The sequence below is a fragment of the Ochotona curzoniae genome, unplaced genomic scaffold (genome assembly GCF_017591425.1).
Source record: "Ochotona curzoniae isolate NIBS_2020 unplaced genomic scaffold, NIBS_Ocur_1.0 scaffold_4683, whole genome shotgun sequence".
In the NCBI taxonomy this organism is placed as follows: domain Eukaryota; kingdom Metazoa; phylum Chordata; class Mammalia; order Lagomorpha; family Ochotonidae; genus Ochotona; species Ochotona curzoniae.
In genome coordinates, this window is record NW_024467121.1 from 1315142 (window position 1) to 1376089 (window position 60948).

Sequence of the window (60948 nt, forward strand, 5' to 3'; positions counted from 1 at the left end):
TATACTAATTACCATCACCTTCACCTAGTGCTGATTCAATTGTTTTTTGTTCTTTTATTAAAGGACAGTGAAAAGGATCAGGACAACTCAGCCTTTCCACGAACAGAGGACCTTTACAAAAAAACTTCTTTTTATCTTTCAAACTATTTTCTTTCCCTAAATACAAATATCAATATAAGGTAGAAGTTTTAAACCACTTTTCTCTGGGGGTTCACATTTATCTCCCTTTAGAAGATGCCCCATATACTTTCGGCTTTATGTGGTGAGAAACAAAAATGTGTCATTTCATGTGTTGTAACAATTCAAGGCTGCACAATAAACAAACTCTGTACCTCCAAGGTTACCATCTGTTCCAAGATGTTATCAAGTCCATTTCTTATGGAGAACATAATGTAAATTAGAGTAAGCTCCAGGTCAAAAGTGGACACACAATAAAACATTTCGGAATAATATAAGCTCAATTGTGCTACTGTACACTTTTAGCTGGATCTCAATGTCTTAAGTTGCTAAAGACCCTTTTACCAAAATATGATTAATGCAATCAGTTTCCAGTATTAAACCAGTTACAGAAGTCATTTTACACTTGCAGAAAAACAACACCTTCAGGAGAATTCCAAGAGATATCACAGAGGTGACTGAGTATCCATACAATGGAGTGAGGCAGCAATGAGGTAATTAGAGAGACATTCTACCAGGCCTTGTCATGTAGCCAGAAACTCCTCCTAGCTTTGGTAATCAAGGAGTAGTGCTCATTACACCCCCGTGCTGCCCACCCCAACTGCAAGGTCCCCTGAAGAGTGGCCTTGTCCATGAAAGTCCCAGAGAAGTCATTCCTCACCTGGATATGAACCCTAATGTCCCTGCTCATTAGCACCTGTGCCATCTTCCTGTAAGCCCACACCCCAAAGTTCCCAGAGCACACCACTGGGCAGCCCAAAAGCTTCCCTTGGCACCACTGGGGAAAATTAAGGACCTGTGCCTCAGCCTAGACTTACCTGAATTCCACTGACAACATTGCAGTAGTGGGCAGAGCCAGGGTCCTGAGCATGCCTGGAGCTGCCCAAGATCTGCCCACAGCATGGTGGCTGTGGACAAAAAAAATTCTTGAGTCTTGGGCCAAGACAAGCTCAGGCTTTGCCCACCACTATAAAATTGGACAGAGCTAGTATCCCAAGCATCAATCCTGGCCCATTCCAGATTCCCCCAGCTGCAGCCACCCAGCTGGGAGATTCAAGCACCTATGCCTCAGCCCAAACTCACCTAAGCTCCATTCACAACATGGTGGTGGTGGATGAATGCCTGATCCTTCTTTTCCCACAGTAGAGCCACTTATTCACCCTGTGCTTAGAACTGTTATGGGTTAATCCGAACTTGTATAAAATTAATTAATCTGTATGCAGCACACATACATTTCCACCACTTGCATGTGCCTTTGCAAAAGTAAAAAAGCCTTCATTGTCTTTGTTTCGGTGCATGATCCTGCAAGATGATGGCTGCCCTGTGGCCATAGTAAAAATTCAATTCTGCATAACCTCGTATCCTTTGTTTATTAATCCCCATCTGGAATGTAATGTGAGGGCATGAATGGATGGTATGGAATGCTGAGAGGAAGAAGTTTCACATAAAAATGAGAATGTTCAAGGTAAGTGAACTTTCAGCATAAATTTTTCAGCATGGGAAACTTTCAGTGCACACGCAGTACATGGTAGTTTTGTATGGGCTAGTAAAAGGCTCCAGACTTAAAATCCACAAAAATATTTATGAAGTGCGCTTCAGGTTAGTAAGTAAACATTGTCATTGGTTTCATTCCACTGGGAAAAGTGTTTCAAATTATAAAGTGTAGAAACAGGTATTGCATGCTCTGAGAAGGGCTTATTAACAGGGGGAAATTATTCTACCTAAGGTTTGGACTCTGTTCCATAATCAGCATGAATTTAAAACCTTTACAATTGGAATCTTGATTTTCCAGGCAAACTGGTCCTGACACAGAAAAGAATTCAGCAAAACAACAGAGCAGGAAATAACAGTGTGCCAATGAGATTTAAAAATGACCTGTGTCTCCCCGCAGAACAAAGAAAAAGAAAAAAGCAGGACTCAGAAGTTCAGGCTGGAACGCAATCTTCCCTGTTGACTGACGAAAGTCAAAGAAAAAGTAGCAGTGAATCGGGGGAGTCAGATATTATGCATTCTGATAGTGATCAAAAGGGAGTCATACATTGTATTACTAAAGCACAATGCAAAAGATTAGTAAAATAAATACAGAAGTTAGCTAAAAAACAAAGTTTATATGCAGGAGAAAAAGAAACAGAAGCCTACAGCCCCATCAGATATGGTGGTTACTAAAGTGCAGTACAAAAGGTTGCTGTAGGAGGAAATCATGTGGCCAAAGCACAGGACCACAGGAGGTAGAAAGTGATTAACCAGGATCTGGGTCTATGGAGGACATCTGTGGTGGAAGAGTAGTGTAAGAGTGCAGGCCTGAAAATCACAAGAGGGAGGACTATAAGTGACTACAAACAAACAAACAAACAAGTACCAAACACAATCAACAAAATCAACCTGTAGATCTGTGGGTGACACAGCTTAGAAACTGACCCTAAAGAGAAGAATTTGCTAGCCACATGTGCAATGACCAACAGCAAAAGAAGATACAGAAGTATAATGAATATTACAAAGACTCACCTGCAAAGGAATAAAAGTCTCTGCCAACCCCAGAGTTAACTGAGGAAGACATCAAGAAAATCAGGGACAAATAATTTTTAAAAACTTGTGATATAACTTCTTACCAACAATTAGAAGCACATACAGGAGTTCAAGGAATTTAAGGAGTATGTCACACAGGAAATAACAACGCTGAAACAAAATCAAGCCAAATTATTAGAAATGAAGGACACATGGCCTCAACAATAGAATGAATGAGGCAGAATCTCAGAATTGGAAGATATTTCTTGTCAGACACAGAAACAATAAAAAGCTGGAAGCAGAGCTGGGTCAACTAAAAGTGTTCAAGAATTACACTTGATCTTCGCCAAAAGGCCAAAAAGTGATTAAAAAAAAAGTGTTCAAGAATCAAGGGACACTATTAAAAGGAAAAAATATTGGAGTTATGGAAGTTCCAGAAGGCACACAAGAGGAAGCTGGGCTAAAAAGTATATTCACTGAAATAATAAAGAAAACCTCCAAATGTGGAGAAAGAATTGGGAAACAGAATACACGAAGAACACAGAACTCTCAATAAGATTGAACACAAGCTCTCTGCACCACGATACATGATGATCAAATTCTCATCAGTTGAACACAAGGAAAAGATCCTTAAACATGCAATTGAAAAAAAAAATCAAATAACATATAGAGGAACCCCAATCAGGCTCACTGCTGACCTCTCAGAGGTAACTCTACAGGCCAGAAGAGACAGTGCAGTTTTTAAAAGAAAAAAAAAATTGTCAGCTCAGAATAAATTACCCAGCAAAGTTTTCCTTTGTCTTTGAAAATGAAAGAAAAATCCTTCCACAGCAAAAAAAAAAAAAAAATCAAAGAATTCATCTCTTTCATATCTGCCCTACCAATTAAACATACTTAAAGATGTTCCCTTGATAGTGAAAAAGAAATAGTACCTACCAAAACCAAAAGTAAATGTGGAGAACAGTAAAAGAACAACAGAAGACTAAATCAAAGAATAACCCATTGTTAAAATGACAGGATCAAATTAACACTTCTCCTTATCAACCATGAATGTAAATAGCTTAAATTCACCAAAGTCATAGATTAGCAGACTGGATCCAGCAACAAAACCCATCTATCTGTTGCCTACAGGAGACATATCTCAGCAACACAGATTTGTAGAAACAAAGTGAAAGGATAGAAAATTATATTCCAGGCTAATGGAAAAGAAAGAGATCTGCTGTAGCCATGTTTTATATCAGGTAATATAGACTTTAACATAAAAAAACATCAAAAGAGATGAAAAGTTATACCATATAATGATCAAAGGATCCATCCATCAAGAAGAGATCACCATGATGAATGTATACACATTAAATGCCAGGACACCTAGCTATGTGAAACAAATATTAAAGGATTTAAATGGAGAAATAGACTCCAATAAAATAATGCCCCCATTAATATCAATGGACATACGGACCAGACTGAAACTCAGCAAGGAAACAACTAGTACTCACTAGAGCAACTGAACATAGTTGATATCTACCGAACCTTTCATTCTACAGACAGAGAATAAACTTTTTTCCTCCATCATTTCATGGAACTTTCTGCAGGACTGACCATGTTTTAGGCCACAAAACAAGCTTCAGGAAATTTTTAAGCATTAACAGTATCCCATGCATCTCCTTAGACCACCATGCAGTGGAACTAGAAATCAATAAGTCAAAACACTCAGGAAGACATACAAACACATGGAGACTGAGTAATATGCTACTAAATGAGTAATGAGCTAGAGAAGAAATCAAAGGGGAAATTTAAAAAAAAATTGCTTGAAACAAATGAAGACATCAACACAACCTTTCAAAACTTAATCTACTCCATGGAATACTACCCAGTCATGAAACAGAATGAAATTCTACCAGTAGTTGCAACCGAATTGTCTCAACTAAAGTCCATTATGCTCAGTGAAATGAGTCAATCCCAAAAAGACAAATATCATATGTTCTCTTTTATATAAGACAATGTTCATGCAAACCCCGATATAAACAGCCCTTTCAATAATCTTTGTTGAATCTCATGGGTTTTGATATTTTTATTTTTATTTTCATTTCTTCAATAGTTTTTTTTTCCTTATTTCTACAGTGATACATAGGTCTCATGATTTTCTCCAAGAAGGTTTTTTATTTTCTTTTTCATTTCTTCAGTGACACATTGGTTGCCAGAGGCCAGCTCCAGCCTAGTTTGGAACTCGACAAGGGTGCATGAAACAGGCATAGAGAGAAAAGAAATGGATCCCTATAATTTCAGGATTGTAATGAACAATGCAAGGGAGCTGTCTCTTTTATTTATACAGAAGCAATCACAATCTCTGGCACAGACCTTTTACGTCATGGTGTTGCATCCATTGGACCACTGAGTATGGGCCCCGAGCAGTACAAATTTTCTTTAGGGGCAGTTTGACATAGCTTCAAGGGGGCAAAATTTACAACAGCTTGAGAGGTGAGTGAGGAAGGATTATGCATTCGTTGCTTATCTCAGCTTGCCAGCCCCTGCCTGCTCTCCTCAGTTCTGGGCTGTAACCTTGGCACCACCTGTGACAATCAGACCCTGATGTTGAATTATCTAAGGGTTAATAAGGCTGGGGCCTTAGTATATGGGGATTGGGGCCATTGGCATTAGTTGGCCATTAGGCCTACAAGTTCACACAGTTTGTTGGCTAAGAAAGTAAAGCAGGAGTTATAAAGGCGAAAAGAATTGCAGTTAGCAATGAGCCATATTTACTCCATTTTGATTTCAACTTTATAATAGACAAGTAGATATTTCCAAGTATAATTCTGCAAATTGTTTTACCTTAAGGCAGAACATTATCCATTTTGATGTTGCAGCCAGGAATTCCTCAGTAGACAAGCTCACATTAGTTGTAAAAACCATCATGCAGGGGCAAACAACAATGCCTCAATAGATTACAGAATTCTTAGCAGGGTGGCTGGGTGTCTTTGCAAAGGAAAGTGGAACTGCATTCAGATGGTTGCAGAGACATCTGTCAGGCCCTGCCACGCAGCAGGAAGCTCCATCCTAGGCCCTGCCAAACAGGGGAGCTGTTCTCTTCACACCTTTGTGTTGTCCACACCCACTGCACAGTCCCCGGCAATTGGTCATTCCAATAGCACGCTATTTAACTTCTTATTATACATTTTCTGTTTTTCTTCCTGTTGTTGGTTTTGTTTTATGGCTTTTCATTTAAGCCAATGTATAGCAACAGTGTAAGATAGCAACAGGGTAAGAGAGACAACCATGTTGAGATGTGAAGATACAATGCAGCATGCATCTCTACTTACAAATCCAAGATGGATTCCCAGTGCAACTGTTAAATATAATTTGACAATAGATGCTGGACTCTGCCACTGTTCACATCTACAGTATCAGGATGCACTTCAATAGCAGAATGATGGACTTATGACTGTTTATGAAGGACTAAACTATTGTAATATTATACAGGAAATCAGTGGGAGAGAGAGAATTTGGGAGTGAATAAGGAAAATCTGGAGCCGACAGAATTGTATCATAAAATTTTTTAAAAGTTCATTGAAGGAGATACTAAAATTTTCTTAAAAAATAAGCTTGGCATAGTTGAGAAAAAGGACATGAAGCCTGCTCCACTGCCCATTTCCCCAACTCCTCTGCCTCCTCTGGTGCCTCCTGCTTGGAGACAAGCATCACATGCATACCCTGTAACTATTACACATGTGCCCACTGGACAAGCTGGTCCACAATGCCCTAATGTTGCTAATCAGAATCTGTGGAATGAATGGGGTATCAACATCTTTAAGGAATTTAAGAAAGCCATATCTACATATGTGATGTGTTCCACTTACACTCAGAGCTTGTTCAACACACTATCACATGCTCAACCAATGATCTCTCATAATTGGGAATTGCTGTTAAAAACAGCATTGGAGGGCCCAGTGGCGTGGCCGGGATCCCATATGGGTGCCGGTTCTAATCCTGGCAGGTCCACTTCCCATCCAGCTCCCTGCTTGTGGCCTGGGAAAGCAGTCGAGGATGGCCCAAAGCCTTGGGACTCTGCATTCGTGTGGGAGACCCGGAAGAAGTTCCTGGCTCCTGGCTTTGGAGCTGCATAGCACCGGCTGTTGCACTGACTTGGGGAGTGAATCATCAGTTCTTCATCTCTGTCTCTCCTCTTCCTCTCTGTATATCTGACTTTCCAATAAAAATAAATAAATCTTTTTTAAAAAACAGCACTGGAGTTGGGAGCATACATGCAATTTAAGACATGGTGGGAGAATGAAACCAAACAGCAGGCTATAAAAATGAAGAAAACAATATTTTAATTACCATGGAGCAGTTGTTGAGAATTGGACATTGTTTGAAAACTTAGGCATAATTGATTTATAATGATCAAACTATTAATCAGGTCCAACAATGTTGCATGCGAGCTTGGGACTGGATAGAGTAAACAGGAATGATTCATTATTCTTTCATGAAAATGGTGCAGGGCCCTAAGGAACCTTACGTAGACTTTCTCTGTTATTTACAGGAGGCACAATTGAGGGCCATTTCCCAGCCAGATGTCTAGGATCCATTGTTACAAATCTTAGCTTATGAGAATACTAACTCTGATTGTCAGTGATCCCTCTGACCAATTAAAGCAGCTTGAGGAAGCCAAGGTGGTTATTTGAGGACTCGCATAGATATCGGCTCTGAAAGGTACAAAGTTAATTTGTTGGCTGCTGGATAAAGCAGAATTGACTTAAATGTTATAATTGTGGCAAGTTGGGACATATGCAAAAAGATTGCAGAAAATGAAACACTTGGAAATCTGGTCAGCAAGTTATGGATTATCCCAAGACCTGCCATAACATTGGGACTTTCAAACATTTTGCTCACCTAAAAGAGCCTAAAACCTTTACTAATCTAAAACAAATGAGTGTTAAATGTTTTAATTGTGGCAAGCCCAGACACCACCAACAATAATGCTGAGCACCTCTTTTAACTGAAAAACACAGCACTGTTACTGGTAAGGATCACTCCCCTAAAATACATCCTAAATTCCACAAAGGCCAACATTAGGCAAAAAAAAAAAAAAAAAAAAAAAAAAGTCAATCTAAAATTGATTGTGATGGCCAATGCGTGTGGTCAGGAAACTCCTGGCAGAGCCAGACTCAGATCCCAATCAGAGGCTTGCAAGTCACCAATATCCTATCCAATTTGTGCCTACAAAAATATTAACAGACTTTAGAACTGGTACTATTGGAAGTGCTAAGTCAATGTTAATAGTTCTCAAAATTTCACTATCACTCCTTCTGTGCCTCTTTACCTTGTACTCCTCACCCGATAGGTGAAAGTCCTTAAGGACAAAGTTTTAACTAATTGTGACAAATGGATGTTACTCATATATCTCTTTTTCCTAAACAGCCATTCTTATAAGTTTAAAAACATGCTAATTCTTACCTACAATTTTTTAATATTAAGATAATCTTTGAGTTCTCTGTGCCATTAACTTCCTATTGTTTAAAATTAACAAAGCTTATGTTCTTTAGAAGTGTTTGAGTGGGCTTGGTGCGATAGCGTAACCTAGTGTCTAAAGTCCTTGCCTTCAAGGCGCCGGGATCCCATATGGACGCTGGTTCTAATCCCGGCAGTTCCACCTCGCATCCAGCTCCCTGCTTGTGGCCTGGAAAGGAGTCGAGGATGGTATCCTGTACCCATGTGGGAAATCTGGAGAAAGTTCCTGGCTCCTGGCTTCCGATTCACTTGGGGAGTGAATCATTGGATGGAAGATCTTTCTCTCTGTTTCTCCTCTCTGTATATCTGACTTAGCAATAAAAATAAAATAAAATCTTTAAAAAAAAAGTGAGTGATGGCTTTATGTCAATAATTAAATCTAATCTATATTATGTCATATATAAAAGAATCCTATTTCTGTCAAATACTTTAAGCCTTCTTGCATTCTTGACAGCCTTCCAAATAATTAAAAAAAATTTCTAATTTGGGGACTTTGGTATTTCTAGTGAGGCCTCCTGGAAATATCAAAGGATTTATCTCTCATTTTATAGAGACAACAATTGATCAGACTCTTTGGATTATATTAAAATACTGTCAAATGCCAAGTGGGACAAAGTTTTGTTACATCAAAATACTATTATAGATGTCTTAAAAATTACAGAGGTCCAATTCAATTTTGTATACTTTCAAAAGTTTCAAAACAGGTGATGCCTAGCAGTAATAAAATGTGGGCCAAAAAGCCAGAAAAAGGTAAATGCTTACAGTTTTATAAGTGTATCCAGGCTGTTGATGGAACATCTCTTAAAATAATTTATATTATTTTTAAAAACTAACATATAGGTTTTCAGTTTAATGGATGAATGGATTTCACAGTAATAACCATTTTTTTTTTCTTCTCAGGTTTTAATTCAAACTGAATAATCATGGCACTACTATGGCTAAAAAAGACTACTTAGTGCATCCTAAACTTGTCTGACGTGATCTTTCTTACACCCTGCAACATTTTTGAGGTCCCAGTCAGAAGGTAGTTGCCATGCTGAGCTCCAAAACCCGGCTCCGTAATCTGGTGGGGCACTGTGATGACTAATACAGTCCCAGCAGCTAATGCTGGCTTCCTGGCTCTCAGGATTTGCTCTGACTTTCACCCTTAAGCAGATTTGATCTGTTTCTGTTTTGAGTACTCATCTGAGCCTCAGGAAGGCTGGACACAGCACAGTTTCATGAGTCAGGTTCATACAGGACGTTGTTACAACCCATCAGATTCCTAAACTGTGAAAATGTGGTGGCCACTTGCCTGTCTTTATATCTATGTTTTTGATAAACTGTGTGATTCTATAGGTGCAGTACCGAAATAACAACTGTTTATGTCCCAGCTGTTCCACCTCCCACACAGCTCTCTGTTAATGCATCTGGGAAAACAGCAAAGGATGGTCCCAGTACCTGGGCTCCTGCCACTTACATGTTATACCTGGATGAAGCCCCTGGCTCCTAGCTTTGGTCTGCCCTAGTCCTCTGGCCATTGCAACTATCTGGGGAGAGAATCAGAAGATGAAGTGTCAGTCTCAATCTCTCTCTCTCTCAACTCTGCCTTTCAAAATAAATAAGTATTAAAAATAAAAAAGAACTGAGTGTTGTCATTACACTGCCAAGGCAAACAGGCAAGGACATGGAATCTGCCAGGATAATCAGGAGAGTTACCCAAGCCCAGAGGGTGGATTACAGGCACTCAGGAGAATGTTGGGCAATCTGGATGGTAGAGGAAAGAGATGGCGGGAGAAGGTAGAGTGTATTAAAACTCACCAGAGCAGCATACAAAGGGAAGTAAAGTATTGGTTCTGAAAGAATTATCCTATCTTAGTATGATTATTATCCTGATATTTTGCAGACATCTTCAACATATCGGAGTTGTATCAATCTTCCTGCAAGCTGGTATGTGTAGTTGAGACATGGAACTAGCATTCTCCTCTGTGACCACATCTATGTGAGGAGCATTTAGAGAATGATCTGCAAAGAAGTGTCCATGGGTGCACGGGTTCCTGTTAGAGGGCTCTAGGAATAAAGAGAAAATTTCAGGAAAGCAGCCAAATTCAACAAATTTGATGATATACATTCATCAGTCTAGAAGGCAAGACTCTGGAGTGCAAGGGCACCATGTCCCACTCAAAGCTCATTGGGTTTTAGAAAAAGGGGCATTCCTCACTGTTGGGGGTCCATGCAGTGGGTGTGGATGACATGAACACGTGAAGAGAACAGCTCCCCTGTTTGGTAAGGCACAGAGGAGCTTCCAGCAGTTTGGCAAGGCCCAGTGGACCTCACTCTAACCATCTTGACGCAATCTCACTCCCCTTTTGCATGGACACTCAACCACCCCACTGGGAATTCTGTAACCTATTAAAGCATTGTTGTTTACCACTGTGAGATGGGATTTGTAACCGATGTGAGCTTGGGAGTTAATGTTGCTGATAATGTCTTGGTGAGTGGGCCTTTAACAATTTACAAAGAGGAGCGCAATTAAGCCCATGCTGTTTCTGGACACCTTATTGTGTGCCTAACTATTGCCCCGGAATCTGGCCCAGACATGTAGCACACCTTCTGGGAAAGGACTTGGTAAATATCCTAAATATTATTGAAAGTGATGGGAGAATGAGCTAAAACTGCTATGGCAATAAATACAGTCACTGTGACCTTAAAGGCTATCCCGTTTTTATAATTCCTTTGGAACATAGGAAATGTAGCTGTCTTTGCCTCTTACATGATTTTTGGCTACAGCAATTAAAGGATACTTTTATTAATATTGTGGAGATATGCTTTTAATTATTGTTTGATTTTTTATGGGGTTATAGAGCCTGTAATTGTAGGGGGATTTAATATTTGAAAATTTTGTCTTAGATTTTTATGTTTTTTCCCTTGTAACATATTTCTCTTTTTAAGTGGTAGGCAAGTTATGGAAATAGAAATGTAGTAGGAATGTATTACTGATTAGTAGGTAATCACATGTGTCTTGGTCTAGGAGTCCTGGCTGTCACCCTATGGCTATTACTGAAGAATAGATAATGGCTTGCTTTGAAGCAAATGATATGGTAAATTACAGAATTATCTTTAAGAGCACCTGGTTGACCATGAAGTAAAAAATAAAACAAGCAAATATCTGTGCATACCCACTTAGTCATGACACAAAAATAGAACAATCAAACAATTGTGTAGAGGCTTGTGATGTGTCTGAGTAAATAAAAAGGACAGTTTCTTCTTGAGCTGTTGCAGGAGGGCACCAAGTGGCCATGTCCATGTCTTTTCTTTTTGCCGATGCCACACACCCTTCTCAAGCTCTGAACTCGCCTAGAGCTGGCCTCCGGCACTTAATTTGCTTAGAGAAAGGATTTAGCTTTACTGAACTGTAGCCGTTTATACATCACCTCCATCTTGCCTTTTTAAGTGATCCTGAGAGTTTTTCCAAATCTTATGGAATAAGCCAAGTCACAGACAACCTGCTGGTCTGGTCTTGCTGAACCAGAATGCCTCTTGGTTAATTCCTGGATCCTTTGAGGTCTCTGGCTCCTGGCCTGCTCTTGGCCTAGACTAGGCTGTTGTGGTCATTTGAGGAAGTGAACTAGCAGATGGCAGTGATTTGACTCCAGCTCTGTCTCTATCTGGTTGCTTTGGATCTCAAATAAATACTGCTTTATTTTATTTTCCCTGTTCCCTTCCCAAATCTCCACCATTACGGATTTCCCCTATATTATTACAGTAGTATAGCTCTTCATAAACAGTCATAAGTCCATCATTCTGCTATTGAAGTGCATCCTGATACTGTAGGTGTGGACAGTGGCAGAGTCCAGCATCTATTGTCAAATTATATTTAACAGTTGCATTGGGAATCCATCTTTGATTTGTAAGTAGAGATGCATGCTGCATTGTATCTTCACATCTCAACATGGTTGTCTCTCTTACACTGTTGCTATCTTACACTGTTGCTATACATTGGCTTAAATGAAAAGCCATAAAACAAAACCAACAACAGGAAGAAAAACAGAAAATGTATAATAAGAAGTTAAATAGCATGCTATGGAATGATCAATGTGAAACTGAAGAAATGAAAAATAAAATAAAAAACTATCTTGGAGAAAATCATGCTACTGTATGACCTACTTATTACTGAAGAAATAAGAAAAAAAACTTTGTGGAAGGAATAATAATAAAACAAAAATATCAAAACCCATGAGATGCAGCAAAAACAGTATTGACAGCAACAGTTATAATATCAGATGATTATGAAAAATTGAAATATCTCAAACAAATTATCTAATGCATCTCAAGAACTTAATAACAATGAGAAAATGAACAGGAATCATGAAATGATAGAAAAAAATCACAGAAAAAATGGAATTAAAACAAAAACTACAAATTGCAACAAGAAAGAGCCAGTTTTTAAGATGAGCAAAAGAAAATTTTAGCCAGATTTGTGAAGAAAAGCGAGAAAGAAAAACCAAGCAAAATTAGAGTTGAGAAAGAAAGCATCCTAAGAAACTAGTAAGGTGATCTCTTCTTGCTGGGTGAATCCTTTGATTATTATTATTTTTAAAGATTTATTTATTTTTATTGGAAAGGCAGGAGGAGAGAGGAGGAGAGACAGAGAGGAAGATCTTCTGTCCAATGGTTCACTTCCCAAGCAGCCACAACATCTGGAGCTGAGCCAATCCAAAGCCAGGAGCCAGGAGCTCTTCCAGGTCTGCTATGCAGGTGCAGGGTTCCAAGACTTTGGGCCGTCCTTGACTGCTTTCCCAGACCACAAGCAGGGAGCTGGATGGGAAGTGGGGCTGCCAGGATTAGAACTGATGCCCAGAGGCAAGATGGCCGCATAGGGTACAAACATGTTTGATAAGACAGAGAATTTTTAGACAGGGTGAAGTACAATAAGTAGATTACAGGGGAAAAATAGGATTCAGGCAGTAAGCAGATGGTACCTGGAGACTCCCTGGACACAGAGAACCTGCAGCGATGTGACAGCAGTGTTGCAGTGGACCAAAAAACCCACCAGCAGTTGGTGAGCGGCAACTCAGACCTCAGCGATCCAGGCTCCGGTGTTTCAGGCTCCAGCAATCTGTTTCCAGCTCCAACCAAACATCCAGCAGTGGCCTCCACACAGCTCTTGTGACCACCAGGTGGGAGCCTGGGTCCTGGTGGGGAGATCGGGGGCGAGTGCAGTCTGGGACCTGACAATCTGAGCTGGGTGATTAGGACCAGCCACAGGCAGAGAGAGTAGAAGACTCAGGGCACAATCTTCTGGCGGAGTTGACAGAGCGGCACAGAGAAGGCTCATTTCTGGTTGATCACATGGAACTGATCCAAGTGGGGAGGGTAGCACCAGCTTTGCTCCCTACAGGGTCAGTGTGGTCCCTGGAACTGAAAGCCAGCAACTACAATTCTCTCACCTGGCGCCATCTTGGGTAGCAGGGCAGCAAGTGTGGACCCAAGTGAAGGTCCAGAGTGGGCGTGTTACTAGTTACTTGCACTGAGCTGAGCCCACAGCACCAGCCTTGCAGCCTGTAGGGTCTGTGTGGTCCCTGGAGCTGATGGCAGACAGCCCCCTGGTCTTTGTTGGTACCCTTACAGGTGCTATCTTGGACACTTAAGCAAGTGCTCCAAACACTGATAAAATGCAAGAGGAGTGGTAAACTGTGCATGTGTGAATTCAGCAGCTCTCAGATAACAGTGCTATGGGACCAGACACTGTTACACTGAAGGCAGGACAGCTGAGCTGCCCAAGAACTAAGCTGAGAACAAAATCACCACCATCTTAGAGCACTGCACAGACTCTGCAGAAAAAACAGCCCCGACAAAGGCATGCCACCAACTCCACCCCAAATAACTCCATGAGGTACTCAGACTTATCAGCCAGCAGGGGGAAACATGATTAGTGCTGCTTACAAAATCAGTGCTATGGACAAAGCAATTATTCAGGACAGCTGTGTTTTCCAAATCCAGGCCACTGATTGAACATAAAAAATCAACTTGCAGACCTCTAGGTAATACACCTTAGAGATGATTTCGTCAACCAGATGGGCAACTACTAAACGTAAAAGAAAAGACAAAGACACAATGAATGTCACTGAAGACTCTCCAACACAGGAGCAAAAGCTTCATCCATTCTCTGAGTTAACTGAGGTAGACATTGAGAAAATGGGGGACAAAAAATTCAGAAAACTTGTTATAAAGCTGTTGACCAACAATGAGAAGAACAAACAAGAGTTCAAAGAAGAAATAGCAGCAATATATTAAATTAAGGTTGATATATCAGAAATTAGGAACACAGTAGAGCAAATTAAAAATACAGTACAGAGTCCCAACAACAAAATGAATGAGGCAGAAGAAAGAATTTCAGAATTAGAAGACATTTCCTGTCACCATGAAGAAACAAACAAAAAGCTGGAAGCAGAGCTAGGTCAAGCTAAAAAAATTACCCAAGAATTAAAAGATATGATTAAAAGGTCCAACATAAGCGTTATGGGAGTTCTAGACAGTGCAGAAAGAGAAGTTAGGATTAAAGGTGTATTCAATGAAACAATAAAGGAAAACTTCCCGAATCTGAGCAAAGAATTGGAAAATAATATACAGGAGAACTACAGAACTCCCAACAGAGTTGACCAAAAATGAACTTCACTACGACAAATTGATAATCAAGCTCTCTTTAGTTGAACAAAAAGAAAAAAGTTCTTAACTGTGCATGTGAAAAAAATCAAGTGGCATATAGGGGAATTGCAATCAAACTCACAGCTGACCTCTTAGAGGAAACACTACAGGCCAGAAGAGATTGGAGTGACATATTCCAGATTCTAAAAGAGAAAAATTTTCAGCCCAGGATAACTTACCCTGCAAAGTTCTCCTTTGTCTTTGAAAATGAAATAAAATTTTTCCACAATAAAGAAAAACTTCAAGATTTTTTCTCATCTAAACCTGCCCTACAAATGATACTCAAGGATATTCCCATGAAAGAAAAAGAAATAGCAACCACCAAACACAAAGGTAAATGTGGAGAACATCTCACTAAAAGGCTAACAGAAGACTCAATCATAGAACAACACATCGCCAAAATGACAGGACCAAATTGCCCCTTATCCATAATAACGCTGAAAGTAAATGGCTTAAACTCATCAGTCAAATGCCATAGATTAGAGGACTGGATCAAAAAACAAAACCCAGCTATCTGCTGCTTACAGGAGACACATCTCACCAATAAAGATCAGAGAAAATTGAAAGTGATAGGATGGAAAAAGATATTCCAAGCAAGTGGTAAGGAAAGACGTGCAGGTGAAATCATTCTTATATCAGATGCATAGACTTTGATGTAAAGAGCATCAAAAGAGATAGATACTACCACATAATGCTCAAAGGATGCCTTCAGCAAGGAGACATCAGCATAATAAATGTTTACGTTCCAAATGCCAAAGCATCTAGCTACGTAAAACAAATATTAATGGGCTTGAAGGGAGAAGTAGACTCCAATACGATCATAGTGGGAGACCTTAATACCCCATTAACACAAATGATCAAAAACCAGAAACTCAGCAAAGAAACAACAGAACTCACCCAAATTGTAGAGCAAGTGGACTTAGTTGATATCTATCAAACCTTTCATCTTACAGACAGAGAATACACTTTTTCTTTTCATCAGTACATGGAACTTTCTCTAGAATTGATCATGTTATAGGTCATAAAACAAGCCTCAGCATTTTAAAAGAGTTGAAATCATACCATGCATCTTCTCAGACCATCATGAAGCTAGAAACCAAGAAGTCAAAACACCAAGGAACACTTGCAAACAAATGGAGACTGAGTACTTTGTTACTAAATGAGCAATGGGTTAGAGAGGAAATCAAAGGGGAAATTTAAAAATTGCTTGAAACAAATGAAGGCATCGACACAACATATCAAAACTTATGGGACACAATCAAGGCAGTGTTAAGAGTAAAGTTTATTTCAATCAGTGCCTATGTTGAGAAACTAGAAAAACATCAAGTAAATCAGCTAACCTTACAGTTGAAGAAACTAGAAATACAACAACAAAGCAATCCCAAGATTAGTAGGAAAAAAGAAATCATAAAAATAAGGGAGGAAATAAACCAAATAGGGACCAAGAGAACTATAAATAAGATCAATGAATCAAATAACTGGTTCTTTGAGAAAATCAACAAAATAGACTCCCAACTAGCCCGACTAATCAAAAAAGGATGGAGAAAATATGCATCAATAGTATCAGAGATGAGAAAGGAGATATAACAACAGATACCTCAAAAATAGAAAGAATCATCAGGAACTATTACAAGCAATTATATGCAAACAAATGAGAAAACCTAGAGGAGATGGATAGATTTTTGGAAACATACAACCCACCAAAATTGAATCAAGAAGCAATTAACAATCTAAACAGCCCAATAACATGCACTGAGATTGAATCAATAATAAAGCCCTCCCAACCAAGAAAAGTCCTGGACCAGATGGCTTCGCTGCTGAATTCAACAAAGCATTTCAAAAGGAACCCACTACAATCTTACACAAGCTTTTTCAAACAATAGAGAGAGAGGCAATCTTTCCAAGCTCTTTCTATGAAGCTAATATCACCTTAATGCCAAAGCCAGATAGAGAAACAACAGAAAAATATAACTACAGACCGATATCCTTGATGAACATAGATGCAAAGATCCTCAATAAAATACTAACCAACAAGATCCAACAACACATCAGGCAGATCATTCACCTGGTCCAGGTGGAATTCATCTTGGGCATGCAGGGATGGTTCAACATCTGCAAAACAATAAATGTGATACATCACATCAACAAATTGAAAAATAATAACCATATGATCCTCTCAAAAGATGCAGAGAAGGCATTTGATAAAATCCAACACCACTTCATGTTAAAAATCCTAAACAAGATAGGCATAGAAGGAACATTCTACAACTCAAAGCAATTTACAAAAAACTCAGTGCCAGCATCATAACAGATGGGAAAAGATTGGAAGCCTTCCTGCTGAAATTTGGAACTAGACAGGGATGTCCACTCTCACCGCTATTCTTCAATGTAGTTTTGGAAGTTCTTGCCAGAGCTATTAGGCAAGAAAAAGCAATCAAAGGAATACAAATTGGAAATGAGGGATTGAAATTATTGCTATTTGCAGATGACATGATTCTTTACATAAGAGAACCAAAATACTCAGTCAAGGGACTATTGGAACTCATAAGAGACTTTGGCAGAGTAGCAGGATACAAAATTAATGAACACAAATCGATGACACTAGTGTATGCAAATAATTCCATGGCTGAGAAAGAAACTGTAAGCACAGTCCCCTTTAAAATAGAGGAGAAGAATCTTAAAATACCTAGGAATTAAGCTAACTAAATATGTGAAAGACCTCTATGATGAAAACCATAAATCATATAAAAAGGAAATAGAAGAAGACCTTGAAAAATGGAGAACCGTACCATGTTCTTGGATTGGCAGGATCAACATTATAAAAATGATGATATTACCAAAAGTAATATACAGATTCAATGCGATCCCAATCAAAATCCCAACAACATTCTTTTCAGAAATAGAAAGCATGATACAAAAGTTCATCTGGAATGACAAAAGACCTTGAATAGCTAAAGCAGCTAAAGCTATCCTGAAAAATAGAAATCAAACTGGAGGACTCACAATTCCAGACCTCAAGACATACTACAGAGCAGTGGTTATCAAAACAGTCTGGTACTGGCACAGAAACAGAGAAGAAAATCAGTGGAACAGAATAGAAACACCAGAAGGGAATCCACACATGTATAGTCAGCTAATCTTTGACAAGAAAACTGAAAACAATCCAGGGGAAAAATCTGGTCTATTCAACAAATGCTGTTGGGACAACTGGATAACAGCTTGCAGAATAAAGAAGCAAGACCCACACCTGTTGCATTATACAAAAATCATCTCTAAATGGATCAATGACCTAATTCTGCACCCAGAAACCATCAAACTATTAAAAGAAAACATAGGAAGCACGTTCCAAGATACAGGAACAGGGAAAGACTTCTTAGAAAAGATGCCAAAAGCAAAGGCAATCAAATCCAAAATGAACAAATGGGACTACATCAAACTAAAAAAATTTCTGTATAGCAAAGGAAACAACTAAGAGAAGAAGCAACCAACAGAATGGGAGAAAATTTTTGCATAGTACACAAGTGATAGGGGACTAATATCCAGGATCTACAAAGAGCTTCAGAAACCCAACAACAGCAAAACAACCAACCCTGTAACAAAACGGGCAAAAGAAATGAACAAACATTTCTCAAAAGAACAGGTTCAAATGGCTAACAGACATATGAAAACATGCTCAGGCTCCCTAGCCATAAGAGAGATACAAATGAAAACCACATTGAGGTACCACCTAACTCCAGCGAGACTGGCCTACATTCAGAACTCAACTAACAACACCTGCTGGAGTGGATGTGGGGAGAAAGGCACCCTCCTTCACTGCTGGTGGAAGTGTAGGTTAGTAAACCACTATAGAAATCAGTATGGAGAGTGCTTGGAAAATTGCAAATAAACCTGCCATATGACCCAGCTATCCCACTCCTAGGAATATCTGCATGTGAGAAGGGGATCGGTACATCTATATTTACAGCAGCACACTCTAGAATAGCAAAGACATGGAAACAATCCAGATGTGTGTCCAAAGAAGAGTGGTTAAAGAAACTGTGGTACATCTACTCCATGGAATATTATACAGCTATTAAGAAGAATGAAATTATTCTATTTACAACCAGGTGGTCCCAACTAGAGACCATTATGCTCAGTGAAATGACCCAATCACAAAAGAACAAATATCATATATATTCTCTCTCATGTAAGGAAGCCAAGATGGAAAGTGTAACACCAATAGTCCAATCCGTACTGTTTTTTTTTTGATTGTTTGTTTGCTTTTTTTTTTTTTTTTTTTTTTTTGCTGTATCCCATATGTTTTGATGTTTTTATTTCAGTTTGGTTCCTTCCAAATAATCTCTTTTCTCTATTCAAATTCATCACATGCTCATGAATTATACGATGGCATCATTTTTCCCAAGGAGAAAAAAAAGAACTGGTGCCCATATGGGATCCCACTGCATGAAAGGCAAGGACTTTAACCACTACATTATTGCACTCGGCCCGGATCCTTTGAGTATTATGTGGTGTCCTTCTTCATTACTTATAATATTTTTTACGTCAAAGTCTATATTATCTAATGTAAGAATGGCTACACCAGATGTTTTTCTTTTCCCTTAGCCTGGAATATCATTTTCTACCCTTTCATGTTGTTTCCACATATCTGTGTTGCTGAGATGTGTCTCCTGTAGGCAACAGATGGATGGGTTTTTTGTTGGATCTAGTCTGCTAATCTACGACTTTGATTGGTGAACTTAAGCCATTTACATTCACGGTTGGTATGGAGAGGTTTTATCAGGGTTAATAACAATAGGTAGTAATTTGGTCCTGTCATTTTAGTAATGGGTTGTTCTTTGTTTGATTTAGACTTCTGTGGGCTTTATTGGGATGTTCTCCACATTTACCTTCGGCTTTGTAGGTGCTATTTTTTTTCCTATTGAGAGAACATCTTTAAGTATCATTGGTAGGGCAGGTGTGGAAGAAGCAAATTTTTTGAGTTTTTTGTTTGTTTGTTTTACTGTGAAAGAATTTTCTTTCATTTTCAAAGACAAAGGACAAAGAAAAGCTTTGTTGGAATATGTTACTCCATTCACTTTTAGCCTGCAGAGTTTCCTGTGAGAGGTTAGCAGTGAGCCTGATTGGGGTTCTTCTATATGTTATTTGATTTTTTTTTCACTTGCATATTTAAGGATCTTTTCCCTGTGTTCAACCGATGAGAGCTTGATTATCATGTGTTATGTTGAAGATCACTTTTGGTCAACCCTGTTGAGAGTTCTTTGCCCTTCGTGTATTCTGTTTCCCAATTCTTTCTCCAATTCTTTCTCCAAATTAGGAAAATTTTTCATTTAATATTTCATTGAATAAAACTTTAAACCCAGCTTCTTCTGTGCTTTCTGGAACTCCCATAACTCTAATAGTCTTCCTTTTAATAGTGTCCCTTCATGTACACCAGTGGGAACTGCAGACCAATCAGACTGCCCCCAGCACCAGTTTCTGTACATCCTGGTATGTGCAGCAGATTTGTCTGGTCTGTCCTGCATCCCATTCAGCTTTTGTACACACCAATAGGTGCTACAGCCTAGTGCAGCCCAACTGGTCCCACTATCCAGCCTACATTTATGTCAGCAGGTGCTACTGCCTATCCAGCCAGGTCAACCCTCAGCCCTGCCAATCATGCTCACTAGTGGGAACTGCAGTCCGTCACAGAGGTGCCCACAGTTTCCCCAAACCGCGGATCTTGCACTTTGTAGATGGTTCTGGGGTCTGGCACAACAGGACTTGCTCCCTCTTTCAGCACTTTCCACCTGATGTTGCAGCAAAGCTCAAGCAGCCTGCACTCACTCTGGCTCATGCATGCACCAGTACATATGGCCACTTGCCCAGCCTGGCTCTCTCCCTAAGCCAGCTCACATGCAGGACAACAGGTATCATAACCCTGCCTGGCCTAGTCTACCCTGGAGCCCAATTCTGAAGCTCACCAGCAGGTAGTGGCCCAGCAGGGGAGTCCTCACTGAACCGCCACAGTGGGCTCACCCCAGGTGCTGTGGCACAGTCAGGCTCTACAGCAGGTGTTGTAGGTAGGCCTGGCCCAGGCGGCCCCCTAATTCCAGTTCATGCTGGTGGGTGCTGCAGCTTAGCACAGCACAGCCAGCCCCCATTTCTGGCCCTAATGTGAACTGTCTGGTGTTATGTCCCAATCTGGCCTGTCTTACACCCTGTCCTGGTTCTTACATCTGCCAGTGGGTGTTGTGAACTGGCCCAGACTGGCTCTGCCCCAGACCTAACCCACATATATGCTGGCTATTACTGTAACCTGGCCCGTTCCGAGTAGCTCCCAGTGTTGATTCTTGTGCTCTACCGTGGGGACTGCAAACTGACAGAGTTTGCCTTTGTGATTCCAAAGTAATTTCAAATATAAAATGCTCACCTGCTAGGTTTTGTGCTTTGTCTAATAAGAGAAAGAATCTTTGAGAAAATAAATAGTAACCAAGTATGCAAAGGAAGAGGAACATGGAGAGCAGAGTGATCTGAGGACAATGCAGAAGAACCGACACATACCAATGCCTGGAGGAAAAACCTTGTACAAATGTCAGGAAATAAATAGGTGCGGACCTTTGAGAATCATCATGTGAATGGGAGGTATGTATCTCTCTTCTATCTTTCTCTTCTATCTTCTCCTCTTCTCTGTTTTTATGTGCATTTCAAATACAACATTAAAAAAAACAGGAGGAAATGAAAACATGCATATTTGTGAATGTCTACATTCAGTAAAACTTTCAAGAAAACTGCACAGCTCTATCTTTACCTACTCCAGACCTGCATGCTAGCTTGTCTGGTATTACACCTTTTATCTTTTAAGGTCCATTAGATGTAACAGTTTCTGTTTGTGTAATCAATGTTCATTTATATTTCTCTCTCCTTTACTCCCACTTTAATTTTCATTGCTCTGATATTGCATATTGTCCATCTGAAATAATTTTCTTGTTGTCTAAATATTTCTGCTAAAAGAGTATTTCCTGGTGACCAACTCAGCTTTTTCAATCTCTGACAATGTCTTTATTTTTGCATGTTTTTAAAGCATTATTTTCACTGGATACAGAATTCTAACTTGGCAGTTCTTCCTTTCAGTACCTGGAGGTGTCATTCTATCCTCTTCTGGCTTGCAACACTGCTGTCAGACCAACGATGCTATGTCAAGCCCACCCACTGCTTTTAAAATGCATCCTTTGTCTTTCTTTGTTTTGGAGTTTCGGATAATGAATATACCTGTACATTTCTTTGTAATCTGGTCTGCATGGAGTCTGTTGGGCATGTTTTACTTTTGGTTTGTGTTATATATCAGTTCTGGGGGGGAAATAATCTATGCCATTACTTCTAGAATAGTGCTTCTGCCAAGTTCTTCTCTGGTATTCTAGACAAGTGTGTTTCCATCTGCTTTCCCTCAAGGAAGGAGTCTAATACCTTATTTTTGGAACATTATGGTTTCTCCTTTCCAAATATTTGAAATTTGTAAAATGATTCTTAGATTCTCTCTAAAGATTTGAAAGGACAGTACTTTACAAGTATGTAGAGAGCTAAGATATCTCAATCTTCAGAACAAATGTTGTTGCCAGCCCCAGTTTCCTGATTTATATTGAGAGCATGTCTGCCTATTAGCTGAAGGATTGTTCAGTTGCTAGGTGTGAGAACACTTCATCTTTGCTTCTCTGTCAGTCCAAGTCTTATTAGTGGAAAGCACTTTCTGGAAATTTAAAAGGAACTAAGGCAGGAGTGTCCTTATCTTGCACTGTTCAATAGCTTCTAACACATTATTTGTTCTCTCTCTCCCCTCTTCCGCCTCACCTACCTCCTCCTCTTCTTCCTCTTCCTCCTTAGCAATGGTTGGAACACTCAATATATTCAGTAGATTTAAGTAGAGATCTGATCACTCCATAGACATAAAGCAAACTGGAAGTGTCACCTCCAAGAATTTAACTCAGACTTGGCTTAGTGAATTGCTAAAGACCAGCAATTGTAGGAGCTCTTCTCAGCATGGAGGGAAGAGACCAAGCTGGGAGAACCAGGTAGGTCATTGTGTGTGTTAACTGGCTTTCCCTCCTGTTTTTGTAAGATAGCCTTTTTAGATTGAAAGAGGCTTCTGCTAGAAGCCAAAATTGATAGCACTGCTGCTAACGTCAGGTATTGTAGGTGAAACGACCATTCTGTATGTGAGAGGCTACTGACTGTGGTATTTTAAAACAGAAGGCATTAAGTACCTTTCATGGCAGAAGCTTCTGTGACCAGAAGTGCAGGCAAGAGCCCATTTTTACACCTCTTTGGAAAATGGCTTCGTCTTCCATTCTCTGGTCTCCCATTGCACCTCCAGCCACTCAGCAACTTCCCCACAGGTGATGCCAAGAACACTGAAAAACGGATAGGTGGAGGTCGGGGTGAGTAGGGTGGTGGGTAGGGAGGTGGAATTGAGGAGATGCAAGATTTGAGCTATAATTCCTGCTTTGTCATGAACTAGTTGAGTAATATGATTGTCAATTTTATGAGCCATGATAAAAATATTGTTCTAATCAGCACCAGACTGGGCTCTACCCACTCCTGAGGTCCTGTCTGTGGGTTCATTTGACAGTGTGTTCCACTCGGGTGACCCCAAGACTGGCGCTGACTGAAATAATGGAAAGGCAGCTTGTAGCCACACCAGCATCCAAAAGAGAAAAATATAGTTGTCTTTAGACAGAATGATCATTTTGGGACCTATAGAAAGGATTTAAATTGTGGAGAACAATTATATGTGCTGGAAAATTTACAGATGACTTGAAAAGTGGCTCTGATGGTTGTGAAACACCAAGACTGAAGCTTCCTGTGCACAATTCCTCTGAATTGTGAAAAAGATGATTTCTAAAGGAACTTTAAATGTGTATTAACAATGTACTGTTATATAGAGATATTTAATTATTTCTCCTGCATCCCTAGAAATTTATATCTACACATTAACATTGTCAGAGGCATATCATAAGATCGTTTTTTTGTTTTGCTTCCAACTGGAAAAACTGGACATCACTTTTTATATGAACATATGCTGTTGATGGTGGACAAAGGTTCCTGTTACAACACATCTAACTCAGTTTGGAGAACTTAATTTTTATGTTAGAATAATCTTTGTTTTCATATACAGGACTTCCATTTTAAAATATTTTTAATTGTTAATTTTAATTTTTAATTTTAACTAGAAATTATTTTTAAATGTATGATTAGATTTTATATTTTCAAATTGTGATATATATATATACTACCTTGGCAGTTGGAGGATTAGAAGACATTATTCACTGCATTTCATGAACACTTTCAATGAACATATTTGTATATAATATATTATATGCACATTCACATGTGCAGGCACTCCTATAATAAACATACTGCTCATCATTTGCATAAGTAAATGTATACCTGTAAATGTATGAAAGCTTATTGACAAACATAGACTCATCTGAATGCCTGGTTGAGTTCATGAGAACAGCACCCATGCTACCAGATTAGCCTTTTTTTTTTTTTTTCTCACAAAGAGCCAGATGTGCCTCTGGCTGCACTGTGCCCTCTGCAGAACAAACACCATCGTCAAGAAAACAATGTAAGTGCTGAGCTTCTGAAGCTAGACAAAAGACATGTATAAATGTCTACATGTCTCAAGGCACAGGGAAGTTAACCCATGCCTTTATGGTCACACTCTGTGCTTAGGTTAACAACAAAGAGTCGTAAACTATCTGATCCTGCTGCTTCATGTGGATGAGCAAAAGTTACCATAAAAAGCTCTAAGCACTGCCTTCTTCCACACATGGTCATGGCTTTAGCAAGTGGTTTGTGGAGTTAATATCTAGTAATAGTTAATATTGTTTAATCCTTTCTTGGCTGTTTATACTAAGCCTGGATCTCTCACATTTTGTATCTATTCAATACTTCCGATTCCACTGTGGAAAGTATACAGTTGTTACTCCAAATACTAATCATTTTCAGTTTGTGGAATTCATGCCCTATCTCTGAGATATGTGTTAACAGTAATCTTAGGTTATTGATTGATAACTTCAATGATAAATGTATTGTTAAATTTATTTCATTTTTTCCCTAGGAATGAAAAAGTTTTGAACTGCATATACCAAAATCCTAATGCAATTTTTAAGCTGATTTGCTTTCCCTGGGCAGGAGGTGGCTCTACTTACTTTGCCAAATGGGGCCAAAAAATTCATAACTCCCTGGAAGGTACGTTCATTTTCATCACCAGCTAAGTAGTTTATAAGGTCAGATGGCTTAGGCCAACACAGTGGCATAGTGGTTTAAGCTGCTTCTGACTCTAACATTCCATACAAATGCATTGGCTCAAGTCCTAGCTGCTTTGCTTTTTCTTCTTTTTCAAGGTTTATTTATTTCTATTGGAAAGGCAGATTTTATGGAGAGAGAGACAGAGAGAAAGATCTTGATCATCAATTCACTAATTCACTCCCCAAATGGTGGTAACAGCTAGAGCTGAGCCCATTTGATTCAAAGCCAGGAGCCAGGAGCTTCTTCTGGATCTCCCACACAGGTGCAGGGTCCGTGGCTTCCCCAGGCCATAAGCAAGGAGCTGGATGGGAAGTGAGGCAGCTGAGACATGTATCTGCACTCATATGGGATCGCGGCACATGCAAGGCAAGAATTTAGCCACTGAGCCATCACTCTGGGCACCTACATGCTCTACTTCTAATCCAGCTTCCTGTTGTTATGCCTGGGAAAGCAGTGGGAGATGGTCCAAGCCCTTGATTCCCTGCCACCGACATGGGATATCTAAATGGATTTCCTGACTCCTAGCTTTAGCTCAAGCCAGCTCTAGTTGTAGACATTTGAGAAGTAAATCAGCAAATCTGACGATTTTTTTTCTCTCTCCCTTTCTTCCCACCTATTGCTCTTTCAAATAAGTCAGTAAATCTTTAAAATCTTAATAAATAAATAAATTTTAAAAATCTGATGACCTAAGCATATAGGAATTTGAAGTATGGTAAAGCTTTCTCTAATTGGTAGACAATCAACAATAAGCAGTTAAGGTTTCACTTCAAGAGATGGTTTATATATTTCTAATGAAATTCTGTTGCCTCTATTTTGTCATTGTTATTAGAATTAGGAGGACTTTTTAGATGGCTTTTTTAACTTTGAATTTATAACTAATGACATTATTGATGCCATTAAGAAATTATGAATTTCATATTTATAATTTCATTATAAAATTATTGATATGGTTGAATTAAATCTATCATCCTGGCAGTATTTTTCAATTTATCTTACTTGTGATTTGTTCTGTTTTTTTTCCTTTTCTGTTATATTATTGGAACACTTAAAAAATATTCTGTATATATCTCCACCATTACTTATTAGTTATAACTGTTTTCCTAGTGCTTGCTGCAATATTGACAATATGCATCTTTAACTTTTCATAATCTATCTTCAAATTCAAAATCTTGAAGACAGCATTGTAGCACAGTGGATTAGGCTACCACTTATTACTTGAACATCCCATGTGGGAATTCCAGTTGGAGCCCCAGTTGTTCAACTTCCAATCCATCTTTCTGCTAACATTCCTGGGAAGGCAGTGAAAGATAGCACAAGTACTTGAGCTCCTGCCATGCCTATGGGAGACCAAGATGGACCTCCTGGCCCATGGCTTCACTTGCAGAGTGAACCAGAACATGGAAGACTGATCTCTTTCTCTCTTCCCTCACCTTTCTCTCTGTCACTCTGCCTTCCAAACAAAATTAAATCTCTAACTTAAATTTTTTTTAAATTTTATTTTTAACATCTTTTTAATTTATTACTATTATTATAATTTAATGATACCGTTTCATAGGCTCCTGGGATTTCCCTTATCCCCTCTCCAATTCCCCCCACTTCCCACCTAGTTCCTCTTTATCATTACTAAACTATAGTTCTTCATACATAGTCATATGTCCATCATTGCGGACATGGACAATGGCAGAGAGTCCAGCATCCTGTTGTCAAGATAGAGTGAACAGTTTCACTGTAAATCCATCTTTGTCTGGAAATAGAGTTGCATACTACACTGCATCCTCACTTCTGGATATGTTAGTCTCCATTTCACAGTTACTATATTTCACAGTTATCCCCTTAAATGAAAAGTCACAGTACAAAATCAACAGTAGGAAGAAAAATAATTTACAATGCCATGAAGTTAAATAACATGTTACTAAATATGACAGGCTCCATTACACAGCTACTATACATTGCCTTAAATGAAAATACACAAAATAAAAATCAACAACAGAAAGAAAAAAGAAATTAACAACACCATGACGTTAAATAGCATGCTACTGGATGGTTAATGTGTTGCTGAAGAAATGAAAAAGGAAATCAAGAACCTTCTTGAATAAAATGATGCTACTGTATGATCTATGAGTCACTGAAGGATTTAATCAGAAGAAAGTGTTTTGAAGAGATGAAACTAACAAAAACAAAAAAAAATCAAAATCCATGAGATAGTTTCCGCTGATTTTTGTTGGTGAAATATGACTCTTGTAGACAAAAAAAAAAAAAAATAGATGGGTTTTGTTTTTTAATCCAGTCTACTAATCTATGATGTTTGATTGAGCTTAAGCCATTTACATTCAGAGTTAAATATACATGGGTGGTACTTTGGTCCTGTCATTTTAGGAATGGACTGTTCATTGATTTAGTCTTCTGTTGTGATTTTGCTGGAATGTTCTTCATATTTGCCTTTGGTTTTGTCAGGTGCTATTCCTCTTCTCTGTCAAGAGAACATCTTGAAGTATCATTTGTAGGGTAGGTTTGGTAAAGGCATATTTTTTTAAACTTTTCTTTATTGTTAAAGAATTTTATTTAATTTTCAAAGACAAAAGAAAGCTTTGCTGGATATGCTATCCTGGGCTGACAATTTTTTTCTTTTAGAATCTGGAATATGTCACTCCATTCTCTTCTTGCCTATAGAGTTTCCTGTGAGAGATCTCCCGTGAGTTTAATTGGCATTCCTTTATATCTCAATTGATTCTTTTCACGTGCACATTTAAGGATCTTTTCCTTAGGTTCGATTGAAGAGAGCTTGATGATCATGTGTCGTAGTGAAGTTTGTTTTTGATTGAGCCTGTTGGGAGTTCTGTGCCCCTCCTGGATCTTGCTTTTTCCAATTTTTTTTCTCTAGATTACTGAAATTTTCCCTTACTATTTCATTAAATATATCTGCAAAACCAGTTTCTCTTTCTGCACCTTCTGGGACTCCCATAACTCTTATATTATGCCTCTTAATTGTGTCTTTCAATTCTTGAATACATTTTTGGCCTGATCCAGTTCTGCTTCCAGCTTTTTGTTTGATTCTCCCTGGTGACAGGAAATATCTTCCAATCCGGAATTCTTTCTTTTGCTTGCTCATTCTATTTTGGAGACTCTCCACTGTACTTTTTTTTTTATAATACTTTTTTTTATAATACTTTTTTTTTATTATGTTGCATTATGTGACACAGTTTCATAGGCTCTGGGATTCCCCGTACCCTCCCCTCATGGTGGATTCCTCCACCTTGTTGTAGTATTACAGATCAAATTAAGTCCAGATTCTTTCTTTGCAAACATATACCAAGCATAGAGTCCAGCATCTTATTGTCCAGATAAATTCAACAGTTTCTTTAATTTGCTCTACTGTGTTTTTAATTTCTGATATATCAGCCTTGATTTGCTTTATTGCTGCTGTTGCTTGTGTAAAATACTTTAAATTCTTTGAACTCTTGTATGTGCTTCTCATTGTTGATCAGAAGCTTTATAATGAGTTTTCTGATTTCTGTGTCCCCCATCTTCCTCAGTTAACTCTGAGGTTGGCATAGGGTTTTGCTCCTTTACAGGGGAGTCTTCAGTCATATTTACTTTGCTTGTGTGTCTTCTTTTGATCTTGGTCATTGTACTTCTAGTTATCAGATTCTTCTCCTTGGGCAAGTTTCTAAGCTGTGTCACCCACAGGTCTCCAGTTTGATTTTACTTATTGCCATTGGTACCCAGCTCTTTGATGGCAGTCAATTATGCCACTCCCTCCAGCAAGTTCCAGGTCTGGGTTCTTATGTTAGATTTCCACAAAGAACTCTGTGGCCCCAAATCCTGGCTCACCAATCTCCACCTCCTGTGATACCGTGCTGAGGTTGCACTGTTGTTTCTGCAATCTTTTTCCCACTTTCAGTTGGAGTGGGCCCCAGGATTAGGGAGACATCAGGTGTCCTGTATAGCTAGGTTGTTGGTGGGGCTGATCTTGCCGGAACCTGTTGACCATTACGTCTGGTGCCACATGGACCTATTTTGACACATATGATGCCACAGTCGGTATTATTTTCCTGTGGGACCAGTGCAATCCAGTTAAGTCAGTGAGTTCTTGCAAGCTCAGCACATGTGCAGTTCACTGTTGTCCCCTGCAGTCCTAAAACTTTTGCCACACTGTACAAATGGCACCTGACCTGACGTACCACTACTAAAGTTCTTGATCTGCTGGCCATCAGGTCTGAGGGCTACCCATACCTGTCTTGGGTAGAACCTGTAAAATGCCACGCTATTTCAGCTCACTGAGTCAGAAATGAGTTCACTCCCACCTCAGCATATGTTCAGTCCTTTCCCTGGCCTTTGCCTCCTTACGCAAAATGGTGCCCAATTCAGCTCTTGGGGCCCGATTGGGCTGTAAAATCCACCCTGTTCTCACACTGCCCGTCTGGGATCTGCTGCTCTGTCTCTGCTCTTGGTCAAATCAAATGGACCAACAGGATGGATGGTTCTTTGTCTGGGTTCACCTCCCAAGCTCCCAGTGAAAGTCCCTTCCCACCTGGTTGCTGGTGGAGTTCCGGCTGTGGTAGAGTTCAGATCGTTAGCTGAATGCTGCTGGAATATCAGTCACTTGAACACCATACCAGTGTTTCTGCTGCTTTCCTGTGTCTGTCAGTCTCCAGGTGCCCCTCTGCTGCTGTTGTGTCCTCTCCTATTTCCTGGAATGTGCCTTCTCTGCTTCGTCCTAAGTGTTTGTGTCCTTACCCTATTCCGCCATCTTGATTCTCCTTAATTTTTTTTTAAAATTCAAAACCTTACAATGTGGATGTGTATTTTCCCTTTGCTATTGCTGTCACACATTTCAATTTTCTAGGACATTTGTATTTTTTTCCCTTTTAGTAGTTACATTTTAATATCTTGTTAAATAAGAAAAACATTTTCTATTTTCTTCCTTCGTGTTGTTTGAGTTTGTGTTTGGAATCATTTCCCTCCAGCCTGAGGAAAGTCTTCTTAGTGCATACGTGTTGTCAGCATGTTCCCTCAAAAGATTATACTTTGTCTCTATTTTGCCTTTGTTTTTCAAACATTTTTATTTCAATTTGGGCATACACCTTGACAGAGAGAGTATGAATCACTCATCCACTGGTTAGCTGCCTACAATGGCCCAGGCTCGACCAGGTCAAAGCCAGGGACCAGATGTCAGCTGGTATCTCCACATGATGGCAGGAATGGGACCACTTGCTGCCTCCAAGGGCATTTGTTAGCCAAAGCATGGGATCATGAGTATCGGCAGGACCATAACCCAGGCCCTCTGATATGGAACGTGAGCATCCCCAGGGGTGGCTTAACCACAACATGAAGAATATGCCTTGTGTCTCCCCCTGAAAATATATATAGATGCCATCTGAATATACAACTCCAGGTTGACCTACTTTTGTCCTTCTACAGATGTCATTCTGTTGTTCTTTGACTTGTTTTTTTATGAGAAGGCATCAATAATTATTGTTAAGTGCAATTGTCCTTTTCCTCTGGCTGATGTTTAGACCATCTTGTCACTATTTTTATAAAGAAAATACAATGTACCCTTGTTTATCACACTTGGGGTTCCTTTTGTTTCTTAGGTCTATAAGCTTACAATTTTTACCAAACTTAAATTTTTTCAGTCATTATGCTTTCAATTTTTCCTTTTCTTTCCTCTATTTTCTTGGATTCTCACCAAACATGTTATACCATTTGACATGGTTTCCACAAGTCCCTAAGAATGTTTCTTTTTCAGGACCATTTTCTTGGTGCTTCCTTTTAGATCTACTGCATATCTGTTCTATGATTTTCTTTATTGGTGGAATGCAAATTTGAATTATTTTCTTACAAGATTGTGAATCTAAAGAAAAAAATTCTTTTCTGATTTCTGTCTATATTCTTAATCTCTGCGCTACCTAGGAATGAGTCAAATGCCTTGAAGCAAGATTCACTTTTTTTTTTTTTTTTTTTTTTCCTGACCACAACTTTGTCTGGAAGTTTTGGCTCTCTTGGTAGCACTGTGTTCCAATTTTCATCTTTCTTTCCCTGAGAGAATGTAGAAAACCCTGCTGGCTTGTTGGTCTTGCAGAAATTCTCTGGCATGACCTGCATCACATGACCTCCGAGAGCAGTATAGAGACTGAGTTTTCTCCTTTTTATTCTTGGCCTAGCTGCTTCCCGACATCTTCAGTTTTATTCTGTGATTTGTGTCTGTGTTTTTCTGTTTTTCCAAAGAGAGCAATGGTCTATGGTAGGCTACTTCTTAGCCATGCACAGAAAGCTAGTTATGTGAGTCTAGGGTCGTATAACAAATCTTTGTATAATTACCAGCCTTCCAATGTTAGTATGTTAGTACTGCACTCCTTGCCCACTCATTTCCCATAGTGTTCTCTTCCTGTGTCACCTGAGCCAGTACCTTTCTGAGTGTTGAGCCTTCCTACCCTTCTCCAGTCTGTGACAGTTTCTCTGTCTTGCCTTGTTCTTGATGGCATTTCAAACAGTTCAGGTCAGGTCAGGTGCATTGTAGACTGTCTCTCCACTTGGGTTTCCTAATGTTCCAGCCTGGCTAGGCATGGATCATGGGCTTCTGGGGAGAAGATCCCAGAGGGAAAATGCCATGAGGTTGACATGAGATACCACGGGGGAAGGCAATTATGAGCACCTAACCAGATTTCTCCACCAGGGACTTGCTTTGCACAATGTCTTTCCTACATGCTTTCGAAGCAAGTCATTCAAGGGATGGGAGTTCACATCCACTTCCTCATGGGCTATTTAGAGTTTTGCTTCAGATGTTGTCACAAACAAAATGAAATTTATCTGCAGCTCCTAATGTGGATGAAATTCATTTTTTATTTTATTTAAATAGAATTTCATTCTTTTACTTCTAGTTATGTAATCTTCAAAATGTTCATGGAGAACACATATCATGAAAGAAAACTATGAATGAATTAAAAAAATTTTGATGGCAATAAGCTTACTTTTAACTTCATTTTTCTAGGAATTATTTCAAATACATCTATACAATACAAGCTTTTCAGGTTAAATAATAAATGGGAGATGAAACAGTGACTTCCAAAATTACATTTACTAGCTCTGATAACCTAGAAATCACTTCATAAGATTATGCATTGACTCAAACTTTTTTCTTTAAGAGATAGAGATGGACACGGAATTTTACCTGCTGGTTTAGTCTTCCAGTGCCCATAAGGTCTAGGGGTGGACCTCAGGCTAAAGATAGGAGCCAAGAACTCAATCCAGCTCTACCACAAAGGTGGCAGGAACCCAGTTACTTGAGTCATTATGGCTGCCTCCCAGAGTCAGGAGCCAGATCCAGGTTCTGAATCTATGTATTTTTATGTGGGATATGGGCATGTTAACCACCAGCATAAATAGATATCCATTCCCTCTCTTAGTTTTACTTTTTTCATAATCAGCCAAAAGTTTGATTTGTGCTTGATTCCAAAGCTCCCTTCCAGTGTCCCTTGAGTGTTTCCAATAATTTAGCTTCACCTTCAGTGCCAACAACCTTCCAGCTAGGGTTTATCGGGAAATCAGTTCTAGGAATTTCAACAACAGCTTTATATTCTCCAAAGCATGTTGATGTAAATGTATAAAGAACTACACTTTGGCATTGTTTTAGTGGCCAAAAAGCCCTCAAACAGTAACCAATACAAAAATAAAAATAAAAAAAAAAATATTCTCGGGGCAGAAATGGCATGATGGCTCATCTGGCTAATCTGCCTGCAAGTGCCAGGCACTGGTTTGTGTCTTAGCTGCTCAACTTCTCATCCTGCTCCCTGCTTTTGGCCTGAAAAAGCAAAGGAAGATGGCTCAAAGCTTTGGGATCCTGCAACCACATGGGAGACCTGAAAAAAGCTCCTGGCTTCAGTTCAGCTCAGATCCACACACATTGTCATTGTCATCATCTGGGTAGTGAACCAGTGGATGGAAGATTTTTCTGAATCTCCTCTCTGTGAATCTGCCTTTCCAATAAAAATAAATAAATCTGTTAAAAAAAAATCCCTGAGAAATACAACATCTATTGAGAGAAAATTAGTTAAATAAATTATGGGACATAGCTACAGTTCACTATAAGATACTGCTGTTAAAAAGAATGATTAATGTTTGTACATACAGAGATGGAACAAGAGCTATGTTATGTAATGAACTAGGGGAAAAGCAAGTTGCAGACTGTTGTTACAATCTGCTGTTGTGTAAAAAGTTAATGTACAGAAATGAGACAGAAGAATAAACAAAGACAGATACACTTACTTACACAGAGGTAAGTCTGACCTTTTATCCTGGCTTTTTCCCCACAGTATTTCCACATTTAGGGATGACTGTCAGAGGTACTTCATAAAAAATTTTTGAAATTTTTCTTCTTTTATTTCGGTAGAATTGACATTATGCACAACATAGCATTGACATTATGTCCTTTAAACAGTGGGGAAAAATGCCTATGAAATCATCTGAGTTTATATTAGGGTAGTTCTTTGATGAAAAATTACTTAAGGGACCAGCATGATGGCTAGTGGCTAAATGTTCACCTTGCAAGTACTGGGATCCCATATGGGTGCCTGTTTGAGTTCTGGCTGCAAAGTAGCAGAGGATGGCTCAAAGCCTTGGGACCCTGCACCTGCATGGGAGACCCGGAGGAAGCTCCTGACTCCTGGCTTTGGATTGGCTTAGCTCTGGGCTCCAGCCATAGTTGCTACTTGGAGAGTGAACCAGTGGACAGAAGATCTTTCTGTCTCTCCTTCTATAAATCTGCCTTCCCAATAAAAATAAATATTTTTTAAAATTACTTAAAATTTCTATTTTTACTGAGGTAATTGTGGTAATTGTATCTTTTGAAGATGTAAGGAGGCTCCAAAAAGTTAATGAAAAATGGAAATAATGTGGTGCAGGCAAAGAGATACTGCCCTACCATGTTTATAGCAGCCCTGTTCACAATATCCAAGATAAGGATTCAAATATGATGTCCATCATCAGATGAACAGAGAGCGAATATGATGTACACACACACAATTACTTAGTTATAAAAGAGAATAAAATTCTACCATTTGCAGCAAAATGGTTGGAACAGCAGGACATTATGTTAAATGAAATAAGCCAGACACAGAAAGACAAATATCAAATATTCTGCCCTGTATGGGAGAAATAAAGGAATGAAGGGGGAAGGAGGAAGTGGGACAGAGAGAAAAGAGAGGGGGGAGGGAGAGGGAGAGGGAGAGAGAGACAGAGAGAGAGAGACAGAAAGGTTCCATCTGCTGGCTCACTCACCAAACGCCTCAACAGCCATGGCTGGGCAGGCTGGGGCCAGGCTGGGGCCAGGAGCTAGAAACTCCATCTAGGGCTCCTGTGTGGGTGGGAGAAACCCAAGCACTCAAGTCATCATCTGCTGTTCCCAGGACGCACATTAGCAGGGAGGCTGGCTCGATCCTAGTCCCTCAAAGTAGGATGTGGGTATCCCAAGTAGTGGTAACCCAGTGACCTATAACCCTATGTCACTTGCCCTTTCTGCTTGCTCTTTTTTTTAAAGCATTTTCATCAGCTGAATCATTTATGTTTTCAGCAATCTATGTGCTAGGATTAGGATGAAAAGTATTGGATGTTTTAGTAAAAAATAGCGCAGCCTACTGGGATTGAGGTGCATGGTTCCTCTTCAGTTTCCTGGTTCAAGAGTGGCCTCTTCTGTTGATACAAGGAAGTGTGATTTTTTAAAATACTTTGTGTAGTAGTGCTGACTTCTGATTCTCCCAAATTTTCTCGTTTCTGGAATTCTTATCTTCAGCTCTATCCCCCTTCTATGCATAACTTTTTCTTTTTGTACATAGAAGGAGTTTTATTTCTTCCATTCTAATCTAAACATCTTATTTCCTTTGTTTATCATATAGCATATCTGGTATTTCAAAGAAGCATTGAGAGGGAACATTTTGTTTATTTTACAGCCTGAATGAGAAGACATTCTGTCACTCATTGTTCAACACAATACCAGCCATAGGAGTTTTATAGTCAGCTTTTATCAGGCCGAAGTTCTCTTGCCAGCTTGCTGGAAGTTGTTAGTGTGAGTAGTAAATCTTGTCAAAGAGTTTGCCGCACCTGTTGATGGTGCTGATGTGGTCATGATTTCTTGTTCTTTGCAGGTTTTACTAGGTTTCATTTCTGAATCCAGGTCCATGAGTGACACTGAATGTTTCTTTTGGAATGGTCTTGTCTGGTTTCATGATCAGGGTAATAAAGGCTTCCTAAAATGAGTCAGGATGTTTCCTCCTTTTCTAGGTTCTGGGAGACCTGGTGTAGAATTGATATCATTTACTGCTGGGTGTTTGTCAGATTCGTCAGAGCACCCATAGAGGCTTTGAGAGCTTTCTGAGTGTTCTAACTGTAAATTCAATATCATTAATTACTATTCGGGCATTATTTCTTGCAAATTTCTAGGATTGACATTTTGGCATAATTTTTGGCATACAGAATCAGTGAGCAGAGAGTACATAGGTTCCATACACACATCCAGCACTCTGACGGTTTCCATGGTTACAAACATCTTGCTTTAGTGGTGTACATTTATTAATTGAAGCCCACAGTGTACATTAAGGTTCACTCTGTGTTGTCCCCCTGGTCTGTTTTTTGATGACGGCATTAAAATACAGTGCTGTCATTTCAATTTCCTGCACAATTGCTTTACCATCCTAAAAAACTCCCTATGCTTCACCTATAAATTCCTTGGCTCTCTGTTCTCAAACTCTTGGCCACTGGTGCTCCTTTGATTGTCTTCAAAGTTTTGCCTTTTCTTGGGTGTCATTTCATTGGGATCATACAGCATGAGGACTGGGTCTTTTCCTCCTGTTTTAATCAATTTCTTTTCATCAAAAAATCATTCCATGTTCTGGATGTATCAGTCTGCTTACACATTCACCTACTGAGGGACATCTTCCAGTTTGTGCCTAGTTTAAATATCGATGTTGCAGACAGGTTTCTGTAGATTTTTCCTGCAGATAGCTCACTCACTGTCAGCATGTCTTGTGTTCTCTGGTCTCCAGTGCACGCTGTACGGCTTGCAGGAAGAGAAAGCAGATTTGAAGAACCTTTCGCAGATAACATGTGCCAGATAGTGGATGAAATTGTCTGCGCTCTGCTGCCCGTCATCCAGGATAAGCCATTTGCATTTTTTGGTCACAGGTATTCAAAATGAGTTTTAAAAGACATCAGAAGAAGTTCCTTCAATCACAAATCCATGGAAGCCTTACGTAAAATGCAGATACTGTGAAGAACTAGGTCTATGGTGTGAATTTTAATATTTTTGACACAAGGATAAATTTATCTTTTCAATTATAATTTCCATGGGTTTTCCTAAGAACATGTTTAGATGTTCCTTAAACTAGGCTGTCTAATGTCAGCTCAGACACTGGGATTCTACCTCTTACCAGTTGGATGAATTTTACAAGCTTCTGAATTAATTTCATCCCTCTGTAAAGTGAGAATGATATTAGCTCCTACCATGAGAATTAAGTGGAAAGTGATAATAAAGAACTTTTTTGACTACCATATCATACTTGTAAATATGATTCAAATATTGGAAAATAAAATATACCCATCTTTCTATCACTAAGATAATAATTCTGTAAAGTTTTGATGTAAAGTTCTCCATAATAGGATTCTGTTTTATATGTTTCTTTAATATGATTTAAGAACATCTTTCACGGCCTATAAGTATACACAACTTGCAGAGCCTGTATATATTTAATTGGATCTTTTTGTGCATATCAATTATTTTTATCTTTGTGGCTAAAAATAATTTATAACAAATTTAGTATACATCTCTTAAGTGATGCACATGTTGTTAAGCTCCTGATCAATATTTTTAAATTACCTGCACTTTATACTCCCTCAGCAATGACCACAGGGATAGAGTCTCCCTTTCAAAATCCATATAAATGTATAACTCATATATAAAAATACTTTCATACTTATTTATAAATGAGTAACCTCTGGCAAAATGTGTCTATGGAGCATTTGCTGCAGCAGTTAAAATAGGACACATGACTCTCATAATGAGGTGCCTAGGTTTCAGTTCCAGTTTTGGATTTGATTCTATCTGCTTGTTAGTGTGCACCTGGAGACACAGCAGTGATGTTCAAATAGTCGGGTCCTTGCTCACATGGGAAGACGCAGATGAAGTTTGAAGCTTTTGGCTCAATTCCAGCCATTCTGAGCATCTGAGGGCATCAGCAGACAGGACTCTCTTTCTTGCCCTTTTTCACTCTCTTTCACCATTGCTCCCTCTTTTCTGTTGCTCTGCCTTTCAAAGAAATCTTTAAATATTTATAAGATATAGTAATACATCTATTTTGTCCCAGTAACCCCTTTTAAGTTACATTGAGCACCTCTAAGAGCTTTTGTTTACAAGTAAGATTTCTGTCAATATTTTCCATGTTAGAAAGTAGAACTAAGAGGCCTGAAAGGTACTTACTAACTTCTTTAAATACACTGGCACACCTGTGTTGTGTTCACAAGCATTGTTATAACAAAAAGGACATTCTTCCCCTGAAAGCATAGTAAGGAGAGTGGCATTATTTTACACCTCTGCAGATTTGTTCAGTGTTTGGCATTAGAGAAGGCAGCAGGGTTTGCACTTTTGTCTCAAACCTTTACAACAGCCTGTGTCACACCATCTCCAGGCAATGTCACTGTGCATTCACGAGAGCGAAAAGGCGATTAAGTTCCCAAAAGCATTCTGAAAATAGTTTTGACTTTGTGAGTCACCTGTTAGTGTGTCAGAAATTCCCAGGGGGTCCCCCGACTATACTTTGAAAATAGCTTTATACTTCCTGGGAGAAGTATGAACTCATTTTCAGACACTGAAAATCAGAACTAAGTCTTGCAGTGAACCACCTGGGATGCCTTTGAAATGCTTTTTATGCTGACGATATCGCTGAAAATACACTTCACAATTTTTTGACTATTCCATGCTCACTGCTACTTTTATAGTACTTGTTTTTATCAACTTCTGATGGATCTTCGCTAGTTTTGCTGAATTGTGATGTTTTTTCTTTCCTGGAGTTAGTATGGGATCGTATATTGCTTTTATGACGGCACTACATCTAAAAGAAAATCATAAACTGGAACCAGTTCACTTCTTTGTGTCAAGTGCAACTCCTCCTCATGTAAGTCATTATTTTAATGGGCATGGGGAGGGTAGTAGAGAGGAATGAAACAGATAAAAATCCAGCTGTTATTTGGCAAATTTTGCCTCAGAGGGATGACTGCGTTACTATTTGCTATTGAAAACCCTCCAGTCTCTTATTGCCATTTCTGCACATCTCTGAAGCACACATCATTGTTTCCCTGACCCTGGCTGCACTGCCCTTGCACCGCTGAGCTGTTGGCGGCCAGAGCCTTGCCTTGCCTTTTGGGTCAGCTGGGCACACAATCCACTTTCAGTAGACTAACTGGATGGGAACCAGGAAGGAAATCTTCACAAAGGGGATGTCACCTTTTTAGGACTGGTATGGCTTTTTAAATATACTGCTGTTGTGCCTACTCTTCCTCTGACACTGTAGATCTTCCCAACTACAGGGCTAAAGTCCTGAATAGCTTGGAATTCTCAGTCCAGAATTGTGTATTAAGACATTGGCATTATCTTACCAATTTTCTTCTCCTGGCTTTAAAAAAAAAAGATTTATTGATTTTTATTGGAAAGGCAGATACAAACAGAGAGGAGGAGAGACAGAGAACAAGATCTTCATCTGATGGTTCACTCCCCAAGTGGCTACAATGGCCAGAGCTGAGCCAATCTGAAGCCAGGAGATAGGAGCCTCTTCTAGGTCTCCCACATGGGTGCAGGGTCCCAAGGCTTTGGGCTGTCCTCAACTTCTTTCCCAGGCCACAGGCAGGGACCTGGATAGGAAGTGGGGCTGCTGGCATTAGAACCAATGCCCATATGGGATCCCAGCATGTTCAAAGTGAAGACTTTAGCTGCTGGACTACCACAGAAGGCCCTTTCCTAACTTTGAAAAAAAACTTATTGGGGACAATGCCATGGCATAATGGGTTGAAACTCTGCCTGTTAATGCCAGTATCTCATATGGGCACCAGTTTGTAGCATTGCTGCTCCACTTCCAATCCAACGCTCAGCTAATGTGAAAAGAATGGTCCATGTGCTTAGGCCCCTGCATCCACATGGGTATCCTGGAAGAAACTGCTGGCTCCTGGCTTCAGCCTGGCCTAGCCAAGGTCATTGCAGCCATCTGGGGAGTAAACCAGCAGGTGGACAGTTGGATAGTGCGTTCTCTCTCTCTTTACCTTTCTCTCCCTGTGATTCTTCCTTTAAAATATTTTTAAAAAACACAATACATTATTGCCCTTGGAAGCCTGTAAGTAAAGGCATATATTTCCTATCCTTGATTTAGCAACTTCTTTAGATTGCTCTTAGTTTATGAGCAAGTGTGGCTATCAAAATAACAGAGCTGTGTTGTTGATGTTTCAAGTCAAAAGAGCGGCTGCCCGTTCCCCCAGATAATGAACTGTCTGAAGAACTGCTTAACCGCCACCTCATGGACTTCGGAGGGACTCCCCAGGATTTTGTGGATGACAAGGAATTTCAGCAACAATATGTTCCTATCCTGTTGGCAGATGTTCATATTCTGCGTAATTTCATGTGAGTAAATGAGACAAGCTTTTAACATAATTATTTACAGAAAATATAGATTGGTAGTTTTCTAAGGCTGTTTAAATGGAAGACAAAACTAAGCAATTGATTTGCTCTCCTTTAGGGCCACTTGTCAAGTGTGTATTGGTTTGAATGGATCCTTGGCATAGAAACTAACTACAAAAGATGGATGATACCTATTTATTCTGTAAAAACGTAGTTAGACGTGCACATTTCATCACATAATATTTTTAAAGTACTACTTATTTATTTGAAAGGCAGACCACCGAAAGGAAGATAGAGACAGAAAAACAAGGGAATCTAGCTTCTATTTGTTGGTTCACTCCTCAGATGGCCACAATGGTCAGGATTGAGCCAAGTAGGAGCCAGCAGCCTGAAACTCCATCTGGTCTACCATGTGGGTTCAGGCGCCCAAGTATTCAAGCACATTAGTAGTGGGCTGGATTGGAAGCAGGACTCAAACCAGCTCTCATATGGGATGCTGACATCATGGGCGACAGCTTAACTCACTGAACCACAATACTGGTTGCACCACATACTATTTCTTTTAAAATAAATTTGTACCAAAACATTCTCAGCTTCTCAGAGGGATCAGTAGGAATGGGCAGCTGGTATTGTTAAGGGTGGAGGTGAACTAAGGGGGAGGTTTGCTTTCCTGTGATTTTTGTTTCCCCAAACCAAAATCTATCAATGGCTCTTCCTGGCCTAACTTACCCATGGCTGTCACTTCAGAGGCAGCTTTTGGCCTTTACCACCAATACATACTGCCATGCATTTGCGCCTTGCTCCTTGGAATAAGTTCCTTGGAGGAAGATGCCTCGACCTACACTTCTTTTACTTCCTCCACAAAGTCTGGAACTGTGCATGGACCACACTGGGCAGTACTGACTACTAGGAGTTCACCAATAGCTGCCAAAATTGGGGTCACATTAGCAACTTCTTGAGCATGGAGACAATCCCGTTCATTCTTCGCAAATCCCTTGATTCACCTCTAACCTACCTCTTGTCATGAAGTTCACTATTTATTTCCTGGATTCCCCAAGTCTTATCCATGTCTCTTCATTTCTACTCCAACCATCTTGACCCAGGTCTGATTCTCATTAAGGCTAAGTTGTCTTATGTTTGTATCTTAGCAAACAGTCAGGATCCAAAAATACTAGTCAGACTTCCACAGAAAATTGAAATGACAAACAAACAAACAAACAAAAAAAGCTATAGTAATCAGAGTGGGTTTTTGGTGAAGTGGTTAAGACAGTACTTGGGCCATCTGGAGTTCAAGTTCACCTCTGCTTTCCATTCCACCTTCCTGCTAATATGTACCCTGGGTGCCGCTGATTAGTAATGGCTCAAGTAGATGGGTCCTGGTCATTCATATGAGAGGCCTGGATTGAGTTCCTAGCTCCAGCCCTTGGTCTGATCCCACCCCCAGTTATTGGAGGGTGAAGCAGCACATGGGGCCTTTCTTTCTCTTTCCCTCTGACTTTGAAATACAGATGTACATTTTTTTTCCAGCTATCATAATCAAACCAGTTTGTTACTGGCATAAAAAAGACAGACTGATGCATGTAACAAAACAAAAGTCCATAAATAAACCCTTCTATTTATAGTCAAAGGATCCAGGAATATACAATGGGAAAAAGATAGCCTACAGATAAAATGTGTCGGCAAGATTAGATATCCACATGCCAAAAAATAAAATCAGATCCCTGCTTTATACTGCATTCAAAATGCAACTCAACTCCTTCACTATTGGTGGGAGTGCAGGCTAGTACAGCCACTTTTGAAATCAGCATGAAGAGTGCTTACAGAATTGCAAATAAACCTTCCATATTGCCCAGTTATCCCACTCCTATAAATATACCCAAAAGGGTATATGATACGGGGATCTGTAATCCTATATTTGCAGCAGCACTCTCTACAATAGCAAAGAATAAAAACCATACAGATGCCAATCCAAAGAGGAGTGGTTAAAGAAACTGTGATATATCTACCCCCCATGGAATATTACTCAGCCATTAAAAAGAATGAAATTATACCATTTGCAACTAGATGGTCCCAACTAGAGATCATTATTCTCAGTGAAATATGTCAATCCCAAAAAGACAAATACCGTATGTTCACTGTAATATAAGAAAACCACCATGCAAATGGAATTTATAGTGATGTAGTAATAGAGACTACCATATCCAGATTTGAAGACATAATGCCACATGCATCCCTACTTCCAAATGAAAGATGAAACTGCTGGAGATATCTAGACAATGGGATGCTGGACTGTCTGACAATGTCTGTACCAGCAATGTCGGGGCACATTTAAATAACAGACTGATGGAATTATAACTCCTTGTAAAGGACTAACGGGAAAATCAGTCAGGGGGTTGAGAACTTGAGGGGTAGAAATATCAGATTCTACAAAATTATATCATAAAATTCAAAATTCAAAATAAAAATAATAAAAACAAAATGCAACTAAAAATGGATTAAGACTTCAATGTAAGACCTGGAATCATAAAATTCCATGAATGAAACACAAGGGGAAAGCATCACTACAATGGTCCGGGCAATGTTTTGTTTGATATGGCCCAAAAAGTGTAAGCAAGAAAAGAAATACACAATTGAGATTACATCAAACTAAAAGCTTTGAAACAACAAAAGAAATCAAAGAGTCATCCCATAGATTGGAAAAAATATCTATAAAGCACATATCTTAAAATACGTAAGAACTCTCAACTGAATAAGAAAAACAAATAACCAGAGTTTAAAATTGGCAATGGGCCTAAGATGAGCAGACAATTCTTAGAAGACATACAAACGGCCAACAAGTATATGAAAAAATGTTCAGCATTGTTTATTTCTAGGAACAAGCAAATTCAAACCAGAAGACAAAACCTCACACCTCTTAGAATGACTACTAAAAGAAGACAAAAGTCTGCCATTGTTGACAAAGATGTGAAAAGGGAATGCTTTACACTTTATCCATTAGGGTAAATAATGGGAAACAGTACGAACAATCACACAATGGACATCACAATGGACATCAGAACTTCCTCTCATCTAGAAGAACTGAGGAACTGACCCTTTGTCTGGAGACTCCTACACGTCATATTTGCTGTAGTGCTATCCCCAAGGCCGAGACAGCAGTTGAGGCATGCATGCCTTGGGAGTTCCACCATGCATTCACCAGCAAACATGGCAGATACCCATTGTGGAATCTTAGTTGGACCTTAAAATGGACATGCTTTCACTTGAGATCACACAAACCAACCTGGAGGATGTTGTGCCAAGTACATGGCAGGCAGACAGATGACAAACACGACGTGATCTTACTTGTATGAGGAATTTAAAGATGTTCAACCAGAGAGTAGCTGGGGCTTAAGAGGAGCAGAGGTGACCTTGTTCAAAGGACACAGAGTTTAAGATAGGAGGGAGAAGTTTTTGAAACCAAGGGCACAGCATGGTAACTTTCATTAAAAATAATACATTTATATTAATTTCTAAGTGAGTGGCAGGCCCTGTGGCACAGGACATTAAAGCAGCCACTTGAGGCACTTGTACTGATACCTGAATGTCAACTTGGGATCTAGCTGTTGCTATTGTTTAAAAACTATTTATGGGGCCAGTGCAGTAGGTCAACAAACCGATTCTCCACCTGCCAGTGCCAGCATCTCATATGGGTGCAGGCTCTAGTCCTGGCTGCTCCACTTCTGACCCAGTTCCCTGCTTATGGCCTGGGAAAGCAATGGAGGATGGCCCAAGTCCTGGGGACTGACACCCATGGGGCAGACCCAGACGAGGCTCCTGATTTCTGGCTTTGGATCAGCTTAGCTCTGGCCTTTGTGGCCATTTGGGGAGTGAACCAGCAGATGGAAGGTGTCTGTCTGTCTGTCTCTCTCTCTCCCCCCCATTCTCATTGTAAATTTCCTTTCAAGTAAAAAAAATATTTAAAAAATATTTATTTGGAATGCAGAGTTATGGAAATAGGAGAGTTAGAAAAACAGAGAGGAAGAAAGAAAGGGAGAGAGAATCTTTCATCTTCTGGCTTACTTTTTTTATATATAATCTTACATAGTTGATTAGGGTACACAAGGTCAAGGGCTACAGGAAAGTGGGTAAGACCATTGCTTCCACACTAATATCATCTTCCCCCTCCCCCTGTATTTGGGGTCAGGGGAGAAACAAAGGGAGAAGCCCCATCCAGCCTCCCACCCATTCCAGATCCCCGATGTGGGGCATGCTCCAAAGGTCCTGCTCAAGCAGTTTTGATAGTTCAGCAGTTCTGAATTGCTGCCAATCTCACATTTCCAATCATGGTGAAATTTATTCTGAATGCACTGGTTGACATAATCTCTTCATAGTTGGGGTTCTGAGATCAACAGTTCAGATGGAGGGATCTCCAAAGAAACTTCATCTGAACTGAACTCAGACCTAATTCTTGTATGCACTTGCCAATACAGGGTCTGGCACTGTCCGTCTCCCAAATCAGCTTATGCACATGCTGGTCATTGGATTTGCTGGGTCAGTTCTGTTTCTATCCCTGTCTCCCACATGAACCAATGGGTGTTGTAGTCCATCCCAATCCTGCCCACTTTACACTCTGCCCTCACGAAAACCAGTGGGAACTGCAGCCTAGTGGGAGTGACCCACAATAACCCACATCAGGTCCGATCCCTGCCCTGGTTCCTGTGCTTGCCAGCATGTGCAGCAGACTAGTCCAGTCTGTCCCACATCCCATTCAGCTCTCACACATGTCAATGGGCATTGAAGCCTAGTTCAACCTAACTAGTTTCATTATCCAATCCATACACATGCTGGCAGGTGCCTTTCTGTCAGCCACCCCTGCCGCTGTCCTAGTTTTTGTGCTCTCCAGTGGGAGTGGTAACCCAAGAGGGAGGAGCCTACTATTTCCCTTCTAGGCCACTCCCACTCCTGGATTATACACTCTCCAGGTGGTTCTGGAATTTAACTTGACAGATTTAGCCCCTAGTGCCAGCATCTGTCAGCTGATGTTGCAGCAAAGCCCAACCAACCCTCACCCACTCTAATTTTTGCTTGCACCAGTCGAAACAGTCAGTCCAACCTGGCTTTTCCCTGATCTAGCTCACCTGAGGCCCATAGGTGTTGTAGTCCTGCCTGGTCTGGTCTGCCCCCATCCCAGCTCATGCTCTCAGGTGGGAATGGTTGTCCAGCAGGGGAGCCCACATTCCCCCTGCTAGCTTTGCACCCTCCCTCCCTGGTTCTCATGTGGCTCACCTCACCTTGGCATTCTGTAATGTGCACTGGTTTGTGTTGCAACCAAACCTGGCCCAACCCACATTCAATGCTGGTGCTCGGATTCACCAGCGGATGATGTGAACTGATTCAGCCTGGTCTGCCCCCAACATATGCCAAATGTATGCTGGTGGGTATCTTTCTCTGGCATGGTCTGGATTGCTCCCCATCATGATTCTTGTACTCACCTGCAGGGACTGTGTCCTGACAGAGGAGTTTTCCAAGCTCCTCCATCAGAACCTCTCCCCACGCCAGATCTTGTGCATACTGGTGGGTTCATGGACCAGCCCTCCTTGCTGGACTTCAATCTATTCCGGTTCTTACTGTTGGATGTTTCAGCCCAGCCAAGGCTTGTCCATAACCAGACATGTCTCACACATGGCTCAGTAGGGACAGAAATCTTGCCTAATCTGTCCTATGTCTACCCAGGTTCTCCAGAGCATCAGAGGGTGCTAGTGTCTAGCCTAGTTAGGTGTACCTAGCCCCAGTTCACACTTGTGCCTAGGGAGATTGCAGCCATATCCGGACCAGAACATATTCCCCACTCTGGCCCTTGCACTCTCCTGTGGGAACCCCAACTCAACAAGGGTGTACTCTCACAGCTCCCCAACTGAGACTGTTCCCAGCCTTAGATTACTTGCCTGTGCCAGTGGTTGCTCTGTCCCAGTTGGCTTAGCCACTCACCTGTCTCAGCCTTTACCTTAGATGCTGTGGTCTAGTATCCCTGGCTTATGCAGACCAGTTGGTGTAAGAGCCTAGCTCAGCATGACCTGTGCTCCATCTTAAATTCTGTTCTTTCTTATGAGTTGAAGTTTGCTCAGCCCTGCCTGGTCTGCCCGCTTCCAGTTGCAGCTCAATCCACCCCACATCTATTTTAGGATGCACTTTCGGGTGCTGCTACCTTGACTGTTGTCAGTTCCTTTACCTGTAAGTGATGGTAGGTTCCATGACTCAGCCCATCACTACCCCAGCTCACAAGCTAACCAGCGGGACTTGTATTTCCACAGGATTGGGTCCATACTCCCCCCACAGAATCTACCCCTGGACCTGGTTCTCTTGCATGTTGGTTAGTGTCTTGACCCTGCCAAGTGTGACCCTTCCACTGTTCCACCACTCAGTCAGGAACTGGTACCTAGCCCTGCCAGATAGGCCCCCATCCATAGCTTTCGTGTGGACTGGTATGTGGCAGTCAGTTATGCTCTATGCTAACAACCCATCTCAGGATTCCCATTTGGGCTGGTGAATCAGTCTGGCCCAAGTAGATCTTATGGACCACCAAGTCTCAGTCCCATGCTTGCCAGAGAAAGTTCTGTGACCCCTTTGCTGGGAATCACCCAGAATTCATCCCTCACCTACACTCACACTGGCCTTATTCATGGTTGTCCCTAGGCAGCAACTATATATCCTAAAAACCCCAGAGTTCGCCACAGGGTGGCCACTGTACCTATTGGTGCCAGGTTCTGTCTGCTGGCTGCCCAAAGACTAGGACTCAGTCACTGTCTTTCAGCAGTGACTTTGGCCTGAGTCCCCAGCATTGGGCCCGGCGTGGCTAGGACACCCCCCACAACCGCAACACTGCAGGTAGCTGCTTTTGCCCCAAACCCAAAGCTGAACCCTGCCCAAACTCCTCTTTTTGGTTTACTTTTCAAGTGATCACAATTGTTTTGGCCAGGCCAAAGGAGACCTTTACAGGTCTCCTATGTAAAGGGAAGGGACCCAAGTTCTCAGGTCAACATACATTGCTTTTCTAGACTCACAAGCAGAGAGCTGGGTTGGAAGTGGAACAGAAGGGACTTAAAGCAGTAAATATGGGATGCCAGCACTGTAGACAGTGGCATAACCTATTGTGCCAGGATGCTGTGCCTGCTAGTGTACCTGGGAAACAGAACATAGTTAAAGTACTTAATTCCTCCCTCCCACATGAGAGACCAGGATGGAATCCTAGGCGTCTGACTTTAGCTTAACCCAGCTGCAGCTGTTGAGCCATTTGGGGACTGAATCAACAAATGGAATCTCTCTCCCCCTCTGTTGGTCTGCTTTTTAAGTAAAAAAAAGTCTTTATGGAAAAAAAAATTGCTTTAAAAAATTAATCCTTGTGCAAGCATTAACCATGTCATCATTAGAATGCACTTACCAGATTCTTGAATCCTTCTGCTCATGCCTTACTGTGAGACCTGGAGCACATTTCTGCCACACTTGGTATCTAATCAAAGGAAGAGATAATAATGGTAACCACTCAAGGTGGGACACCTGTAGGAGGTGGCGCCTAGTAGAGGGTTTGGCATAGAACAAATTATAAGGCATATTTAAAAACAAGACCCAACAAAATCCACCTGTCACTGCATTTTTTTCTTAACTTTTAAAAATTTTATTTTAAAGGGAAAGAGAGAGAGTATTTGTTATCTGCTGGCTCTCCCTAAATGGCTACAAAAACCAGGGCTGTGCCAGGCCAAAACCAGGACGCGGGGACCCAAACACTTGGTCCACCATCTGCTGCCTCCTGGGTCTAAGGAAGCTGGAAGGGAAGCAGAGGCAGGTCTTGAGTCCAAACGCTCCAATAATACAGGTATTCATAAGCAGTGGTTTAAATCCTGTGCATAACACCCACTCCTATCACTGAACTTTTTCACCAACACCAATATATTCCAAACACCCCAAACAACAAGTAGTAACACACTCCTGGGGTTGTTCCGGTCACAGAACATAGAAGACCATTATCACTGTCCCTCTGCCCTGTCTCCCGTGAAACAAAATCACAGTGGCTACTCACAGCAGTTTCTTCTCTCTGAATTCTAAAGCTCCCCCCAAAACTCCGCTCTGGGGATTCTCCTCCTCATCCGCTTAGCTGCTTGCTCTTTCTCAGCCTTCCTCATCAGCCCTATACTTGCCCACACCTGCCCAGCCCAGGGCTTGCTGGCAAATAAGGTGGAAACGTGTGTCTACTCGGAAGCATCCTCCCACCCCCCACCCTTGCCTGGATCCCAGTGTCAGCCCATCTTCCCCTTCCAGCATCCCAATTCCCCACATCAGATTGCTTGATAACTGGTATTGTCCTGATCTTTTGGATGCTTGCTTTCCTTTGCGTTCCAGCGTGGATAACTCGTGCTGAATGGCCTCAAGTTCCTTGCTTTTTGTCCTCAGCTGTATCACATCTACTGATGAGCCTGCCAAAGGAATTCCTCATTTTTGTTCCTATTGATTTCAAGAAATTCCACTGAACTCTTTCTTGGGGTCTTCACCTCTCATGGAACTCCACATGTGAATGCTGTCCATCTTTCTTGCTAAATCCTTTGACATACTAACCAGGGATATTTCCAAGTCTGTCTGATAGCATGTTTCTGGGTCTTATCTGTCTTGGAGTCTCTGCATCATCTCTTACAATCATTTTTTTTTTGGCTCTTTTGTGTATCTTTTTTAAAATAAAAAATGTGTATCTTGAAAGGCAGAGAGCTCCCACTGACTGGTTCAAACACCTCCAGTAGTTGGGGTTCACCTTGGTTAACGCCAGGAATTTGAAACCCAATCCCAAGGTTCCTCACGCAGGGAGCAGGGACCCAACTATTTGAGCAACACCTGCTGCCTCCCAGGGTGCATTTCAGCAGGAACTGGGAGTGAAGCCAGGCCCTCCATGATGGAGGGGGGCTGGAAGAGGTGTGCTAAGCAGCCCTATAACTGCTGTGCCAAATGCTCACTCCTGTTTTTCCTTTAATGAAAAGCCAGTGCATACAACAGTAGAGACTGAAATGAGCATTTTTGTATCTGAATTGGAGCATAACTCTTGTCAGGCTGTTAGTGCATGGAGTCAACCTCCAGTACATCACAGGTCCCCAGACCTCTCTGTTACCATGTGCTCTCTGTGGCCGCCGAGGTGTTAACTTTTTTGTGTTCCTACTCCATCTGGAGCTTTGTATCTCTCTGGAGTTCTCAGGGTAGTCTCTGTCCCTGCAGTTGTTCCCCACTGGTGTAGACAACTGTGGCTTGTTACTTGATGTGTTTTAACCTGTGCAGTCATCCAGGCAGTTCTTGGGCATTTTACATAGCCTTAAGCATCAAATGTTGCCTCTTACCCATGATTGGCTTGGTCAGCCCTTGTCCTTTCCCACAGTGAGCAAATTTCAGTTGCGCTCTGGCATAGGAGTGCTTGCTATACCTGCCAGCAGCCCTGGTCTTCGCCTGGACCTGGGCCACTGAGGGGCGTTCCTCAGGCACCCCTGAACCTACCCACGCTCCTCACTCTTCTTGGAGGGCCCCACCCGCCCCTCCTTTTAACTCAGTCCTAGTCTGAGGACAAACAGTTCTCTGAGGTCGAGAGGTTATGATATTGTAGCTGATGGCTGTTTGTTTTATGCTTCCTCTTTATTGTTAGGGTGGGAGTGGTACTCCTAGTTTTTCTAGAACTGTGCAGAAGCAAAATCCTTGCCTGGAGTATTGACAAAGTCATTTACCAGGTCCTCTCCTTGGTCCCCTTTAACTGTTCACTCCCATCCCACCACACACACTTTCTTAGAGGGCAGAACATCCAGTTTGATCACAGCATGCCTTGCCTGCAATCCTTTGGTGGCTTTCTTGCTCTTAGAACAATTAAATTCCTAAATTGGGCCCTTGCTTGCCTCTTCTACCCAACCTTGCCCCATACTCCCACACTCATTTGTGTTCCTTCTTTCTTTTTTTTTTTTTTTTAAGATTTATCTATTTTTATTGGAAGGATGGATATACAGAGAGGAGGAGAGACAGAGAGGAAGATCTTCTGTCTGATGGTTCACTCCCCAAGTGGCTGCAATAACCACAGCTGAGCCAATTCAAAGACAGGAGATAGGATCCTCTTCTAGGTCTCCCATGCGGGTGCAGGGTCCCAAGGCTTTGGGCCGTCCTCAACTGCTTTCCTAGGCCACAAGCAGGGAACTGGATGGGAAATGGGGTTAACAGGATTAGAACCGGTGCCCATATGGGATCCCGGCGCATGCAATATGAAGACTTTAGCCACTAGGCTACCATGCCGGGCCCTCCTTCCCCCCTCTTTACCCACTCTTCTTATTTCAACCAGATGTCACGTCCACCTCATTTCCCCAGAGACAGCTGCCTGCGCTTTCTGTCTGCATTAATTTTCCTATCAAAAATACTCTCCGATGGCCGTAGCTCATGAGCCCTTCCTACACTCTGTGTCTGCCAACTTCATTAATGCCAGCCTCAGAATTCAAGATGGCAAAGACCAGGTTTTTTTCACGTGCCATTAAATGGCTGCCACACACTGCCAGTGCCAGCTCAGTCGAATGGTTAGTCACTATTGTTATGAGACTTGCTTCTTGCACAGCAATCCTGTGCTACACCACAGAGCTGGAAAACACCACAGAGGTCTTGTTCTCCAGGAATTACACTTAAAATTATCCGTTATCAGCTATCCGACTCCTGGGACTATATCCACAGGAAATAAAGCAACATATGAAAGAGTTACCCACACTCGCACATTTATAGTAGCTCAAGTCACAACGGTGAGATATGGAATCAAGCCAGATGACCATCAAAGGAAGACTAGATGAAGAAAATGTTTATAAAAGCAATGGAATATTACACAGCCAAAAAGAGGAATGAAATCCTGACATATGTAACAAAATGGATGCAATTAGACATCATTATGCTAAGTGAAATAGGCAAGTCCCCCAAAACAGAAATATTATTTTTCTTATTTGTAGCAGCTACTGTATACAGACAGGATAAAAATTATGTGAATGTCAGTTCTTTTGGTATACAGGTCTAAATGTTGCATCACTGAACCATTCTCGGGGGTCCCTCTAGCGGGGGCCGGGACTTGAGATGTGACGTCCATGCCGAGAAGAAATTTGGGACACAAGGGACGCAAAGGCAAGATGAATCAATGAACAATTTATTGAATTTTTCTGGTGCATTTTATACCAATTGTTTGTAAAACAAGCAGGCTGGTTAACTATACAAGTTAACTATACAAAAGCATACAAGCCGTTTCAACAACAGCTCACAAGGGATTTGTAAAAACAATCACCAGGTCTTAGGCAACAGCATAAGTAAACATGAGTCACAGGAACCAACACCAGTAAACAAACAAATCTCACTAGGAAAGGAATCTAACAGCACTTTGCACTCAGATACATTGTTTAGACCACAACAGGAAGAGGAAGAAGATGATGAAGACGCCTCACACCTATCCAGGCACACTTCCTGCAATCTCAGCAGGAAGTTTGCTTCCTGCATCATTCTCGGTCTGCTGAGAACGTTTGAGATTGGGGTCCTTGGACATTTGCTGGTCTGGCTTTTGCGGGGGTAGTCCTTCAACAAATCGTGCCACATAAATGCAATATGCTCATTCTGCATGTTTGAGAAAGTGGATTGGGGGATAGTGTCCTTTATTTGGGTGTTCGGTATGAGGGTATTAGAAAACAAAAAGACTCACTGGTGAGTACACTTGTTAACATGGGGACTGTGTATTAATGAAATATTGAACCTTTTCAAATGTATCAGCTGCAACGCGCCACACTGAGTCATATGGGAGCCCAGTACTATCCTTCTGCCTCTCAATATTTTAGAAGTTACGTGTTGGGAAATGCTCTCCGTTTGTTCCTGAGGGGGCATGGTACCCTGGTGAAAACTAGGCCCGTGCTGTTGACACTAGCAGCATCAGTGATATTATTAACAGGAAAAGATCCTAGGATGTCGATGATGAAAAATTACTCACCCATTCTTTTATGTTTGCAGCTTTGAGACACCCTCCAAGGCCATTTTTTCTTGTGACTTCACTTGCTTTCTTGGAACTGATGATATCGCAAAGGATATGGAAGGTGAAATTATTTTTACTATTTTCACGGTTGTATTGGGATAACATAGTTCACATGTGGTTTTCAGCTAACATCACCTGGCAGCTATCACAATAAGTAGAAAATTGGTCCAGCTTTTATTTAGTGTAAGGGGAGAGATGCTGGTCCTATGCAACTTGAGAGAACACAGGTTAAGACTGCTGGATATTGATAGGTCTTAGTGAAATTAAAAACTCGGTACATCCAGAACCTGAGACCTTGGGAGTAACCCTACTACCCAGTGTCAGTTCTCAGGGAAATGCTAGCTGGAAAGAAATCTCTAGTTGTGGTTGATACATGTCATTTGTTACTATTTTTTTTTTTAGCCTGGAAAGATGTCACCAGTGGAAGTCTCGATGTTCACGTGCTTCCTGGAAACCACTTTTATCTTAAGGAACTGGACAATGAGAACTTCATCAAGAATTACATAGCCAAGTGTCTAGAATTATCATCGCTTGCCAATTTTTAGATATTTTCCTTGTGGTCTTTAAGTAGTCAAAGCGTGCCAAGCTTCTCAGTTATTCAGATGTTTGCTTAATAGTTTTATTCAGAGATTGAAAATTATCCATTCTCTGTTCTCAAGGTGATTTGTTACACACACATCTATGTCTTCACGGGAACGAAAGTTAAAGACACAGCACATCCTCTGGCAGAGACCTTTATCTTCTCATTAGAATCTAATTTGATTCCCTTCTGTAGGAAGCTTGCAAAATCATGTTGAGCAAATCACCCATTTATTTGCTTCAATTATGTTAATGGTGGAAGTGATTAGCAAGAGAAATGCTTGAAATAAATGACTGTTCCACCAAAATACTATGGGCTCAAGGTTTGACCTAATTTTTTAGACATCTAGTAGCACCTTTACTTAGAAGACATAATCTGCTTGATTAGAAGATGGCCCTAATCAGCTACTGTCACCTGTACCAGTCCTCAGAATGCCTCCTTCTGGGGGCTCCTTTGGCACCACTGCCTGGTGGCTGTGGATGGCCCTGTTACCCTGGCCATAACTGTTTGGGGTCTAAAGTGAGCCCTCCCAGTGATGGTGAACTCTAGGGTCTGGCCCGTGGTGGGTGGGTGACCTAGCACAATGCCATTCCCAATAGGCTGCCTCGGTTTCACTCTGAAAACAAAAAACAAAAAACAGAACTTGATATAGGGAAAGAGCAGCAGCTGAAAACAAACAGGAGCCAAGAGTAAAAGCAGTTTTAGAAGGGTCAGAATAATGGCAGCGTACTACAAATGGGATCCACAAATGGCTGCGAAGAGGGCCAAGTGTAACCATGAACTCTACTCGTTTATGCTGACCGTGCAATTCAGTTCTCCTGATTTACTGTTCCCTTCAGCTCTTCACAATAAACTACTACTGAATAAGACCAGTGACTCCTCCTTGAAGCCCACACCACTCAACACAGTATTACACACTAAAATGTGAAATCTGGAAAGGTTAAAGCATCAGTAAGTTTATCATCACACAACATGAGTTCCTATTTTTGTTACTGTTTTAAAGTAATGTACATAGGGTCTTACTAAATAAGATTTGGAAAAGTATATACAGGAAACATTCTTCCAAATTTCTCATTCCTTTCTAACAAAGTACACATGATATATAAAATTACTGGGAAAGGCCAGTGCACATGAGAGCCAGGATTGTGGGAACAGCCTAGTAGGGGCATAAGGGGTCTTCCAGACTGCGCCACTGTACCTGCGGTGCACATGAGAGCCAGTGCTGGGGATGGGTTGGGTCATATCACTGCATCCAAAGGTGCTTCTGGAACTGGGACTAAGAGTCAGCCTGGTAGTATTCCTGGAGGCTACTCCCCGCTCAACACCACCCCAACCAGGCTGACACACTCACAGATGCATATGGGATTCAGAGCAGATTGCGGTCTGGACCAGGATGCAGCACTGCTGGGGCGCATGAGAACTGGAGCTGAGGATGAGCTGGGTAAGGAGTGAGCCCCCTGAATTGTATGTGCGCCTTAAACTGACACGATCCCCGATTTCAGGGAACACCATGTATACTCCCGCCCTGCAGCACATATTGCAAGGTGAGGCCACCTCTGTTGCTGATTACTGCGAAGGGATGAAGAACATACCCACATGTACATGAAAGACAACTGGCTCCTCTAATCCAGCAGAAGACCTCAAATACCTCTGCAAAGGGTGGAAAGAAAAGCAAGTGGCACACTTCAGGCCAAGTTCCACAGAAAGCACCTAGGCCTGTGGACACTCTGAGGCAGACATGGACAACCAACAGGCCTTAGAACATACACGGAGAGAACAAGAGCCCTGGGAGGACAGATGGACTAAGTCACCTTTTAAGAGCAATTAAGATGATGCAGGGGACACAGCTATAGAGGGAAAGGCCAGACCAGCCATAAGGATCCACGAGATGAGGGTCAAAATTAGGACAACTCTGCAGCAAGCGTAGGGCCACAAAGCAGAAGTCACACTTCCTCTGCTCCATGTCAGTCTTACCCATCTATCACTCAAGTAACACTCCCAGGACATTGTTCCTCTCTCTGAGACACTGAGGTTGCATCTGGTGACCATTACTGTCCCTGACACTAATGTAGTCTGAAAACAAGGAACAGCACAACCCCTTCCACATGTCCCAACCCCACAGAAGCAAGAGGGAAGGCAGAGACAATTCTCTCCTCACACCCATCCCAACCAGTGGCCCACATGAGTCTGCAGTCCCCTCATCTTTGTCATAAATGTTAACAAGTTAAATTTTAAAAAAATAAACACAAAATCATTGGGGAAGGTGTTGAGTTAGAATTCATATAACCAATTTGGGAAAGAAATAGTTTTAAGAAAATTCTACTAAATGGTTAGTGAGTATTTGACTTCACCCTGCAGTTCCATACTGGTTTCCAGGGCCCCCTTACAGAGACAGGTTCCAAAATAATTTGGGTTTATGAAACTATTTTAGCCACTATGGTCTGCAGACAGGAGTCTCTAATGTGTCTGATACCGAGCTGTTGGCCAGGCTTTTCTTTGCCTCTTCACCAGGGGAGGTGAGGTCCATGCAGGATTCAGGCCTTTGTGTGATGGTGTCAAATTGACCCCTATGGAATACTCAGAAACTCTGTGTCTCTTGTTCCAAGTAAGACTAGCATCTGGGTCTGTGAGGATGAGGGAAATGACCCTGCTGCCATGTGGGTCTGCACCATCAGCTGGTAAGGGGTCTGAAGAGATCATGCACAGAAACCTGACTGGTGTCTCTTGCTCTATGTGTTGGGACTCTAGCCTAGGACATCAGCTGCTGGCCTGTGGACTTCAGTAGCTCCACTGCTGGGACTCAGGCTGCTGCCTCCAATTGAGAGCTATACCTGGGCTTCCCTGGTTTGAAGGCCCCCATGCTCAGGCTAGGCTCCACTCCCAGTGTGCCAGGGTCTCTGGCCTGAAGCAACTGTCATGGGAATTCTCAGCTGCCACAAACACATGAGGCAATTCTACCAATTCCCTCCTTGCAGATCTGCACAGACCCTAAAGCTTCTCTTTCGGACTCCAACACACCTCTGTTGTGAAAGACCAGGCCTAGCGTCACTGAGGCCTTCTCAGGCCTTGACTTCACTATGGAAGACTTCTGACTCTGCAGGCAAGTCTTAATAGATTTAAGAGTTAGCTTTACTTTTCAGAATATTCCAGCAGGTCAGTCGACCCTGATTATTAAAATAATTAAACTTTTTGCAAGAACTATAGATTCTCACAGTTAAGAAAATAATACAGACAGTTCCCAGAGCCTTTTCCCCAATATGTATGACATGTGACTATAGTGTAACATCACACCCAGGGTGCTGACATGGCTACAGGGGAGATACAGAACAACCCAACCACAGGAACCTTCCTGCTGTACTTTCACAGTCACACCTGCCATGTTCCTCCCTGGCAACCACTCTTACATTCCTTACGTTAGTAATTTTGCCATTTTAGATATATTAACTAAATACGAAAACTAAAAAAGCTTGTAGAAATGGTGACCGCGAAAATGTGTATTATAAAAATTATAATTCTATGCATATATTTGAACATTTTTATACCAAAGTAAACTTTTAATTCCATTTTTAAAGAACCTTTTGAAGAATTCCCACAGCATTAAACAACACATGGTGGCAGGTGTTTGATGCAGTAGCTGAAACACAGATTGGGATGTTCACATCCCACCCTGGGTGGATTGAGTTCAAGTCTGGCTTCCACTTCTGATTCCAGCTTCCTGCAACAGGTGATGGCTCAAGTAGTTAGGTTTCTGCCACTCTACCAGGAGACCTGAATTGTTTTCCTGGCTCCTGGCCCCAACCCTGCCTAGCTCTACCTGTTGCAGGCATTTGGGGGATGAACCAGAGATTAGAACCCTAGCTCTCTGTCAGATTAAAATAACTTTAAAAAACACTTGAGGTCAAGTTTTCAAATCATACTGTATTAACCCTGAACTCTTTTCCAAGGAATACAGACACACTTTGGAAGGAAGACATTAAATCTACAGAATCTCAAATAGGTTTCTAAACTGTTAAAATGAATCTATCTCCTTTCAAAGAACTTGTGTATTGGCCAGAAACTGTAGCAAGAGCCAGTATTCAAGACTCTGCATCTTCATTCTGATGAAACTGGACCTGAGTATGCAACAGTGATTCTGCTAATCACTAGACACACTTTTATCTTACTTTTTTGATCTCTTCATCTTAAGGTTTAAAATGTGAAGAAATTGTAGATTCTCATGGCAGCTTTCTTCTTTGAAGAATGATGGGTAGCCACTTTTGTTTTACACAGAATTGGCTTTCATATGAGCGCATGATGACAGTCAGTGCCTTCAAATCTTACAACTACCCTGCGACAGCAATATTACTTTCCTTCCTCCAAGGTCACCTTGAAAATCACGGAGGACTGAGACCCAGCCATTCTGTGACCCCTATAGTCCCTATATCTAGGTGAGCCCAAAGCTACACATGGTAACAAGAAATCATTTTGCTACTGATTCTTAATAATCTGCATTTCTTACACCAATAACTAACTCATTATACACAATTGCCCTTCTATTTTACCAGAGGAATTTACTTTTTAAAAAAGATGTATTTATATATTTGAAAGGCAGAATTACAAAGAGAAGGGGACACAAGGAGGGACACTGAGAGATCGTCCATCTGCTGGTTCACTTTGCAAATGGCCACAACAGATATATTGTGCCAAACCAAAGCCAGGAACCTCCTCCAAGTCTCCCACCATTGGTGGCAGAGGCCCAAGCACTTGAGCCATAATGTGCTGCTTTCCCAGCTGCATTAGCAGAGAAATGGATTGCCAGTGGAGCAGCTGAACTTGCATCAGAGCCCACATGGGATGCCAGCGCTACAAAATAGCGCTTAACAAAGTGGCTGCACCATCATGCTGGTCACTGTAATTTAAAAAAATAACTTGAGAGTCACCCGATTTATCAAGTAAAATTTAATCAGTGTCCAGTTACACAATATTCCTAATTAAGTATTATAAATCATGTTAATAGCAAAAATACAGAATAATAGAGAACACATTTTGCCATTCAATGTTAGCTTGTGATACCTTCACCGTGAAAGTTCCAGGAGGAAAAACCTCTGCTCTGCTGGTTTCTAAATTCCATATTTTCCAATCAGCTCGTTAGCTTTAGAAACGTAGGCACGCATGGCCTCATCCTTTGACAACCCTAGAAAGACATAAAAAACAGGTTCCCTCACAGATTGGTGCATGGGGAAGTGAACAAGGTTTGTTTTAGATTTGTTAAGGAGTTCCAAACCTTTTTGGAGGTTCCACGCTTCCCACTTGGCCTTGCCTTTTAAGTCTAACATTGCTGGACATGCTGCCAAAAAAGAAGAGACACTTTCATGTTGACTTAGTACTGCTTCTATAAATACTGTTAAACCAAGTTCATCATTATTCTTTCTTAAATAGCCACTTAGTACCGATATTAATGTCCCCAACAATGGCTTGCTTGTACAGCCCGTAGAGTGCTTTCAATTCTTCATCACTAGGTCGTGCCTTCAGCTTCCTCACGTCTTCGGCGGCTCTGTCAAAATCAGCCTAAACCAGAATACAAAACAAAACAAAAGACACATACAGTGCATTTGCTACTGTCAGGCCGATCCATGTTCATTTCAGGGTGTGTGCCTCCAGGAAGTGGGGACTCAGAGGAAGTGGAAGAAGGTTCAGTTAGAAGTGAACCACCATGCAGGTGTTGTGGCACTTCAGTGGGTGCTGACCCAGCTCCCTGCTGATGCATTTTGGGAGGAAGCAGATGATGGGCCAAGTGTGTGGGCCCTGTCACCCACATGGGAAACCAAGATGGAGTTCTGGACTCCTAGCACCTGGCCCAGCCTGGACTATCGGGTGCTTATGGAGAATGGATCAGAGGATGACAGATTCCTCTCTGTTACTCTGCCTTTTAAGGAGGTGTAAAAAAAAAAAAAATTTTAAATTCTGCTTTCACAATTATCCTAATTACTTGAACTCATAGATAGATTGTTTTCCAGGTAGTTACCTGATATTTAGATATAGCACATGGAATTAAATAAAATCTTTCCTAGTAACAAACAATGCTCAGCTATCTGAGTTTTCTAAAAGGAAATCATACTCAGTGAAACTTAATGACTTCCATGGAACTGCTTTCCCAAACCCACACCTCACTGTACGCAGGAACTCAAGCCCGTACCCCTTCCTCTCCCAGAGCTCAGCACGGCAGCAACACGCGGTGAACACCCCAACGGCCAGGGCTTGGCTAGCCCATGGGGATACAAGGGGCGCTCTGCCTGCAGTGGCCCAGAGCCTGGCAGGAGGTGAGTACGTAATGTGCTGCAAAGGAGCACAAATGCCAAATGCACATATCATTGTATGTGCCCACACTGCTAAATTTAAATAGGTCACTCAACTATACGGTTGTTTTTCAAAAGGTATTTTCCTCCAGTATTCTTTGCTCAATTACTTCAGAGGCACCCCCCTCCCCCCACCACACAGAGAAACTTTCCATCTACTAGTTCATTTCCCAGTTGCCCACAACAGTCAGAGCAGGTCAGTAAGTAACGGGAAATTGGTTAGGGTCTCCCTTGTGGTGGCAGGAACCCAAGTTGTTCTTGAGCCATCATCTGACACCTCCCAGAGTGCTCATTAACAGAAAGCCACACCCCTGTAGGAGGGATGTGGTCTCCCGACCTGGCAAACACCTGCCACTCCTCCAATACCAGGAACACTCAATTAAATGGATGACAGACACTATCCTGGTGGTCAATGTGGATATTTCTTGGCATGCTGCTTTCCTGTAATGTCTTTCAGCTATTACATTCTCACTGAAGATTTTTTCCCCCCAAGATTTGTTTATCTATTTGAAACAGAGCAATAGAGAGAAGGAAACCCCAAATGGCTGCAACAATTAAAGTCTGGGCCCGAAGGAAGGCAGGAGGATGAGCTCCAGCCAGGTCTCCTACGTGGGTGGCAGGGACTCAAGTACTTGGGGCCTCTTACGCTGCATTCCCAGAGTGCTCATTAGCAGGAAGCTGGACATGGAGTGAAACAGCAGGGACCAGAACTGCCACTAGGACATGGGATGCCTGTAATCCAAGTAGCAGCTTAACTCACGTGCTACAACACACATCCCAAAACATCTTTAAAGCTTTCAACAGACAACAAAGTACTGAGTGACAAGGAAATTCTATCTTCTGAGTCTCGGCAAGTTTTGATTATTGGAGGGTGAGGGGAGGAGAGGGGAGCCTCAGCATTGGATCACATTGTCAAGCACAAGAGAAAAATCCATACATGTTTAGCGACAGGTTTATATTTACTGGACACTTAGCCCACACGCCAGGCACTTCCCACAAACCATAGAGGCAGCCCATTGGAGAGCAAGCGTGCTGCAGTCTGAGAGAAGGGAAGTGAGGTACACAGAGGCTAAGGAACTATTTCACAGGCTGAGTAGAGACCAAGTAGAGACACGACCCAGCTGACAGGAGTGTGGACTTTTCTTCCACCTAAGCTTCTTGCCTGAAGAAATGGTTGAAGGTTAGCCATGCTCATTATATTCAATGTCATGCAATTTTGAACATTTATATTTTTGGAGAATAATGATGAGGAAATGCCCATAATAAAGTGCTAAGTGGAGAATCAAAACTAAACGTGAAAGCAACATAATGAGTGTGCATACATAAATCACACGTGTAAGCATATTTACATTCAGGCGCACAAAGAAAACATGCAAGGAAGCCACCCACCACATTAGCAGCGGCTATCTTCCAGCTCCTGGGGGATTGCGCCTCCTTTGACGTTCCAGGCGGTTTAACCAGTCCCTGGGGCCCCAGGAAGCTCGTGGTAAACAAATGACTCGATTCAGTCTACACTGTCCTAAGGGTGCACTCTGGAAACGGTGGGGATGCCCCGAGGTTGGCCGTGAGCGCTCCCAGGAGGCGAGCGGCAGCTGCTGTGAGCTTAGCGGGGCAGGGGAGAGTCAAGTTCGCCACACGCTCTCCTTTTGGGGGCTCCTTCTCAAAGTACTCCTTCTCCCCACCCCCCATCTCCTGTGTTACCTGCAGAGACATCCCAGCGCTGAAGGACTTACACCTGCTCCTCTTCGCGCAACTCCGCACTGCCTCGCGCCGGGTTTCCTCTTCCAGGCAGCGCATCTCCGTCGGCCATCCCATTGGTCGCACTCCCGGCCCGGCTCGGCCCATTGGTTCGGGGCGCCGGAGGGCGGGGCAGAGCGGAGCTGGACAGGTGAGCTTGGTGGACCCAAGAGGACCTCCCAGGAGGCAGTGGCAGCTCTTAATGGCTGGCGTCCCACCCAGAGGAAAAGCTAAAAGGAGGGCGATTAAGTCAGCTTCTCTCGGCTCCTACCTGGCGCTTCTAATCTTTCTCAAAGAAGTTCTATGCAAAAGAAACCCAGAGCGATTTTCCTAGAACGTAGACCTCACTTGGGGATCTTCCTTGGTATACAGGAGGAACTATCCGATGTGCCTTTGTTGCTGGGACCTGGTCGGCGATGGGAATCAGGTTCCCACCGTGTCCTGAATGTCAGAA

At 41.4% G+C, this 60948-nt stretch overlaps 2 protein-coding genes across 3 annotated transcripts; one reads left to right on the forward strand and one right to left on the reverse strand.

Annotated features, from left to right (window-relative positions):
- The first annotated feature begins 21200 nt into the window (after positions 1–21200).
- On the forward strand, positions 21201–52727 carry OLAH (oleoyl-ACP hydrolase). Of its 2 annotated transcripts, XM_040968163.1 has the most exons (8): positions 21201–21495; positions 22732–22919; positions 24971–25101; positions 36198–36336; positions 38222–38321; positions 39645–39814; positions 51821–51903; positions 52245–52727. In XM_040968163.1, exons 2-8 carry the CDS (start codon positions 22888–22890, stop codon positions 52385–52387), a joined length of 798 nt encoding a protein of 265 aa, XP_040824097.1. In that variant the 5' UTR covers positions 21201–21495; positions 22732–22887; the 3' UTR covers positions 52388–52727. The 2 variants fall into 2 exon arrangements, with proteins under 2 accessions (XP_040824097.1, XP_040824096.1); XM_040968162.1 differs by lacking the exons at positions 21201–21495; positions 22732–22919 and adding an exon at positions 23040–23243.
- A 4597-nt stretch (positions 52728–57324) lies between these two features.
- On the reverse strand, positions 57325–60541 carry ACBD7 (acyl-CoA binding domain containing 7). Its single transcript, XM_040967949.1, has 4 exons — positions 60459–60541; positions 57852–57969; positions 57686–57748; positions 57325–57595 (listed from the first exon to the last, which is right to left on the reverse strand). Exons 1-4 carry the CDS (start codon positions 60468–60470, stop codon positions 57522–57524), a joined length of 267 nt encoding a protein of 88 aa, XP_040823883.1. The 5' UTR covers positions 60471–60541; the 3' UTR covers positions 57325–57521.
- Positions 60542–60948: the final 407 nt, after the last annotated feature.

Coding starts and splice junctions, on each gene's coding strand:
- OLAH (XM_040968162.1), top strand. CDS start 23,179: ATGGCTTCGTCTTCCATTCTCTGGTCTCCCATTGCACCTCCAGCCACT. Junction 39,815..51,820: donor CATATTCTGCGTAATTTCAT/GTGAGTAAATGA, acceptor TTATGTTTGCAG/CTTTGAGACACCCTCCAAGG. Junction 51,904..52,244: donor TATCGCAAAGGATATGGAAG/GTGAAATTATTT, acceptor TTTTTTTTTTAG/CCTGGAAAGATGTCACCAGT.
- ACBD7 (XM_040967949.1), bottom strand. Junction 57,749..57,851: donor TGTTGGGGACATTAATATCG/GTACTAAGTGGC, acceptor CTTTTTTGGCAG/CATGTCCAGCAATGTTAGAC. Junction 57,596..57,685: donor AGCGTGGAACCTCCAAAAAG/GTTTGGAACTCC, acceptor ATGTCTTTCTAG/GGTTGTCAAAGGATGAGGCC.